The sequence below is a fragment of the Pongo pygmaeus genome, chromosome 16 (assembly GCF_028885625.2).
Source record: "Pongo pygmaeus isolate AG05252 chromosome 16, NHGRI_mPonPyg2-v2.0_pri, whole genome shotgun sequence".
NCBI classification, from domain to species: Eukaryota; Metazoa; Chordata; class Mammalia; order Primates; family Hominidae; genus Pongo; species Pongo pygmaeus.
Window position 1 is genome coordinate 36,833,634 of NC_072389.2, and position 69,770 is coordinate 36,903,403.

The 69,770-nt window shown below is 47.3% G+C and overlaps 2 protein-coding genes and 1 pseudogene across 7 annotated transcripts in view; all 3 read left to right on the forward strand.

Annotated features, from left to right (window-relative positions):
* Positions 1-8,055: 8,055 nt before the first annotated feature.
* On the forward strand, positions 8,056-54,738 carry LOC129014235 (amyloid-beta A4 precursor protein-binding family A member 2-like). The gene is made up of 9 exons (XM_054451417.2): positions 8,056-8,164; positions 9,013-9,123; positions 31,904-32,146; positions 32,841-33,874; positions 48,314-48,452; positions 51,297-51,386; positions 52,609-52,656; positions 54,167-54,215; positions 54,640-54,738. The coding sequence occupies exons 4-5, from the start codon at positions 32,927-32,929 to the stop codon at positions 48,446-48,448; spliced, it is 1,083 nt and encodes a 360-aa protein (XP_054307392.1). The 5' UTR covers positions 8,056-8,164; positions 9,013-9,123; positions 31,904-32,146; positions 32,841-32,926; the 3' UTR covers positions 48,449-48,452; positions 51,297-51,386; positions 52,609-52,656; positions 54,167-54,215; positions 54,640-54,738.
* On the forward strand, positions 43,736-45,494 carry LOC129014237 (breakpoint cluster region protein-like; annotated as a pseudogene).
* A 3,938-nt stretch (positions 54,739-58,676) lies between the features above and the next one.
* LOC129014227 (golgin subfamily A member 8B-like) overlaps positions 58,677-69,770 on the forward strand; it is a 15,540-nt gene continuing 4,446 nt past the window's right edge. Inside the window, exons 1-11 of one of the 6 annotated variants that reach the window (XM_054451398.2) lie at positions 58,678-63,656; positions 65,348-65,467; positions 66,361-66,420; positions 66,604-66,684; positions 67,530-67,568; positions 67,834-67,881; positions 67,966-68,050; positions 68,146-68,252; positions 69,254-69,340; positions 69,448-69,555; positions 69,761-69,770. The exon at positions 69,761-69,770 is cut by the window's right edge and continues 78 nt beyond it. In XM_054451398.2, the coding sequence (XP_054307373.1) occupies positions 63,609-63,656; positions 65,348-65,467; positions 66,361-66,420; positions 66,604-66,684; positions 67,530-67,568; positions 67,834-67,881; positions 67,966-68,050; positions 68,146-68,252; positions 69,254-69,340; positions 69,448-69,555; positions 69,761-69,770 (793 nt within the window). In that variant the 5' untranslated portion in view covers positions 58,678-63,608. Of the gene's footprint in view, positions 63,657-65,347; positions 65,468-66,360; positions 66,685-67,529; positions 67,569-67,833; positions 67,882-67,965; positions 68,051-68,145; positions 68,253-69,253; positions 69,341-69,447; positions 69,556-69,760 lie in introns of all 6 variants that reach the window. The other 5 variants (XM_054451397.2, XM_063652535.1, XM_063652534.1 and 2 more) reach the window with 5 other exon arrangements.

Consider the following 69,770-nt stretch of genomic DNA (forward strand, 5'->3'; position numbering starts at 1 on the left):
CCCTGTCTCTACTAAAAATATGAAATTAGCTGGGCGTGGTGGCACATGCCTGTAATCCCAGCTACTCAGGAAGGCTGAGGCAGAAGAATCGCTTGAACCCGGGAGGCGGAGATTGCGGTGAGCCGAGATCGCGCCACTGCACTTCAGCCTGGGCAACAAGAGAGAAACTCAGTTTCAAAAAAAAGATTAAAAAAAAAAAGATATAGGAGAAATATTTATGACCATTGGTATGGTAAAAATTCTTAATCACGATGTGAAGAACACAACACATACACAAAGTGAAAAGGCAAGTCACAAACCTAGAGAAATTGTTTTTTAAACATATATTTAATGTACATAAAAACCTTTCAATAATCAATAAAAACCTCATAAAAAAAATCAAATAGGCACTCTCAAAAAGACGTACAGGTAGCAAAAAAGCAAAGTGAGTAAAGAAGGGAGAGCAGGAGGGAAGCTGATCAGAGAGGTCACTGGGAACCAAGTACCACAGGACTTATTACGCCATCCTAAGGCTTTCAAGTTTATTCTGAGAAATAGAAAAACTTTGGGGCCAGGCTTGGGGTGGTTCATGCCTGTAATCCCAGCACTTTGGGAGGCCAAGGCGGGTGCATCACAAGGTCAGGAGTTCGAGACCAGCCTGACCAACATGGTGAAACCCTGTCTCTACTAAAAATACAAAAACTAGCCAGGCATGGTGGCGGGCGCCTGTAATCCCAGCTACTCAGGAGGCTGAGGCAGGAGAATCGCTTGAATCCAGGAGGCAGAGGTTGTGGTGGGCCGAGATCATACCACTGCACTCCAGCCTGGATGACAAAGTGAAACTCTGTCAAAAAAAAAAAAAAAAAAAAAAAAAAAGAAAGAAGAAAAGAAAGAAAAGAAGAAAGGAAGGAAGGAACGAACTGACTTTGAATTATTGTAGTAGAGGGTGATGGACCTGACACAGATTTCCGCTTTGTTAGGAAAGGAAGAAAGGAAGGAAGGAAGGAAGGAGGGAAGGAAGGAAGGAAGAAAATGACTTTGAATCATTGTAGCAGAGGGTGACGGACCTGAAACAGATTTCCGCTTTGTTAGGAACAGATTATGCAGGGCAGGGGGAGGAGCAGAGAAGCAAGGGTGGAAGTAGGGAGAGCAGTTGGAATTAATGATGGAATCTCAGCAAAAAATTCAGAAATCCCAGAAGGAGATGATAGTGTACCACACCGGGGTGAAAGATGGCTGCATTTTGAATGTATTTAGAAGATCTGTGCAGATGGGCTGAATGCACATTAATGTGGAATGTGGATAAGGTGAAAAGTCAAGATTGAAGACAAGATTTTGAGTCTGGGGAACAGAAAGCTGGAATTAGCATAAAAATGTGTTAATGAATGAGATCCAGGGTTTAGGAGAGAAGATCAGTTTTGTTTTGAACATCTGAAGTTTCAGATATTTATAGACATTGAGCTGAATATGCCAAGTAAGCAGTTGGATATACAAGCCTGAAATTTGTGAAAGACTGAGTTCATAAAATAAATATGTTAATCAATATCATATTGATGTATTTAAAGGCGTAAGTCTGAATGATATCCCCAAGATTGCAAAGAGTACGTCAGTGGTTTTCAGCTGAAGGCAATTGTTTTTCCCCAGGGGACAGCTAGCAATGTCTGAAGACATTTTTGGGTGTCACAGCTGGGGAATGAATTACTAGTGGCATCTAATAGGTAGAGGCTATTAGAGACCAGGGATACTGCTGAACATCCTACAATGCACAGGATAGCCCCACATATAAAGAATTGTCTGACCCAAAATGTCAGCAGAGCCATGGTTTAGAAAGCCTGCTTCAAAGGGTTTCTAAGAGAAGAGAACAGAACCAGAGCCTGGGCCCTCAGGTGCACCAATATTAAAGATGGCGGACAGAAGGGGAGAAATTAACAATGGAGGTTAGGAAAGATGACCAGTGAGAAAGAATCACAACCAAGAGAATGTGGAATCCGTGCAGCCATGAGAAGAAATGTACCAAACAACAGGGAGAAATAAAAAGTGTCAAATGCTGCTGCTAGGCCAATTAAAAAGATACTCAAGTAACCACCACTGGGCTTAGCAATGCAGAGGTCACTGGTGACATGAAACAAAGAAGTTTCGGTAGAGCAGTGTGACGTGAAAGCAACTTCTGAATGTTCGGCAACATATGATACATTTTCTGATCTGGTTATTGCCAACCTTTGAATTCAAAATTAAACTAAAAATCATGTATGGCTATAACCGTAGCATAGTGAATCAACTACTCTCTGACGTCCTAATCAAATAGGTAATTTTAAGTGGGATGACTTTTTCCTGCTTTATTCCCCCCACTCCCCAGTTTACAACTTGTTAAATCAACTGGAATAAAATTAATATCTACCCAGAGACACAGGACTTTTTACTCAGATGAAGAATATTTTTCAAATAATTCTTTTGATACCAATTTTTTTAATCTTCAAACTTAAAAAAAGACAATCTCAAACAAAATTATACTATATTTTGAATAGATGAACACTAAACTATTTTTTATATATACTTTAAGTTCTAGGGTACATGTGCACAACGTGCAGGTTTGTTACATATGTATACATGTGCCATGTTGGTTAGCCGCACCCATTAACTCGTCGTTTACATTAGTTATTTCTCCTAATGCTATCCCTCCCCCATCCCCTCACACCACGACAGGCTCTGGTGGATGAACACTAAACTTTTTAACTATCAGGATTGTCCATTTTATATCCTTACTTTTAGTGGCTTAAATAAACCTCATTTTCTTTTATGGCAGTACATGTTTCTCACCTCTGTTCACAGAGTTTCTAATCTGTTTCTGATTTAATATGTCTCATAGTTTCTAATATGTCTCTGCTTTAAAGTACTTCCTAAAAATTTTATCCACACTACAGACTACAACTTGTCCATCTGGGAAGACATTATCTAAATACATTTATGATTATAAATTCTCTTTTAGGACCTTTATACTAACCCCACACCCCGTCATTGGTAAGAAATCATATTTGAGAAAAATGTGGGAAAGCTAGCATTTGATTTGATGGCATTAATCACTGATATACAGACGTGCTAATTATTGACTTCAGCAGAACTTTTAACACAAATACTTTAATGATTTTTTGAAGGGGAAAATGTTGGTTATATACTTTCTGACAAAAAATAGTCAAGCACGGTAGCTCACACCTATAATCCCAGCACTTTGTGAGGCCGTGGCGGGTGGATCACTTGAGGTCAGGAGTTCGAGACCAATCTCGCCAATATGCTGAAACCACATCTCTACTAAAAGAAAAAAAATACAAAAATTAGCCGGGTGTGGTGGCATGTGCCTACGACTCAGGAGACTGAGGCATGAGAATCACTTGAACCCAGGAGAAGGAAGTTGCAGTGAGCCGAGATCGCACCGCTGCACTTCGGCCTGAGCCACAGAGTGAGACTCCATCTCAAAATGAATAAATAAGGAAATAAAATAAAAATAAAAACTGTTTTTTTAAAATTTAGGCAGAACTGTCTTTTGTCAGTATATAGATATATGTGTATCTTCATTGGACTCAGTGGGGACAAAAGTTTTACTTCACCAAGTGCATATAATTTCATATTATCTTTAAATTTTGTCTTCAAATTGTATTATGTTTATAATTCAAGTTTATTTTTTTCAAAGTCAATGTCACAAACAGAATAAATGTTAGGAAAAAAACTTTCATTTTTCTTGATGAAAGAAACATAAAACATATTACCTTTTATTTATTTTATCTGTGTGATGCTTTCCTTAAGAAAGGCATCTGTTAATTAATTTTAACCCATAACCCTGAAACTTAATAATTATAGAAACTAGAGTAGATTCTTTTACTTATGTGTGCTGCAGTTTTCTCACATAAAATGAGGAAAACACACTTATTTCATAGGGTTGGCAAAAGGGAAAATACTAAACTAATTTTAGGCTAAAAGTTTCATAAATTAGGTACACAAAATTAATACCTACTGATTTGGTTTGGCTCTGTGTCCCTGTCCAAATCTCATCTCTAATTGTAATCCCCACATGTCACAGGAGGGACCTGATGGGAGGTGATTGGATCATGGGGGCTCTCCTGATAGTGTTCCCTCATACTGTTCTCGCGATAGTGGGTGAGTTCTCATGGGATCTGATTGTTTTATAAGTGGCGGTCTCCCCTGCTCTTCCCTCTCATTCCTGACGCCATGCGAAGAAGGCCCTTGCTTCCCTTTTGCCTTCTGCCATGCTTGTAAGTTTCTTAAAGGCTCCCCAGCCATGCAGAACTATGAGTCAATTAAACCTCTTTCCTTTATAAATGGCCCAGTCTCGGGTATTTCTTTATAGCAGTGTAAAAATGGACTAATACACGTATTGTTCACTTTTGAATGAGAAAACGCAGTCAGCTTGGAAAGTAGAGGGTTTCTCTTTTCTGTTACTCAACTGTAGTATATGGCTGCTGCCACTGGATGGCAACCAAAGACACAGAAAGACCAGGAATGCCTGAGAAACAGCCTACAGAGCTTCAGTATTTCCAAAGAAATTCTAACACATCAGACTAAAAACGAAATGCATTCAGTAGGTAAAAAAAAAATATACTTACAGTCTGTGAATTAAGTGGCAATTGTTTAACTAAAATATATTATCCTTCAACAAGTCATATTTTAATAAATTTTGAGAAAAAATATCTAAAGTAGTGATGGTCTCGTTCTTATTCATCAGGACTAGCTCAGGGTATAATAAATTTTTAAATGTTCAGCTTCCAAGGTGTTTCTTTGATGGAACCTTCACTTAAAGAAAGAAGAGGTGAAGAACAGTGGAAGCTTATTGTTTATAGTAGATTATTGAGGTGAGGTTGCCGAGATTAAAAGTCACAAATTTTGGAAATAGGTAGAATTAATTTTAACCTACAGACTTTAAACTTAAGAATGCACTCACGCCGGGTGCCGTGGCTCACGCCTGTAATCCCAGCACTTTGGGAGGCCGAGGCAGGTGGATCACGCGGTCAGGAGATCGAGACCATCCTGGCTAACACAGTGAAACCCTGTCTCTATTAAAAATACAAAAAATTAGCCGGGCGTGGTGGCGGGCGCCTGTAGTCCCAGCTACTCAAGAGGCAGGAGAATGGCGTGAACCCAGGAGGCGGAGCTTGCAGTAGGCCGAGATCACACCACTGCACTCCAGCCTGGGCAACAGAGCGAGATTCCATCTCAAAAAAAAAGTTAAAATTAAAAAAAAAAAGAATGCACTCAGGTAGATTCTTCTACTTGTCAGTGCTGCAGTTTTCTCATACATAAAATGAGGAAGATATGTCTATTTCACGGGGTTGGTAAAAGGGAGAAAATGAACTAATTTAGGCAAAGGTGCCCATTGTTAGGCTTGGCATATAGAAGACACAAAGCAAATGGTAGCTATTACTTATTCTGTGATAAAAATGGTTAAGTTTTGTTTATATTTGACTGGATCAAAAGTGAAATGATCCATATATGATCTTCTACTTATTACATCTGTTGATGCTGTCCTGAAGAATATCTTATAAATAAAAGGTTAGATTTGTTAGTCAGTATTGAACTAAATCAGTACATCTTTTCTGTAAAATGCGACAGCACCTAACCATTCTCAGTACAGCATATGCACTGTCATAAGTATAGCATTTGTTTTGTTAACTTTTTAGGTACAGTTCTTTTAAACTGAAAGCCAGTGTTGGACAAGCAAATGCAGCTTCAAAATGGCAACAGGATAAGGATACATTTTTTTTTTTAATCCTTTAAGTTCTAGGGTACGTGTGCACAACATGCAGGTTTGTTACATATGTACACACATGCCATGTTGGTGTGCTGTACCCATTACCTTGCAGGGTTGTTACATATGTATACATGTGCCATGTTGGTGTGCTGCACCCATTAACTCGTCATTTACATTAGGTATATCTCCTAATGTTATCCCTCCCCACTCCCCCCACCCCATGACAGGCCCCGGTGTGTGATGTTCCCCACCCTGTGTCCAAGCGTTCTCATTGTTCAATTCCTATCTATGAGTGAGAACATGCGGTGTTTGGTTTTCCGTCCTTGTGATAGTTTGCTCAGAATGATGGTTTCCAGCTTCATCCATGTCCCTACAAAGGACATGAACTTATCCTTTTTTATTGCTGCCTAGTATTCCATGGTATATATGTGCCACATTTTCTTAATCCAGTCTATCAATGATGGACATTTGGGTTGGTTCCAAGTCTTTGCTATTGTGAATAGTGCCGCAATAAACATACGTGTGCATGTGTCTTTATAGCAGCATGATTTATAATGCTTTGGGTATATACTCAGTAATGAGATCGCTGGGTCAAATGGTATTTCTAGTTCTAGATCCCTGAGGAATCACCACACTGTCTTCCACAAGGGTTGAACTAGTTTACAGTCCCACCAACAGTGTACAAGCGTTCCTGTTTCTCCACATCCTCTCCAGCACCTGTTGTTTCCTGACTTTTTAATGATCGCCATTCTAACTGGTGTGAGATGGTATGTTGTTGTGGTTTTGATTTGCATTTCTCTGATGACCAGCGATGATGAGCATTTTTTCATGTGTCTGTTGGCTGCATAAATATCTTCTTTTGAGAAGTGTCTGTTCATATCCTTCGCCCGCTTTTTGTTGGGGATGATTTTTTTCTTGTAAATTTATTTAAGTTATTTGTAGATTCTGGATATTAGCCCTTTGTCAGATGGGTAGATTGCAAAATTTTTCTCCCATTCTGTAGGTTACCTGTTCACTCTGACAGTAGTTTCTTTTGCTGTGCAGAAGCTCTTTAGTTTAATTAGATCCCATTTGCCTATTTTGGCTTTTGTTGCCATTGCTTTTGGTGTTTTAGTCATGAAGTCCTTGCCCATGTCTATGTCCTGAATGGTATTGCCTAGGTTTTCTTCTAGGCTTTTTATGGTTTTAGGTCTAACATTTAAGTCTTTAATCCATCCTGAATTAATTTTTGTACAAGGTATAAGGAAGGGATCCAGTTTCAGCTTTGTACATATGGCTATCTAGTTTTCCCAGCACCATTTATTAAATAGGCATCCTCTCCTTTCGTATCTAAAGGAGTTTTATGGACAGGCTGATGGCAGTTATGTGCATGTGGGGAGAGCTTGGAGTGGGAGCCAGTCATTACACTGGTGGACCTTTAAATGCCACGGTAGGGAGGCTTCCTCCAAAGGACCGACAACTACACTAGCAGCACCCACTCTCACCAGGCAGTGTACACAACTCTCTTTGGAGAGAATCTCTGATTTTTTTCTTTGGGGTAAGTGACTGGCTGCATCCATGATTTGGGGGAAGGGGCATTAATTGTCCATACTGGATCTTCATTTATTCTACCTGTTCCAGTCCCATTTCCACTTTGTCCTCTGTGATGCCTGCACTGCACTGGAGCCTGGAGGCTCCCTGAGGTTCTCACAGGCGGACGGGTCAGCCACCCCCACCCCCCAGACCCTCTTCGTATTTTCTGGGCTTGTGCCCTCGAATCTATCCCACAGATCTCTAAATCCTCTTCATATTCCAGATGAAATCATTCATCTGCTGACGACTTCCTTCTGCCCTCTTTGTTATGTGGCTTAGACTTTTAAAAACACTGATCCATTAGTTGAATGGAAGAAGAGGATATAAATGTGATTTATCAGACCCCATGTTGAATCCCATTCATTTCACAGCTGCTGTCCTAACTCAGGCTCAGGGTGTGCAGAGGCCAAGTCTACACTGTATCTAACCCTAGTGCAGCTCAGGATTTGGTTTTCCCCAGCCCGTTCTCCTCAGGGTCTCAGCTCAGGCCCTCGGGGCAGCAGGAAGATGGGCTCTCCTCACCCTCCAGGCCCACTGTCCTTCTGTGAGCCCCGCCCCCCCACCGTCTTCAGAACTTCCCATGCCACAGCTTCGCCTAGTCCAGTCACAAGGAGAAAAGAAAACGAGGACAAATCACCAGGATTTGGGGGAGGGAGGCAGCTGAGGTCCCGCTCTGCACAGACGAGGCACCCTGTGCCTCTCCCACGGCTTACCACATCTGCCTGGGACTCAATGAAAGGGCTAGAGGGCCGAAGGTGACAGCGGAGTCTCCAGCACGACCTTCGCCGAGGGCCTCCAGGGGATTTCGATTTCTCGCGCTGTGGGGGCGGAAGACTGGCTCCCCTGGGGATGTGTGTGAGTGTCTGGGAGTGTGTGCTCCCCAGGGCCCCTCGGAGGTCAGGGTCCTCTCCATTCAGGACAGCGAGGAGAGAAAGGCCTGGAGTGAGGCCCTGGGGCTGGGGGCTAAAGCAGCAGAGTATCAGAAATGGGGTGCTAGGGTGGTTACTGGGGACCGGCAGGGAAGACTTGGAGTCCAGCATGCGCCTAGGGGTGCTGCGGTGGGGAGGCAGCAGGGGGCCTCCCCTGCCCGATGGGGCTTTCGGAGGCCGCGATCCCCAAGGGTTCCTCGCTCTAAGGTCCCCGCTTACAGCTGCGCGGGGCCGAGCGAGCAGGGCGCAGCGCCGCGGCCGGGGCAGGGTGCGGAGCCTCGCGTTCACCGGCTTTACCCGCGAGACCAGACCCCTGCAACTGCCCAGCCAAGAAGGCCGGGACGTGCCTCGGGCATCTGTGTGCTCCCCAGGGCCCGGGACGTTCGGGGCGCTGAGCCGTCCAGCGTCTGGGTTTCAGCCCCGGTCCCGGAGATCCTCCCGGCTGGACCCGGTTCCTGGGTGCACCCGCCCGCCCTGCCGATGTCCCAGTGCCGGGGCCAGGGGGCGCAGGGCCTCGCGAACGCCCGGCACGGACGCATCTTTTTCTTCCCTCTCTTCCCCGCGCGCGATGTCGCCGGGAAGCGTTTCCAGGCCCCAGTGATCCAAGAGCGGGTGAGGCAAAGCGGCAGGGACCTGGGCCCGGGCTCGGCAGCCGCAGCTCAGTGCGCGTGCGCCAGGTAGCGGCGGCCTTGCGTGCTTTCCATACTCCGTTTGCGGTACGTACCCGCCGCTATTCAGCTTCCGGGCTAATTAGCAGCCGTGGTGTGTCGCTAGGTGCGGGTTCTCAAGGAGCTCAGCCTCCCGGACGGAGCCGGCGGCGGCAGGGCGAGGACGGCGGCGCGGCGAGGACGGCGGCGGACCGGGGAAGCCCCGCGTCCTGGCCAGGTAAGCTGGGGAACCTTGGCTGCCTGACTCGCTGGCGGCGGCAACCTGGGGCCGCCCGCGGCGCTGCGGGGACCCGGACGCGTGGGGGGCGGCGCGGAAGCTGCAGGCCAAGAGCTCCCGAGCCCTGCCCCCCAGACTCGGCGGGGCTGCGGGGAGGCCGCCGCTGGGATCTAGGGGTGCAGCCCGGCGGCCCTACGCCTCTCGGACCGGCCCATCCTCCTCCCACGACGGGCGGGCGGGTGCGGCGGGGACCAGGCAATGCTTTCGCATCCCGGGAGGGGCTCACCGCGGCGAGGGGCCACTCACGGCGTGGGCAAGTGGCGGTGTCTGACGGGGCCGCCCGCTCGGATCTCGCCGGGCTGGCGGGGCCGCTGGTGCGTTCCGCTGCCCCGCTTGGCGCCGGCATCAAGTCCCCGTGCCGGGCGGCAACTACTGAGTTTGGGGTCGCCTCTGGGTTCGCTTCCCCGGGAGAACCCGAGCCCGGATCTTTGCCCCTTCCCTTTCCCTGTATAATAAGGCCCAGAGGGAAAAAAAAATTCTCAATTAAAACCCCCACACTTTGTTGCCCCTGGGCTGCAGGCGCCGGGTTGGGGGCACGGCGCGGACCTGCCCTTCGGCAGGGCCCCTTCTCCACGCCAGGCACTGCCTGGCAAGGCTGCTGGAGGGAGATTTGGCCACAGATGGTGAAGGAGAACATCGAGGCCCTCAGTCCCCAAGCAGGGCTCCATGGGTCGGGCGGCGGGCCTTGGTAAGCCCAGGCGAGGGGCGAACTTCCTTTCCCTGGGGCCGACGCGGAGGGAGGGTGCGGGGAACGCCCGCTGAGGGGCATGTCCTGCCATACCCCAGTGGAGACCAGAGCCTTAGAGGGGCCTGCTAGTCTTAGTATTTACTGGCAGAAGGAAGGCTTATTTTTTCAGATCTCTTCAGATACGACCTGGCAGGCACCAGACGTAAATCTGTGGTTGAGTGCAGTCAGCTCCTAAACGGGCATGCGGTGGATGAAGCGCCCCAAACTTGGCATCTTGTGTCTGGCACTTTGTTTTTGGGCTAAACTGCCTCTGGCGTCTTCAACCTCCTGTGCCTCTTTCTGTTTTTGTTTTTGTATTTTCTCTATTTTCTTCCTCTTTGAGAAAGGAGAGTGGTTTTAGAAATAATGACCTGAGAGCTTTGCAGGTTGAAGTGGGACAAGTTTTTCTCAGGTGCATGTTGGCAGTTGCCAGGAGCCTGCAGGTGGCTTTTTCTCAGGCCTCTGGGTCAGGGTCCCTCCAGTGAGGTGAGGCAGGGGTTTCTCCCCTCCCAGAGGTGTGGCCACTACGCAGGGGGACAGGAACTGGGTTTCCCAGTCCGGGGAGTCCAGGATGCCCTGCCCTCTGCGCTGATTCCTGGGTGACCGTGGGGGCTGCCTTCCCCCGCAGCCTGGGCTGGAGAGGGTCTCCTGAGCTTAGGATCTGCGGGGCAGGAGGGCTGGGGTGATAAGGACACGTGGAACCTGCTGGGGCTCCGTGCAATGTCCAGGGCGTGAGGAGATAAAGCTGGAGCTTGCAGCTGTGTGCCGGCAGCCCTCGGTGGGCTCTAGCAGTACTGGCAGGGGGGCCCTTGGAGTGGGCTCCCTGGCTGGGCTGGGACTGGGTGATGGCAGTAGCAATGGGGCACCAAGTCTTCCCTCTCATTTGTTAGGAAGTGCGGTCTGTGCCCGTCCCCACTGTCTGGCTCTTGGGCTGGGAGAAGCTGCAGGCTGAGTCCCACGGGGTGTGAGTGTGTGTGAGCAGGAGTGTGTGCTGGAAGGAGGTAAAGCTGGTGACCATCAGCTCCTCATTCTCTTCCACCTTGCATGTTTTCTCTGATATCCCAGACCCAAGTTGTGGCCTGCTAGTTAACTTGTTTACATAACCTTCTTAAGTAGCTCTAACCTTTTAAAAAAAAAAATTAAAATGTTAGTTTCACAGGAATAATTGGTGGGGATGGATTGTGAAATGGAGCTGCGTAAATATCCAGTTTGCCAACTGAGCTAACAAATGCTGGATAAAAGTAAAAGGTAACTGTAAAAGACACTGATCACACCCCTGGAAGCTTAGAGATGGGATAAGACACCTTGATTTTTCCCAGACAAAACTGAGGAAGTCAGAGGAAAAACAGTTGATGGTAAGGTTGGCATCAGGCTGGGCTTTGTTTGGATTGGGCCGCGGTGGCTGCGGTGAGGGCTGTTGGAGTGGGGAGAGTGGGGATTGAGCCTGGCTGAAGAGGCCCCCCTCCAGGCCTCAGCTCCTCTCTGGCACTCCTCGCTGTCCTCTGCCACGCATACCTGCCCCGGTGACTTAACAGGTGTGGGCCTCAGTTGACACCATGGTCTGAAGTCTTGGAGAAACCTTTACTGTCCAGGGGAGGAGAGGACTGGCGGTCAGTGGGGATCGAGACCCTGCACACATCACTGGGTGGCTTGAATGTCTTTGGCAGAGAACACATGCCCTGCCTTGCAGCCTGGTCCTTAGAGAAATGGAGAGAGCTCTGGGCCTGGGCGGCGGCCCTGGCTGTACCACTCACAGGCTGTGTGCCCTCCACGCAGTCTCAGTTCCTCACCCTTGCCAGGTGGCCGTGAGGACTGGGAATGTGGAGGCACAGGTAGGGTGTAAGGTAGTCATGGATGACCAGACAGGCCTCCGCAGTGTAGGTCAAGTTTGAGATGGTTGCTCACCAGGAGGCAGCCTGTGTGCCCAGCAGGGGCTGGGGGTGCTCATTGTTCCCTTGGATGGTGGTTGGCCTGTGTGCCTACTGGGAGGTTTCTCTGGCTCCTTCCTTTCCCAGAGTTCCTTCCCACCCGCCTGCCGCCCGCCGCCTCGGTTGGGTCCAGCTCGTGTCTCAGAGCAGCCTGCTGGCACAGGCTGAGTCAGCTGTCATGGGCACTGTCTTTTCTCGCCCCTCCTGAAGCCAATCCTCCCCTCTCTCCCTGTCCAGACACACCAGGGAGGCCCGGGAGTTAGGTGACCTCAAGGTCATGCAGCCAGGCTGTCTCTGTGGAATGCTACGTACTGGTGGGGTGCCATTGCTGTGTGCGTTATGATTTCTGTGCCGGCTGTGAGGTTTCCCAGGTTGGGCTGTGGGGTACCCCTGAGTCTGCAAGTTGGCCCAGGCCAGGTGTGTCACCATTGCCCAGGCCTTCAGTGGCTTTCCATTGCTCCCTTGACATCCATATTTCTCGGCCTGATTTTTCTCAACTTCCCCTGCTCGCTCCCAAGAATGGCCCCTCCAGGCTGTCCTGGCTCCAGGCAGACAGGCTCATTGCCCAGATCTGCCCTGGGTTGTCCCCACCCCATCCCCACCTGTCATCTTGGCCCATGTCCATCCCGGAGATCCCAACTGAATGTGGGCTCTTTCCCTCTTATCCCTTGGTCCTCAGATTTGCCAGGCCACTGTTGCCTCCAGGCCTTTGCACATGCTATTCCCACCCCCTTGGCATCAGCCACCCCCAGATGCCCACCTGGCCGGCCCCTCACTTATTGCCGGCTCCCTGACAGCCCTACATAAATTAGCGTTACTTCCCCTTCTCTTGTTAACCTTGCTTTGTGTTTCTCCTCAGTACTCAACATTCGGTGTGTTATTTATATACTTGTTTGTTTATTGTCAGTCTCTTACCACTCAAATGTAAAGGACTTTGTTCACCTCTGGATCCCCAGTAGCTAGAAAAGTGCCTGGCACACGGTAGAGCCTTAGCGCTGTTGTTGGATGAGCGAGTGAATGAAGCACGGGAGCATTAGTGTCCTTGCAGCACATGTCCTGCTCCCTGTGCCTCCTTTTCCCGAGTCCCAGAGCTGGAACCAGCTGTGTTCACCTTTGGATCCTCCTAGAATGTAGCACAGACCGTCACTCAGTGGGCAGTCAGGAAAGAGCTGCGGAGTTGTACAGTGCAACGTCAGTTTCACATAGGCTAGAGGAGAATGTGTTTGGGAAGGTAACCAGCCCAAAGAACGAGCTTTGTTATTCTGCACTGAGATTCCTTTTTGGATTTTCAGTTGTTTGGGTTCTCTGCATCCAGGTGGTCCCTGTTGCCAAAGTCAGCGCTGCGTCTCCCTGCAGTCACCTCGGATGTGGATGCACTTTGGAAGGAGGCACCCCCACGCCCAGATTCCCTTCTCGCTCCATCTGGATCTTTCCAAACTTGTCTTGTACCTAATGTGAGACTCTGTCCCAGGGCTCTCAGCCACTCTGCTTTCCCTTCCAGAAGCCTCCGCCTGCCTGACTCTCTCCTGCCTGTGTCCTGGCCTGGTTGGAGAAGATGCTTTGGTTTTGTGCGAAAGTGACTGGGAGGTCGGAAAAGAGGATGGGATTTGGAGTAACAAGAGCTCAGTTCCAGCCTGGCCCTGCCACTAATCCCTGGGGCCCAGGACCAGTCATCTGGCTCGAGAGTCTTTCTCAGCATCTGCAATACGCGCATGAGGCCTCTTGCCTGTGGTTGTTTTGAGGCACAGACGAGATGTGATATTGAACTGATGGGAGATATTTTATGACAGCAAGGGCTCCGTGGTGCGGCTTCTCTTATTGTCCTGGGAGTTTTAAGGATCAGGTTTGTGAGTTACAGCTACGGCCTAGCGAGAGAATGCAGAGGAGGCATGTCATAAACTCTAAGGGGCTGTTTTAATGTAAGGTGCTGCATCTGTTGTTTTGTGTTTCAAGGATCAAAATTAAGAGAAAAAATACATGGTTGAGATACCTGCGTTGAGTGACTGTGAAAATATTTTCATCTCTAGTTTTCTGGAAACGGAAACACTCCAACATTTAAAGATGGTTTTGATGGCGAAACCACTGGAATGAAACACACATCATTGGGCAGTTCTGTGTGTTGAGTTCCATCCCTCTTTATTTGTCATTTTAAATAATTTCCCGACAAATCCAGAAGGCAGGTCTTGTCTTAACTTCGCAACGAGGAGGCTGGGGACAGGTAGCTGAGCTATGGGTTGCCTAAGAGCACTCTGCTGTGACAGGGCGGTGCTGGCCTTTGAGCCTGAGCTGGAGAGAGTGTGAGGCTCATGTTTTCTCCCTGTCTCCTGCTGGGGCCCATTTTGTATCAGATTTGTTTTTAACGGGGTGGGCATGACTAGGACTTATGACCACTGGTGGGCATGTACAGGGGCTAATTTTCAACACGTGCTGAGAGACTGATGGCTAGCATCGGAGAGTCATGGAAATGCCACAGATAACGTGAGCCCTTGACAGCGATGGGGAAAGGGTGTGGGAGCTTGCCCTCCAGGAAGATGGCTGACATGGTTGGTGGGACACTAAGGTGTTTTCCATTTTGCACTTGAAGCCAACATGGATTCTTAGCACTTCTTGTCCCTAGAATCAACTGTGCAGAGAGACGCTTGGTTCTGAAACTCTCAGGCAAAGACAGTTCTGAGGAAACTCTTATTAGTAAATAGTGAGTCGGAGAACACTATTGACATTTAGGATTTTCAGTTGAGATATATATGTACTGTCATGCGTCACATGACGTTGTTTTGGTTAATGATAGCGTATATGACAGAGATCCCATAAAAATATCATGCGGCTCAAAAATTCCTATTGCCTAGTGACATTGTCGTAAAGTTGTAGTGCAGTTACTTTATTTAAAAAAAAAAATGTAGCCTAAGTGTACAATGTTTATGAAGTCTGCACTAGTGTACAGACAGACTCACCCGAGCAACTTCCATTCATGGAAGGTCCATTCATGGAAAGTGCCCTAGACAGGGGCACCATGTTTTATCTTTTATAGCATATTTTTACTTTGTGCCTTTTCTATGTTTAGATACACACATTCAGCACAGTAACATGCTACCTAGGTTTGCAGCCTAGGAGCAATAGGCTGTACCCTATAACCTATGTGTGTTGTAGTAGGTTTGTATAATGTATGCTCTATGATGTTCTCACAATGATGAAATTGCCTAATGATAAATTTCTCAGAATACATCCCTGTCGTTAAGTGACGCATGAGTGTGTGTGTGTGAGATATATAATTTTTTTCATTTGGTTGGTTTGGCATTCCTGGAATTGATTCTCCAGCAAGGCAGCTCTAAATATGAATTCCTCTGAACTGTTGTATGCATTGTTAATTTAATAAACAAGTATCGCTTATGGTTTCTCGCAGTTGGTTTGATTATCAACTGTCTTGGAAAAATCCATTGTTTCAAAAATTGTAAAGCCACTAGTTGAGTAACCGCATGCATTTAGGGATGATGGATTTCTCAGATCTCTCTGGAAGCAAGTGTGTGCATTGTGCAAATAAAACACAGTTTCTGTTTCTCAGTCTTTTGGTGTAATAAGTGAGCCATGTGCTCTAGCATCTGTCTGGATTATCCAGAGCTGGTGGCAGCTGTCACTGGTGTGGTGCAGTGGGGCCAGGCATGTGTTAGGAACTGGAAGCTCTGGGAAGCCAGGCTCTGCCTCCATGCGTGAGCCAGCTGTATAGCATCACTGCTCAGAGTTTGTCTTGACTCATCCCAAGAAGGGCATGTGGAGATCTGTGTCCCGTTCCTCACCAGCCACTGAGTTACTGTGGATGGAGGAGATGAGATGTGTGCAACTGTTCTGCTACAGTAAAGCACTCAGTCAGTGCAGTCACCAGGGTTAGGGTGTGTGAGTGTTTTACCAACTTGCCTGCTGGGTTTCAGACACCTGGCACTACCTCCAGCCTCTAACTGATTCTGGCTAGTACGAGTGAAAGCTGTCAGCTGAGTGATGAATAGGCCGATTTTGGCCACAGGTCCCTGCATTTCTCACCTGGCCTGACTGCTAGATTCTGAGCCCCTGAGGCAGGACTGAGTGGGTCACATTGATGGCTGATTGTCTTGGGAATGGCGTTGGGTGAAGTCGAGGTTTTCCTGACCCACAACTCCTACTAGAAGTGCCTTTCTTTTGTGCATGTATCGTGAAGATTCTGCCTGTGAACTTTCTCTACCCTTTGAGTCCTAAGGTTCAGGCACCTGGAGAGGAGCGTGTCATCGTTTTGCAGGTTGGATATGCGGTTGTTGGGGAAGACGTCTTTGTGCTGTCTTGGGTTGGAAGCTTTGAGAGCAGAAGCCCCTCCAGACCAAGAACTCCTGATTGTGTCTTTCTCTTGGGCTTTTGCAGTTTTCAGCTTCTAAATTAATTGCATTTTATTAAGTAATGGTTTTCTTCTTGATCACAGGCGTGCCTGTGTGCTTAATCAGCACTGAGGACTGGTGCTACTTCAGTTGATTTGATACACCCAGAGGCAGCCTCACCTCCAACTTGTCTTGACTTCGTTTGGGGAGCTGCCGTGGGGGACCCCTGGACTGGCAGCATTCCCACCCCTGACTTTGGCAACCCCGGCCTAACTCCTTGTATGTGTTGCTCCTTTTATTCGTCACATAGGGTGGCTTAATCTAATAGTGGAAACAAAGGGGTGCGGGATGTAACATGGTAGGTCTCACCTTGCCCGTCATTCACCTCTCAGTCCTTTGACACTCAGGGACTCTGCAATGGTAGAACCGGGAGCAGGTACCCTTCACTTTTCTTACCCCTGAGTCCCTTTGCCTGGAGCTGTGTCCATCTATCCCCCCGTGTACTCAGTAGGTATTTTCTGAGCAGCTACTATATTCCAGCTTTCTTGTTCCCAGTTTAGAGCTGGGTGGGATCAGGAGGGAGGGCATGGAGGGGGCTGCTGGAGAATGTGCAATGGCATCAGAGCCCCATTCTGGCTCTGGGTGCAAGGCCGTCCTAGAGAGGCACAGTCTGGAAGATGTCAGAGCCCCACGGTAGGTTGGGGTGGATCATGGACCCCATCCTAGAAGAGTGGGTGGGTTTGCCCCTTCAGAGCCCAGGCCAAAAGAGTACTCTAGGCAGAAGGGCCAGCCTGGAGTGTGGCACCCTGGGCATAGGGAGGGCCAAGTTTTTGGCAGCAGGATTATGTAGTTTGTGTAGGTCAGAGCTGGAGATGGGGGTTGGGGGGCAGTTTCTGACCATTAGGGGCTTGGTAGCCCTGGAGAGCCCTTGCTGTGGGTTGGGAGCAAAGTAGGTGGGCCAATAACAACACATATTTTACCAACTGAATTCCAGGAGAGTGATTTCTGCAGCTGGCTTCCCTAGTGGACAGTTCAGAGCATGGGAGGAAGACGCGGTCAGGGGCGTGTTGAGGGGTGCATCCAGAGGCGAGGGGAGGGCGTGGGGAGGTATGAGCAGAAGATGTGACATGGGGTGGGGAGGGGTGCAGTGAGGATGCAGGAGGGTGGCGGGGGCAGGTGTCTGGCCGACGCACCGCCAGCGTCATGGGGAGGCTCTGGAGCCCACTCCCCACTGGGTTCTATAGGAGGTGGCAGCTGATGCCAAGTCCCAGCCTTGCTGGTGTGGACGTTTTATTTTACCCTTTTTTATTTTTTACAAGGATTTGTAGGATTTCTAGATTAAATTGCCCCTGTTCTCCAAGAAGGAGCGGAAACAGCAGCGATGCAGGGTGATGGGCTGCAGAGGCCTCTGCAGCAGGGTGGGGTCTGGGGAGACATTCGGGTGCCTCCTGTCCATGGCCTCGATAGGCCAGGGCGCCTGCAGCTTGGGCCCTCCTCCCCTTTCAGGTGGAGGGAGCTGTTCATCCTCTGGGGGCTGCTGGGCAAGAAACATTTCTTACCTGATAATGTGAAGCATCAGAGGTCCCTGTTTCATGGGTAAGTTGCTGTATGTTTTGGAGCTGCAGTCAGTCCGTTTTTCTCACTAGCATGGTGTGGAGGTGGGGGACAGTATTCCCTCCCATGAGGCCCATGTCCGCTTCATTATCTCTGTCTGCTGGGACTGTGCTGGATGCTGGCTGAGGCTGCCTTTGTTACCTCCATGTGCCGTAACTGGAAAGGCCTGCTGCTTGTTAGGCTCCTTAGAAATCTGATTTGAAGGCTGGGCACGGTGGTTCATGCCGTAATCCCAGGACTTTGTGAGGCTGAGGACGGAGGATTGCTTAAGCCCAGGAGTTTGAGATCAGCCTGGGCAACACAGGGAGACCTCACCTCTACAAAAAAAATAGAAAAATTAGCCAGATATTGTGGCTTACAGGTGTGGTCCTAGCTACTTGGGAGGCTGAGGTGGGAGGATCGCTTAAGCCCAGGAGGTTGAGGCTGCAGTGAGTTGTGAGGGTGCCACTGCCCTCCCCTGGGTGACAGAGCGAGAACTTCTCTCTCTCTCAAAAAAAAAAAAAAAAAAAAGTCTGATTTGAAGGAGAGAAAGCTCTATTTGATGTGGGGGTTGGGGATGGAGAGCACCTCTGCGATTAGACCTTTGTATCATCTTGATGATTTTAATCAGACATCCAATAGTATGCTGTAGTTCATGTCAACTGATTTCCCAAACCTGAATTTCAGAGACTTCCCATGACATACCAGGCAGTGGGAGTGGGGATGGTGAGCGACTGTTAGTTATTCCAGGAAGAGAGGCCTTTTCTGATTGTCCTGCTCACCAGCACACTGAGGGGATGGGCCGCTGACCTGATGGGCTGGAGAGTAGAGCCCTGGCTTATTTATGTGCAGTTGTTTCTTTTGAACATGTCTCGTTTTGCTGGTGATTTGGCAAATAGGTTGAAACCAAGCCCTCCCCGAGTTCCTCAACCACCTAGGACTCCACAGGTGCCTGGGAGTCCGATGGCTGGCAGGCTGCCTTTTGAAGCTTGGCCTAGTGTCCCGTAGCTGTTGGTTGTCCTAGGAATCCAAGGAAAAGCTGCTGAATTCTGCGGCCCCAGGAGGATCTTTGTCCTCCTTTTGCAGAGCAGTAGGTGGATTTGCTCTGTTGAGCCGGAAGGAAGAATTTTTAGATTTCCTCTGGCTGAAGAAGTTAAAATGGAACCATCTACATCAGTTCCCCACAATTGGACTTTAAAGCAAGTTTTCAGGAAAATGGACTCGATTATTTTCTATGTGTGGAAGCAAATTCCTTGGGAACTTCTGGTGAATTTTTTTTTTTTTTTTTGAGACGGAGTCTCACTCTGTCACCCAGGCTGGAGTGCAGTGGCACAATCTCGGCTTACTGTAAGCGCCACCTCCTGGGTTCACGCCATTCTCCTTCCTCAGCCTCCCGAGTAGCTGGGACTACAGGCGCCCACCACCACTCCCGGCTAACTTTTGTATTTTTAGTAGAGACGGGGTTTCACCGTGTTAGCCAGGATGGTCTTGATCTCATGATCTCATGATCCGCCTGCTTCAGCCTCCCAAAGTGCTGCGATTACAGGCGTGAGCCACCGTGCCCGGCCTAACTTCTGGTGAATTTCAAAGTGCTTGTCTATTTTGTCTTATTCTCCAATACTGAGAAGTCTTTAACAACTAGAGGCTGCCTGGGTAGGTCAAGGTCTGAGGGGCAGCACTCCCCACCAGAGCTAATCATTAAATAGATCTGCCATCTGTAGTTTTTATTTTGCGTTTTGAGCTGGAGGTGTTGCTATGTTGTCTGTAGGCTGGACTTGAACTCCTGGGCTCAGGCAATCCTCCCGCCTCAGTCTCCTGAGTAGCTGGGACTACAGGTATATGTCACTGCACCCGGCTTGATATCTCTGTTTTAAAAAATTTTGCCTTCTCGCAATTATCTTGTCTCTCTGGAGAAGAAAGGTGCCATTTTTCTGGCAGTGGAATTTGGAGTTGAGAAGGACCCTGGCTCCATCAACGGGGCTGGCGCCTAACATATGATAGATCTTGAGATCCTTTAAATATTTTTTTCTGATTATGAAATTCAAATGTACTAATTATAAAGATTAGAACTTTACAGAAATGCATCATGTAGAATAGAAAGTGAAAGCTTCCCCCTAACTTCACCACTGCCCCATTCAGTGCCCACAAAGATAATCATTGTTCACAGTTTGGTGGCAATTCCTCCCATTTTCTTTTCTGTTTGTGGACATATTTTACTTGTCTTTTAAATACATACATATTTAGAAAGTATTTTTCAACAAAGTGGGATCCTATTGTAAATAAGATTTGCAGTTCGATCCCCTCACCAGCTGTGTGTCTTAGAGATGGTCCCTTGTCCTTTGCGCAAGCAGCGTTATTCTGATGCTTGCATAATATGTGACTGTTTACTTACTGAACTTTTGGGTTGTTCCGTTTTTCGCACTCGTGGAGAATGCTGACATGTGGAGTCTCGTACATTAAACCCTTGCATCTGCGTGGGGTTGTTTTCATAGCATAGATTCCTAGAAGTGGACTTGCGGGGCTGAATGGTTTGGGCATTCAGAGTGTCAACAGATATTGCCAAGTTGCTCTCTTGACAGGTGGTGACCATTTTAAATGATGCTAGTGTGTGGGGCAGCGGTGTCCCCACTGACACTCTCTGAACATCGACACTCTCTGGACATCGACACTCTCTGGATATGATCAGTCTTTATGTTTCATTCAGTCATGTGGGTGTAAAGTGATAGCTTATTTCATTTTGTATTTGTAAAAATTGTGAATGACAACAAGCTGCTTCTCCTGTGCTTAATACTAATTTGAATTTCTCTTTCTAATTCTCTTTTTCATCCTTGCCTGTTTTTCTCTTGATTTGTGAAGCTTTTCCTTGTTGATTTATACGTGTTCTTGGTACACAGGGTTATTCCTCATTTTCTATATATATTGCAGATATTTTCTCTCAGATGCCACTTGTCCTTTGAATTTGTTTAAAGACATCCCTGGCAATGTAAAAATTCGGAATTTTTACATTGTTGAAACTATCAAGCTTGCTTTAATTACTCCTGAATTTTGTATCTTACTTAGAGAATGGATTTATGTACCCTAATGTATATAACCACCCTCCTGCATATTCTGCTAATACTTGATAGTCTCGATTTTTTTACATTTACATCTCTTCTTTGATCTAAAATGTATTTTAGATATGGTGTGATTTGGGGATGTAGTTTTTTTTTTAATAAGATTCCAACCTAATTTCCTAGTCAGCCACTTTGACCTCTCTGTTTTGGCAGGTTTGTCATGGGTTAAGTTGCTGCTGTGTTCTGAGTGTTTCTCCTGTGTTTCTGGATTCTCCATGCTAATTTACTGCTTTATTCTTGTGCCACTATCTACCGTGTAAGTTACTGTGGCTTTTGGTAAGACTTAGTTATCTTAAAGGGCCATTACCTCTTCATTCCTCTTCTTTTTTCATTTTCCGCCAACCTTTCTCCTATATTCCTTTGAATAGATAAGCTTTATTTAATTTAATTTATTTATTTTTTGAGACTGTCTTACTTTGTCACCCAGGCTGGATTGCAGTGGTGCGAACACGGCTCATTGCAGCCTTGACTTCCTGGTCTCAAGTGATCCTCTCACCTCAGCCTCCCAAGTAGTGGGATCCACCACGCCTGGCTAATTTTTGTGTTTTTTTGTAGAGGTGGGGTTTTTCCAAGTTTCCCAGGCTGGTCTTGAACTCCTGAGCTTAAATGATCCTCTTGCCTTGGCCTCCCAAAGTTCTGGGATTACAGGCATGAGCCACCCTACTCAGCCGCTAGATAAACTTTAGAATAAACTAAATTCATCCCATATTCTGATTGGGATTTTGATTAAGGTTGCTCTGTGGGTTTTATGGTGGGGGTTGGGGGTGGGGAGAGGAGACAGCTTTTGTATTTTCTTCTCATCCTGATTTTGATTTATTTAAAAAGTCCTTTGCCTCCATCACTGGAGCTTCGTTGCTTTATTCATGCATGTTTGTGGGTCTCTCACTTCTGCTGCTGTTGTCACTGGGATCATCCCCTCCTCTTGCCTTGTTTTCTAGCTGATCATGGCTGGTCTGTAGAAAAGTTGTTGCCTTTTAAATTTGTAGACTGCCTGCCCAGCTTGCTTCAGTCTCTCTGTTGATGTAAATGGTTTGTCATTCTTCCTCTTGTATTTTTTTATTGGAGAATCATTTGCCTTTGTCGACCTTTCTTTTTTGTTATTTATGCCTTTTGTTATGGGGTCCATTGTGGGGGGGGGTGTTTGATATTAGTCCACTCTGCGATCCCTGGGACCCTCCTCAGGAGGGCCTTTCTGCTTCATGGTCAGTAGGTTGGCTCTTTGACTGGTGGTCCCTGTAGCTCAGCAGTCCCCAGGGCAGCCGCTGTGTCACAGAGTGGAAGCAGGCCAGTGGACAGTTTAAGTGAGTTTTTTTCCCTGTGTGGCTGGGCAAGCTGGAGGAGAGGGGTCTTGGGGAGTGGTTTCTCCAGGCAAGGGCAGTGGTCTGGCGGGGGCTGTCACATGGGTGCTCACCCATGGGGGCCTTAGAGGATGTGGCTTTCTCTGCTGCTTGGCCTCAGGCAGGAGGCTCAGAGGGTCTCCTCAGGTGCTATCGGTGGCTGTGGTGGTGGCAATGTCTGGGACCCATGGCAGCCACTGGTAGCCTCTGCTCCTTCCTCCAAACTGGTGAGGACCCCCAGGCAGTGGTGGTGGCCCCCTGGGTGCACAGGCAGATGAGGGGGTAGGGAGAAGAGGGTAGGGTACAGCCCTGGTTCTCAAAGCAGGTGGCGGGGCCAGCATGTGTGACTAAGTGGCCAAAGGGTCCATGGAGGTGGACCAAACTGGTTGAGGGAAGCCCCCCCCAACTGTGCCAGGAGTTGCTGCCCGTGCCACCAAATTTCCACTGGGACCCATGGCCCCAGGGGAGGCCCTGGAATCTGTGAAGCTCAGGGTCATCCTCAATTGTTCCCTGTCATTTATGTTCTAGCCTTGACCTTGGAGTGTCCACCCTGCAGGAGCTGCCGGTTGCTGTGAGTTCCTCGTGCTTCCTTATGACAAGTGGTAGGGAGTGGCTACTGCTAGGTTAGATTCTGTTATTTTGCACATCATAGACTTTTTACACTGTTTTCCATCATTTTCATCTAGAGTCTTTGTTTAGGGAGTTACCGCTATCAATACCAGCTGACAATGTGTTTGTGGTGATGGGCATCATTTTCTCATCTTATGAGATAAACCAGCCAACCTAGTGCCTTTTGCATGAAGGTACTGATGCTTGGGGACTTGGGACTGATGGGTGGGTGTTGCCAGGAATTCAGCCTCTTCCAACAGGAGCTGTAGGGTGGCGTGATGTGGCCCCATGTTGCCCTGTGGTGGTAGGGTGGGGGGGTGGTGCCCAGAGGCATGGGGGGTGGTCAGCTTTCCAGGAAGGTGGTCCAGGCCCAGGAAGGTCCGAAGTGTGATGGAGGGGAGAGGGAGAGGAGAGGGAGCCTACCGGGAGGCGTGGGTTCAAGGCCTGGGTGTTTGTTAGTTTGTCGTCATCCCATCTGCTAGGCATCCATTCTCTGTTGCGGTCCCAAAATGCCCCATTTCTGGCTTCATTCAGGCACAGTTCCTCTGCTCAGTGGAAGTGGAAAAGGTGGAACAGTTGTCTGTGCTGTCTTCAGAGCCGGTGGAGGTGGAGCTCGGCCAGCATGTCACAGCCTAGTGGAAGAGCAACTAGCAAGAGAACCCGCTCTTCCCTGTGGCTCCTAGACACCTTGGTTGGAGGGTTGGCCAGGAGCAGGAGCAGGAAGAGCACTGTGGACAGAGCTGGCTCCTGGGACATGGGAAGCCTGTAGAATGCCTGCAGAATCAGCGTGAGAGAGCGAGAGCGAGAGTGAGAGAGAGCGCGTGAGCGAGAGAGAGAGAGTGCGCGTGAGCGAGAGAGAGAGAGAGAGCGAGAGAGAGAGAGAGAGAGAGCGTGAGCGAGAGAGAGAGAGCGAGAGAGAGAGCGCGCGTGAGCGAGAGAGAGTGCGCGTGAGCGAGAGAGAGAGCGAGAGTGAGAGAGAGCGAGAGCGAGAGAGAGAGAGAGCGCGTGAGCGAGAGTGAGAGAGAGCGAGAGTGAGAGAGAGCGAGAGTGAGAGAGAGCGCGTGAGCGAGAGAGAGAGCGAGAGAGAGCGAGAGAGAGTGCGTGAGCGAGAGAGAGCGAGAGAGAGCGCGTGAGCGAGAGAGAGCGAGAGTGAGAGAGAGCGCGTGAGCGAGAGCGCGTGAGCGAGAGAGAGCGAGAGTGAGAGAGAGAGCGAGAGAGAGCGCGCGTGAGCGAGAGAGAGCGAGAGAGAGAGCGCGCGTGAGCGAGAGTGCGCGTGAGCGAGAGCGAGCGAGAGTGAGAGAGAGCGAGAGCGAGAGAGAGAGAGCGCGTGAGCGAGTGAGAGAGAGCGAGAGCGAGAGAGAGCGCGTGAGCGAGAGAGAGAGCGAGAGTGAGAGAGAGAGAGCGAGAGAGAGAGCGCGTGAGCGAGAGAGAGCGAGAGAGACAGAGAGCGCGTGAGCGAGAGAGAGAGAGCGCGTGAGCGAGAGAGAGAGCGCGTGAGCGATAGAGAGCGCGTGAGCGAGAGAGAGAGAGCGCGTGAGCGAGAGAGAGCGAGAGAGAGCGCGTGAGCGAGAGAGAGCGAGAGTGAGAGAGAGAGAGCGCGTGAGCGAGAGCGAGAGCGAGAGAGAGCGCGTGAGCGAGAGAGTGCGTGAGCGAGAGAGAGCCAGAGAGAGAGAGCGCGTGAGCGAGAGAGAGCGAGAGAGAGAGAGCGCGTGAGCGAGAGAGAGAGAGCGCGTGAGCGAGAGAGCGAGAGAGCGCGTGAGCGAGAGAGCGAGAGAGCGCGTGAGCGAGAGAGAGCCAGAGAGAGAGAGCGCGTGAGCGAGAGAGAGCGAGAGAGAGAGAGTGCGTGAGCGAGAGAGCGAGAGAGCGCGTGAGCGAGAGAGTGCGTGAGCGAGAGAGAGCCAGAGAGAGAGCGCGTGAGCGAGAGAGAGCGAGAGAGAGAGAGCGCGTGAGCGAGAGAGAGAGAGCGCGTGAGCGAGAGAGCGCGTGAGCGAGAGAGCGAGAGAGCGCGTGAGCGAGAGAGCGCGTGAGCGAGAGAGAGAGCGCGTGAGCGAGAGAGCGAGAGAGAGCGCGTGAGCGAGAGAGAGCGCGCGTGAGCGAGAGAGAGCGCGCGTGAGCGAGAGAGAGCGCGCGTGAGCGAGAGAGAGCGCGCGTGAGCGAGAGAGCGCGTGAGAGAGCGCGCGTGAGCGAGAGAGAGCGAGCGAGAGAGAGAGCGAGCGAGAGAGCGCGTGAGCGAGAGCGCGCGTGAGCGAGAGAGCGCGCGTGAGTGAGAGAGAGAGAGCGCGTGAGAGAGAGAGAGCGCGCGTGAGCGAGCGAGAGAGAGAGCGCGTGAGCGAGAGAGAGAGCGCGTGAGCGAGAGAGAGCGCGTGAGCGACAGAGAGAGCGCGTGAGCGAGAGAGCGCGTGAGCGAGAGAGAGAGAGCGCGCGTGAGTGAGAGAGAGAGAGAGCGCGTGAGCGAGAGAGCGCGCGTGAGAGAGAGAGAGAGCGCGTGAGCGAGAGAGAGCGTGTGAGCGAGAGAGAGAGCGCGTGAGCGAGAGAGCGCGCGTGAGTGAGAGAGAGAGAGAGAGCGCGTGAGCGAGAGAGAGCGTGTGAGCGAGAGAGAGAGCGCGTGAGCGAGAGAGAGAGCGCGCGTGAGTGAGAGAGAGAGCGCGTGAGCGAGAGAGCGCACAAGCGCACGAGCACGAGCGTACAGAAGGCCAAGTAGTAGGCGTGGCAGAGGGGAGATTCCAACCCCCTTCTGACTCCAGGGCCTATGAACTTAACCTTCCAGTGGCAGGGCCTCTCAGCTGGAAATCAGTCACATGCTTCCCAGAAGGTATTTTTATGAGTCAATATACTTGACTTTGGGAATTGGCTATAAAGAGAAAATTTACTACGGGATTAAAGAAGTGTGTACTGGATTAATTGGGCAACCTCTTTTCTTTTTGAGACAGGATCTCACTATGTTGCTCAGACTGGAGTGCGGTGGTGTGATCTTGGCTCACTGCAGCCTTGAACACTTGAGCTCAAGTGATCCTCCCACCTCAGCCTCCAGAGTAGCTGGGATCACAGGCACGTGCCTCCATATCCAGCTGACTTATAAATTTTTCCTAGAGATGGGGTTTCACCATGTTGCCCAGGCTGATCTGGAACTCCTCTGCCTCCCGAAGTTGGCAACCTCTGAATGTGCTGCTCAGAGCTGCCTGTTTGCAAATGAACCATGAATATTTTTTATACCTGAGGTTAAATTCATGTAGATAGAACACCGCTACAGGAGGCGGGGTGGGGTGATGTCACAGAGCACTGGGCAGCTAATCAAGACGTCCCCTCGTCACAGTCAAGCTGACCTCTTTTGGGGCTGTCGCCAGCTCAGTGGTGTCCACCTGCTGTCTGCAGTCTGAGGATCGGGGTGTCCTAAGCTCTCTCCAGCTCTGAAATCTTTAACTGTCTACGGGGTGTATTTGTCTGGAACCTTGCCTCCTGTCCCTGTGGTTCTGCATGTTGCCGGGTGTTTCTCAGGGACACCTGACTTTCCTGAGGGTCCCCAGCCCTGGTGGGAGAAGAGGTTGTGTGACGTCTGACACCCGGGAATTGGTGGGTCTGCATTATCTGAGGAGGGTGTACTTCCCAGGTTAGCTGGGCATGAGTTCAGTTTCTGTTGTATCCTTCCTTCCAGTTTGGGATGGGTTCTGAAATTTGTATTGCAAGTGATGAAAAGGGGTAAGTGGCTTTTCATCTCAGTGGGGTTAGCTTTGTCATGGACCCCTGAGCTGAGTGATGGCATTATTAGAAGTCCAGTGCCTCAACCCATGCAGCCTTATTGAGGACTTACTTGTATCATTGTGTATTGCTTGAAAACGAGCAATCTGTACGGTAACTTTTAGGATTCTTGGTGTGGGTGGGTTTAATATTTGCCTGTGTGCCTCATTTCCTGGGTATCACTGAGGAATGGCTCTTTGATTTTCAATTTTAAACCCTTATCTTGCCGCAGTCAGTCTTTTATACAGAGCAGAGTGCTGGAGACGGGCTGCAATGACAATGTTCCTAATGGGATGGGTTTTATTTCGAATGAGTGGACTGTGACAACTTTTAGGTACCTTCATGTGACTCTTCTCACAATAGCCGATTTTCTTCTCGTTTAATGGAAAATTAGTAGCTGAAGCCTGCTTCACGTCTCTGCCCCCGTGGTGGCCTGGGCGGACCCTGGCTCATCTCCCAGGGCAAATGTCAGACAGGCCAGCCACAGCCCAAGGAAGTGGGGGCAAAGGGGGCACCCCAGTCCGATCTCGAGGGCCCATGTGGCTTTTGTATTGAGGGCAGAGTTGTTGTGCTATTGGCTTTCAGCAGGAGCCAGGCAGAGCAGCTGTCCGTGGGCTGCCCTGTTGGCCAGGGATGTTGACCAGGATGAGGAAGGAATCAGGCGGGAGCCCCCGGCGGGATAGTCATTGCGGTGTCTCTGCACCTAAGTGATTTGTTTTCGCAGACATCAATGCTCAGGATTGATCAACCTCAGGATCATCAATGCTTGGAAAGGGTAGAGCTTGTGTCCCATCAGAGATATGACTCCGAATCTGTGGGTACTCTCCCCAGGCTGACTTTTAAAATGAATGGGCACCTGAGCCACTCCGTGTGATGCTGCAAACCGAGAGCGTTCGGGTGACGCTTTCAGCCATAAAGTCTGCCTTTCCTCAGGGGAGTGGCCACCGATGGTGTGTTTTCTATCTGAAGCAACTCTAAAGGGGCCCACCCAAGTTTCAGAAAGAAACTCAGGTTCTTGACGTATGCAGGGGGAATCCTTTCATTTCTAAAATCTGTTAAAAATTTTACTATTGGTGAAAATATCCTCTTATGCATTTGCAGTGACCCCTCCATCCTCACTGCAGTGCCCCGTGAGTGCAGGCCTGTGCCCGTGACCTGGCTGGACCCTGGGGTTTTCCTGCGCCGCTGGCCCTGAGCTGCTTGTGCTGTCAACAGGGCAGCGCTCCGGGTCTGGATAAGAGGTTCTGCGTGCTCCTTACAGTTCAAAGCAGGCTTCCCTGCCATCTTCCCCAGGCCATCTTCCCTGCCTCCTGCCTTGTCCTCCAGTAGTAAGTCATGCCCCTGTCACTCCCTGATGAAGCCACTCCACTGAGATTGTCGATGTTACACTGAGGCTTCTCTTTGGGATACCCCAGGCTCGTGGTTACCCGATGGAGGAAAAATTCTGGGAGAATCGGCTCGTGAGATGCCTGACACCGCTCTCCTGGCATCTGACATCAAGGATATCTTAATTTTCTTAGTTTTTAAAAATTGTGGTAAATACACATAAGATGAAATTTACCGTCTGAAATACTTCTAAGTGTATGATTCTGTGGCATTAAATACACTCACAGTGTTGTGTATCAACACTGTGGTGATGGATGTACCATCACCACCATCCATCTCCAGAACTTTCTTCATCTTGCAATCTGAAACTCTGTGTCCACTGACTCCCCTTTCCGCCTCCCCCAGCCCCTGGCAGCCACCATTCTACTTTCTGTCTGAATTTGACGACTCCAGGTGCCACATGTGAGTGAAATCATACAATCATTTGTTTTTTTCCAACTGGCTTCTTTCACTTCGCGTGACGTCCTCAAGGCCTACCTGTGTTGTAGTGTGCGTCAGAACTTCCTTCCTTCTTAGGACTAACTACTGTCCCCATTGTATGGATAGGCCGCACTTTGTTTGCCGTTCATCCCTCAGACATCGAGAATATCTCACATAGTAGAAAGGGTCAAAGAATCCGATGAAGGCTTCATCTTGGCCACTCATGCTCTCTGCAGCTCCACCCTCTGCAAGGGTTGGGTGGACAGGCTGAAGCTACCTGCTTATCCTGCATTGAGCAGACGGGCCTGGTGCTGGGCGCAGAGGATGCAAACTGGAGCAGGAGCCAGTTCCTGCCCTCGAAGTGCAGCAGCAACATGCAGTGTTAGTACCAGCCTATCCGGGGCTTTATAAAGTTAAGAAAAGAGCCTGTATCCATGCTGAAGGCTGTGTGACCACAGGGCTTTTAAAGGATGCTTCTGTGTTCCCAGAGTTAGGTGGGAGCTCTTGGAAGGATCTCTTTTATCCCAGTGCTCCTGCTAAGAATGGAAAGCCCCTCTGCATGACTGCAGTAGCTGGTGCGATCCTCTGTTCACTTGCATCAGAGCCTGGGAGGTTGTGGTCTGCAAAGCTCACCTCTCATAATGGGATGCTAATAAATAGTATCCAAAGTTGATATACCCAGAAAGAGAGTTCAAAAATTATTTAGAGAGGTGGAAAATAATCACCAGTAGAATTAAAATCAGAAACGACAAGGTTGGCCAGCGGAGTGGGGAAGTCCAGATTGGGGAATGTGATGTTTCATTATAAGGTCTTTCAGCATTTGCTTACTTCGGTCTGAGTGAAAGAATTGTCTCATTTTTTTGAGGGCCATGTACAGCAAAGGACTCACCATCTGTCAGACACACGGGTCAGTTCTGGCAAGGCAGAGTTGGAGGTTTCTGTCCTCAGGTGGGTGGGCAGAGACGGCAGCTTGCCGTAAGGTATCCAACAGCACCAGGGGCAGGAAATGAAAAGTGCTCAGTGATTGGTGGGATAGTGGTGTCTAGCACAATGATTCCTGCCAAAATCTTAATGGTGGCTGGGCATAGTGGCTCATGCCTGTAATCCCAGCACTTTGGGAGGCTGAGGTGGGTGGGTCAGTTGAGATCAGGAGTTCAAGACTAGCCTGGCCAACATGGTGAAACTCTGTCTCTACTAAAAAAATACAAAAAGTAGCCGGGCGTGGTGGCACGCGCTTGTAATCCCAGCTACTCAGGAGGCTGAGGCAGGAGAATTACTTGAACCTGGGAGGCAGAGGTTGCAGTGAGCAAAGATTGCGCCACTGCACTCCAGGCTGGCCGACAGAGCGAGACTCCATCTCAAAATAAATAAATAAATAAATAAATCCACAAAAACAGAAAAAAACTCAATGGTGTGCAATAAATGAAAATGCTGCCCCAGTCAGATGGGACTAGCATTTTTCAGCAACCTTCAAGGTCTTGTGTCACAGGAATGAAGATCCGAGTATTTCCCACCTGTGGAGGGGGTTGGTGAAGGAGTTTTCAGTCCCGGGCACCCTGGCCTGTGCTGAAAGCCTGTGCGTCACACCGCGTGAGTTAGTTGGGAAAGAGAGCTCCCACTGTTCTCTTTTAACCCTTGTCCTTTTGTACCACAGCAATTGCTTTCCTGGAGATGAGAACCATGGCTGGGTTTAACATCATCTTTGGAAATCCTAAAAGGCAATGAAGCGATTTTTCTCTTTTCATTTTTTTTTTTTGATACAGCTGTGTCAGTTTGAAATTTTATTTTCGTATCAGTTCTAATAGTGTGCCTGCTTGACATAGTTTCTATTAAATGGGCTTGATATGAAGTGACTTAAAAATTCAAGTATTTAGAGTTTCAGGGCCCATCGTCTTGATTTTTGGGCAGTACCTCAATTTCATACGGTGTTATTCTTTTCCAGAGAGATGGGTCACTGAATAATTTACATTTTATGGTCGTTTTATGAGAAACGATTTCTGGTTATAAATGGTAAACATCTTCTAGGTTTTGCAGTAAGAAATAATTGATTATATTAGAAAAAAAGAACCATAAGAAGATGTGTTTTTAATTTTGACTTCCTGTAAGTACCTTCTAGAGCAGAAGGTTTTCTCTTTGTGGATTCTGCATCTTGGATTTGGGGACTCTGTTGCACTGAGCTGTGCTCTGTGGGGAGGAGCCCGTGGCAGAACAGTTTGGGTTCTGCTGGCCGCCTTTCACTCTATTCAGGGAGTCTGGGTCCCAGAGAAAGATGACAGCAGTTAGGTCTTATTGGGAAGAAAACACGGCTACCATCCCTGGACCATTTTGCTTCCCCTGAACAAATAAGATAGTCATTTGCCTACTTTTGGGGACAGTCCCTGTGCTTTGCACAGGACGAGGTGGCAGCTGGCTTGCCTGCTGGCCTGCTTCATGGAGATAGCATGCTCAGACCCACCGCTGCTCTTCAGGGGTCGTGGAAGGAATTAATACACTTCTTTCTGTCCCCCAATCTGTGTCCCTTTACGTGTCCCTGGAGCTGAGCATGTATTCTTTTTCTTTCTTCATCTCAGTAGAGCTTTTAAATTAAATAGATGTTGCTTAAGCCATTCAGAAATGTTTCACATTTTAAAAAACAAAAGGTAGCTGCTGCCATGATTCCTTTGCCCACTCCTACACCGTGTCGTTGTAGGACAGTCCCCACTTGGCTGTGCTGAGCCCGTCTGGAAGTGTTTCTGATTCTAATCAGAAGTGGAACAGTTTCAGTACAGATTATAGGTTCATGTTAGTGATGAACTTGGGTGGAGATGGGGACACAGCTTGTTCTTTCCTCCTGGACTCTCATCTAGGGTCCTGAGCTGCCAGGGGCCTGGCCACTCCCGCCCTGAGCCCTGCCTTGGCTGAGCTGATCACCGCTGCATGTCCCAGGCTGCCGATCTGCCTGTCAGCTGCCATGCACATGTGTGCATGTGTGTGCATGCATACGTGCACCACACACATACTATGCCCACCTCATACACACCACACACATACCCCATACACACCACACACCAACCACACACATTACACACACTGCATACATACCACACACCACAAACACTACACCATGCACACAAAACACACGTACACACTCAACCCTTCCACACTACATTACACTCCACAGACACCACACATCACACTCCACACCCGCCACACGCACGTATCACATTCACGTCACACCACACCACATACCACACACCATACACAGTACACTCCACACACCACACCCTCCAGGACGCCCTGCCACCATACACACACAAACACCACACACCCACACCATACTACACATTTACCACATACACACCACACACACTGTATCTCATGAACACACCACACACCCCCGCCACACACATTTGCATGCAAACTACTCATTGAATGAAACTGAATGATTTAGTTTTCCCCAAATTAATACTGCCCGCCTGTGCACCCCTGGCTGTCCTGGCCGGCACATCTCCTGGTCCTGCCCTCCCTTGGGTCAGCACCGCCTCCTGTGTTTCAGGTGTCTCTGGCTGTGCCCTGTGGTGTGCTCATGTCCTGATCTTGTGGGAGGCTGGCTCCTCTGCTCCAGTGGCTGCCTTCCTGGAGGAGACCAGCTTGTTTGCCACCTCTCCTGATGCCCAGAGCAGCAGCCCACGCGGAAAGTCCTGCTTCCTCCCCTAGCTGTCTGCCTTTCCCCACAGGTGGTTTTGTCTCAGTGCTGACATCTTCCCAGCTAGAAGAGGAGACCCTCAAAGGTGCACAGGTGGGTTTGATTATAATGCTGGTGAATATTAAATGCGTTTTGGTGAAACACTCAACCAGTACATACATCTTTAATAAAGTAAAATGTCCAGGCCCCCTCTGCTCCCACCTCTCTCTCCCCTCCCACCTCTCTCTCCCCTCCCACCTCTCTCTCCCCTCCTACCTCTCTCTCCCCTCCTACCTCTCTCTCCCCTCCTACCTCTCTCTCCCCTCCCACCTCTCTCTCCCCTCCCACCTCTCTCCCCCCTCCCCTCCCCAGAGGACATGGCTGACAAGCCTTTTGGGGGTTTCCCCTTTCTGTGTGCCTTTGCGTGTGTGTATTCTCTAGACATCTTGACGGACCTGTAACTGGGATCTACACACGGGCACTCGCTGTAACTCGCTTGCCATTTTCCCTCAAAAATAGGCCTGTAAGATCCCTCACTGTAGTGCGTGTTGCCCTGCCTCTTTAAAAACGCCGTCAACTCTTCCAGCACGTGAACTCTGCCGTCATTTTTTTAAACATTCTCTGATTTATGGGTACTTAGGTTGTTTCCAGTTTTTTAAAAGATTGCAGCAATGAAAATCTTCAGCTATCATTTTTCACATTGCTGTGGGAGAATGTGGTTGGAGGTGCTGTGGCGGTGGAGTGGCCCCACACATGGCCAGGCTTTGTGGGGTTCTGACTCTGTCCTTGCCAATGTTCCTCCCCACAGTGGCTGCCTCTGGGGAATGATGGCTGCGTGAGCGCCCGCCATGCCCCACCAGAAGAGTCTACCATGGCCCACCGGAAGCGTCTACCATGGCCCACCAGAAGCGTGAGAGCGCAGGGAGCAGCATGTTGGAACATAGGGCAAGGCCGGGTCCTGTCCCTCACCATCAGGAGCCTGAGAGCGAGGACGTGGAGCTGCCCTTGGAGGGCTATGTGCCCGAGGGCCTGGAGCTGGTCACCCTGCGGCCAGGGAGCCCCATGCCCAAGAAGCAGGAGTGCCACAACCACAGCCCCGCTGGGGACTCCAGTTCCGACTACGTGAACAACACTTCTGAGGAGGAGGACTATGATGAGGGCCTCCCTGAGGAGGAGGAGGGCATCCCCTACTACATCCGCTACTGCCCTGAGGACGACAGCTACCTGGAGGGCATGGACTGCAACAGGGAGGTGTACCTGGCTCACGGCGCACACCCAGTGGACACTGACGGGTGCCAGGATGCAGTGGAGTGGACGGCCTGGGCGGGCCTGCACTCCCATGGTCACAGGGCTAAAGGCAGCCAGGACTACCCTGATGGCCAACTGCCCATCCCAGAGGATGAGCCCTCTGTCCTGGAGGCCCACGACCAGGAAGAAGACGGTCACTGCTGTCCCAGCAAAGAGGGCTACCAGGACTACTACCCTGCGGAGGCTAACGGGAACACCAGCGCTTCTGCCTACCCCCTGAGGTGCGGGGACGGGGACCTGGAGGACCAGGAGGAGGACATCGACCAGATCGTGGCAGAGATCAAGATAAGCCTGAGTATGACCAGCATCACCAGCACCAGTGAGGCCAGCCCCGAGCATGGGCCCGAGCCAGGGCCTGCAGCCTCTGCAGAGGCCTGCCCACCCGTCAAGGCCAGCTGCAGCCCCAGCAGGCACGAGGCGAGGCCCAAGTCGCTGAACCTCTTTCCCGAGGCCAAGCACCCCGGAGACCCCCAGAGAGGCTTCAAGCCCAAGACCAGGACCCCAGAAGAGAGGCTGAAGTGGCCCCATGAGCAGGTAGGACTCTGGCTGTCCGGGGGAAGGGAGCAGAGGGGCCCTAGAGCAAGGGACCTCAGGGTACAGGCCTCGCAGATGCTGAAGCGAGGCAGTAGGGGGTGCTGGGTGCCTCACAGTTCTAATGGTGGCTGAGCTGTTCATTGGTCCAGTTGGGAGACATGTTGTGTGGATGTTCCGGCCACTCTTAAGCTCACCGCTCAGACTCAGGAGTAAAGCCGGTTGAGGGCTGAGTGGCAACTCGTGTCTTGCAGAAGACACCCCTCCTCCCACCCTAGAAGGAGGGGTTCAATTTCTTGCCCACTGCCCTGGGTCTGCTCATAGTGGGGCAGTATGTGTGGGAGAGCCCCTCAGTCCTCAGGGGTGTACTCAGACCAGCAGGGCAGTGGCAAAGACGTGGGGGTGCTGGTGCTCACACACTGCTGCGGCCAGTGTTGGATGGCCTGGTGGCTGGGGTCGGGGCCAGAGTGCATTTCACAATGGACGGGTCTCTGAAAGCCCGGGGGCCTTGACCTGATGGGCAGTCAGCTGTGAATACCTATTTGGAAAAGGATTTTTTGAAGGTTTGACAAAACCTCGGGGAAGAAACGCATGCTAATGAGGGCAGTGGATGTCAGCATAACTGTATTTTAATTATAGCAGAGTCAGCGTGCATTCTAATAAACACATTTGAAAAGCCGCCTTCCAAAAAAAAGCCTCACTGTGAGTATGTAAAGAAGATGTGATTATTGGACTTGGGTGAAGGAACTTCTATTTGGCCAATTATGTGGACTGCTTTCATATTTTTTAAGCCTTAACTGCTATTTTTTTCTGAGAAGAATTCATGAATTTGAGTGTGTGTGTGTTTGTGTGTGTACTGAGAGCTTGGGTTTGGAATGGAAATCATACTGACTCCTGGATTTTCAGCACTTGTATTTTAATGTCTTGTCTCCTCTCTAAAGCACATTAAGTGTCAGTTGACTTCATTTTGGGGGTGTTCCTGTCATTCACAGGAATTCCGTGTTTACAGGGGGCTGTGGGATGCATAGGAGGTCCCATGGTGATGGCAGGCGTGGGAATTTTACCCCAAGGGACTATGGTAATAGGGGGCTGACCAAGAATAACTCCTAATCCTATGTCAGATAATACTATGAGCAGCTCAGGAAAACTATGCACAACTCAGACATGTGCAGAAAGGAGATGTGGAATGAAATGGAGCCCCCTGGGCTGATAGAGGCCTCCAGGACCTGCCACACCCACATCTGCCCCCAACTCCCCAGTCAACCTTCACAGAAGAGAAGTTGATCTCTCTCCAGCTGAGACCAAGCCAAGGCCCAAACTGTTGTAGCTGATGCATGTTTGGGCTAGGCTCATAGAAGCTGTTCCGCTCCTGCAGTGTCAACAGCTGCCTATGGTCCAGGCCTCTGTCTGGTCCTGGTCCTTTTTCTTTCAGTTGGAGTCTTGCTCTGTTGCCCAGGCTGGAGTGCAATGGTGTGATCTCAGCTCACTGCAATCTCTGCCTCCCGGGCTCAAGCAGTTCTCCTGTCTCAACCTCCCGAGTAGCTGGGATTACAGGCACCCGCAATCATGCCCGGCTAAATTTTGTATTTTTTTAGAGACAGGGTCTCACCATGTTGGCCAGGCTGGTCTAGAACTCCTGACCTCAGGTGATCCACCCACCTCAGCCTCCCAAAGTGCTGGAGTTAGAGGTGTTAGCTACTGCACTCAGCCTTGAAGAGACACTGGGCCTTTTAAGAGACACTGGGTGCTGACTCACTTCTGGGTCTGCCCCAAGGGTGGCCCTCCGGGTCTGCTCTGGGTGCAGCCAAGCTGTGCAGGTCAGGGAGCCTGAGCTGGACTTAACGTGGGGAGACATTGCTCCCCAAGAGCTGCTCGGGTGCGATGTCAGGGTGGAGGCTGTTGCTGTGTGTGGCGGCATCACTCATTTACCCTCTTGTCTCATCAGCCTCTGTCCTTCGGCTCATGTGCTTGCAGGTGGCCTCTGATTCTGCCTCTGGAGCCTGTCTGCCCCCTCTTGATTCATTCATTGGGTCCCAAGTATGTGAACAGTAGCATGTTAGCCACTTTTAGAAATATTTGTGTTCATCTTCAAGAGGGGGGGGTCATCCAACCATTCCCCAGCCCTCAAAACCCACTCCACAGACAAAGCAGTGGCGGGTCAGGGCTCCTCTTGCTCTTCTGAGCTGCCGGCATAGCGAACACCTTACAAAAGAAAAGGATTTCACATGCAATAGAATTTCATTCACCCTGAAAAGGGAAGGAAGTTCTGACACAGGCTACAATATGGATGAACCTTGAGGACATCCTGCTAGAGCCAGTCACAAAAGGACAAGTCCTGTGTGATTCCACTTCTCTGAGGCACCCACAGTAGAGTCACAGAGACGGGAAGTAGAATGGGGGTGGCCGGGGCTGGAGAGAGCAGGGAGTGGGGAGCTGGTGGTTAGTGGGTGCAGTTGTGAAGATGGAAAAGTTCTGGAGATGCATGGTGGTGAAGATGGTACAACAGTGTGATTGCACTTAATGCCACTGAACTCTACACCTAAAAATGGTTAAGATGGTAAATTTTACATTATGTATACTTACCACAATAAAAAACAAGAAATAAAAGGTTTTTGGATGACGAACGGGCTCGAGCCAATTTGGACCCTCTAAAGCTAAGCTGAGCCAGTCTGAACCCATGTAGCCAGAATCACACTGTATTAGGCTGTTCTAGCACTTCACGTGGTGAGAATGGGGGGGAGAGAGAGAGAGTGATTGATTGATCCAGGGGGCTGTGCAGGGGGCGTGCTACACACTTTTAAACAACCAGATCTCTTGTGAACTCAGAGCAAGAGTTCACCTATCACCAAGAGGATGGCCCAAGTCATTCATGAGAGATGTGTCCCATGATCCAGACACCTACCTCCCACCAGGCCCCACCACCAGCATTGGGGATTGCATTTCAATATGAGATTGAGGTGGGGACAAATATCCAAACTGTATCACCCACAAACAAGCAAAAACATTTTGGGCCAAATCAAAACTATTTAGATGTAGCCACAGTAGGGATGAGCTGTGATTACACCCATTCAGGCCTGTGGACCTGGCGTGTGTGGTCGTGGGGCGGTGGGTCGGCATAGCCCTGGGAGGTGTCAGGAGGACATTCACGACCAAAATGAGCCATGAGTAAATAATACAACCACATCCTGAGTGGGAGTGGGGAGCCTCCCCTTCTCTCCTAGGTCTTGTATGGGTCATGAGCCCCCCTTGGCGGGAGTGGAAGGAACATAGATCCCACAGGCTGTGGCTTATAGTAAAGTGATTGTGGTCATGCCTTGTGAGTGTCATTAAAATAAACATATATCGTTAAATCTGCCGTCAAATAACAGCTATTTCTGCTATCCTGTCACCTTTTCCACAAGTTTAAATATCCCAGATATTCTACTGTGTATATTCCTAAAAGTAGACAGGTAGATTTAGTGAAGTTAACTGGATCATTGGTACCTTCTTTATAGATCATCTGGTGAAACTTGTTTTTCAAATTATGAGTTGTAGGACTTTGTTTTAATGTTTGTAGCCTTAGGCAGTTCCATCGAGACTAAACTCAGTTTTTTTCTTATTAGGACTAATCTTATTGACCGGAACTGTGGACTCCCCATATTAGGAGAACAGAGATCTGGCCTGTGTAAATGAGTGGAAGTTAAATACTGTAGAAAATGCCTTCTGGCAACTGAAGTCTAATGCTGACTTACTACTGGTCATTTAATTTCCTTTTGGCTTGGGCACCATCGTTACATTCATGTTTCAGATGTCAAGCTAGTTTTCTCAGAATGTGTGCAGGGCTGGAGGCCGAGTGTGGAGGCCACTGGGTGAATTACAGGAGTGGTCACAGGTCAAGCCTCCTGAGAGAACTGCAGGCTTGAGCCTCTGATAGAGCCACATGAATGATTTTTATCCCCAGTAGGTTGCTGTCATTAAACTATGCACACAGGGCTTCTTGCTTTTAAGTTAGCAAGATGGAAAAATTGCAGGTGTTTGCAGCAAGCATGAAGAAGCAGCCATGCTGGCCCCTAAGCAATGGTATTAGAAAGGGTTGGTGAAGATTTTCTCATTTGAGAATTGAACAAAACCAAATGGAATTCTCCTAGTTCTGTGGCATTGGGGAGCTGTAAGTGGCAGAGCTCCCACCTTCCCCACAAATAGACCCAGAGTGGCACCTGGTATGTGAGGCAGGTGACCAGGAGAAGGGCGTATCAGTGGTTGATGGGCAGCTGCCTCTGCTGCCTGGTTGACCCAGCCCCTTCCTGGGTCATCTCCCACTTTGCCTGGGTGTGAGTCACTGGAGGGTTGGCTCAGTACAAGCTGGCAGGTGACCTTCGTAGAGCTTAGGTGAAGGGGCTCTCACAGGGCAGTATGTTTGAGACCCTTAGAGGGCTCTCCTTACTCTTGCTTCTCCCATTATTTTTAAATTGTAGTAATACACTTGTAACATAAAGTTTACCATTTTGAAGTGTACAATTCAGTGGCATTTAGTACAATGTTGTGCAGCTACCTCTGATATTTAGTTCCAGAACGTTTTCACTGCCCCCAGAGGAGACCCTGTACTTATTAAGCAGTCACTCCCCATTCTTCCCTCTCCCCCCAGCCCCCACAATGAAAAATCTCTTTTCCCTCACTTTGGATTTGCCTATTCCGGATATTCCATAAAGACGGGATCAGACAATATATACCCTTTAGTGTCTGGCTTATTTCACCAACATAATGTTTTCAGGGTTCATCCCTGTTGTAGCATGTGTCAGTACTTCATTCATTTTTGTGGCTGAATGATATTTCACTGAATGGCTATATTTTTATTTTTTGAGACGGAGTTTCACTCTTGTCGCCCAGGCTGGAGTGCAGTGGCGTGATCTCGGCTCACTGCAGCTGAAGGGCTATGTTAAGTTTTATTTATCCATTCATCCACTGAGGGACATTTGAGTTGTTTCTACCTTTTGATTAATGTGAATTCTGCTGCTGTGACCATGTGTGTACAAGCTTTTGGGAAATTTTATTTGGCTAGTCATAACTTTGTTTTGTTTTGGTTATTTATTTTTGCTTAACCAAGTATCCCAAAACTTAATGGCATAAAACCACAAATTTGTCTCTCTCTCACTATTGTATGGGTTAATGGGCTAGGTGGACAGTTTTTCTGCTGGTCTCATTCGACAGCTCTCACCACGTGGTTAGACAGTGTCAGGGACTGGTTGTCTGGATGCTCAGCTGCAGTGGAATGTCTGAGATGGCTTCTTCACCCACAGGTCTGCTGCCTTGGTGTTTCTTCATGTGGCCTTTCTACATAGCATCTCATACTCTTGGGCCTCTTCATGTAGCTTCTCTTTCTCCAAGAGGATAGTCAGTTCTTCTTTTTGGCTTCCAGAAGCACAAAAGTGCAAGCTGTCAGGTGTTCTTAAGGCTTAGACCCAGAACAGATGCAGTTTCATTTCTACCGCATTCTATAGGTTAAAGTAAGTCTTTATCGGAGCCAACCTAGATTCACTGTGGAATGGGCCCTTCTGAGGACATGAATGACAGGAGTTGTGGCTCATTGGGGACCAACTCCAAAGATGAAGCCTGAGTTCTGAGAACTTTTTCTTCTCTGATTATTCCTTATTCATATTCTATTTTTTGTTTTATAGATGTAATATATTCACAAGTGTCTTTAAGGAGCTATTTTGATACTCTTTTGTCCTCTCCCTAGCATGTCTTTTTTCTTCAATAATTTTTTTCTTAGTTTATTTTGGTCTTATTTTTCTTTCAAAAGCCTTTCCACAAATATGTATTCTATGTTGCTCATCATTTGTCATCTTTTTTAAAATTCCCCCTTTTGTTCATTCATATTTGAGAGAAGGACTAAAAGACTGATTGGGAGGCTGGGTGTGGTAGCTCACATCTATAATCTCAGCGCTTAGGGAGGCCAAGGTGGGAGGATCACTTGAGCCCAGGAGCTCAAGACTAGCCTGGGCAACATAGTGAGACCCCCATCTCTACAAAAAATAAAAAATTAGCCGGATGTGGTGGTGCCCGCCTGTATTCCCAGCTACTCAGAAGGCTGAGGTGGGAGGATTGCTTGAGCCCAGGAGGTTGAGGCTGCAGTGAGCTGTGATCATGCCACTGCATTCCAGCCTGGGCGAAAGAGTGAGACATTGTCTCAAAAAAAAAAAAAAAGAAGAGTGGGAGTTCTTTGTGGCCAAGACTTGTCAACTGATAGCTTTTAGGGGAAAGGGTTTTTAGGGGGAATTTATGCTGATTCCCAATTGCTGTCGCCACCCCTCTATCTTATCTCTTTGTGCAGTCATAAATGAGGGCAGGAACTACTCCATTCCTCTGGAGGTAAAATCTATGTTCTCTTGCCTGAGGTAGATACGTGTTTGCTGGGGTTCTGCTTAAGGAGATGTGGGAGAACAATGTGTTTCAGGGCCTGGAAAATGAGTTCTGTATGTAGGCTTTTGGTTAATCTGTTTTCAGTCTTGCCTATCAGTCCCACTCTCCGGGGTACCTGGTGTCTGAGTCTAGTGCCTCTCCAGGGTACTGTGGGACAAATTAGCCTCCTTGTCATCGGTATCACCCTAACCTTCACCTTTGTTTGCTTTGCTTCATTAATTAACCATTTCCCATTTACTGTCATTGTCTATTGGAGGTGAATTCTCTTCTGTTGGTAACCCCATTCCTTTTTTTTTGTAATTGTGTGTGTTTATACAATGTTTATGCTTCACTGTAATTCCCATGGAGCCTCAGGACAAAGAGCAGATGGGAGAAATACGTGTTCGGTGTTGTTTTCCTTCTGTAAGACATCTGCAACCTGTGTTTGTCACTGAATAGATCATGGACTTAATGCATATAGAGCTGCTTTGTTTTTCATGATTGTGCCTTCAATTCTATGTAGAAATATAATTTGTGAATTACCTGATGAAATTTTCCTAATTTTGAATCATCCTTGTATTCCTATAATAAACACTGTTAGAATGGATATGGTAGTATTTTATTTTTGCATTTTTACTTTTATATTAAATAAGATTACAGTTTTGTTTGTTTCCTTCTAGGCTCTTATTTCATTTCCGTACCAATGGTATGCAGGGCTGACTTGGGAAGCTTACATCTTTTTCTAAGATCTAGGATGTAGCTGTAGTTTACACAGTAATTTTCAACTGAAGGAGATTTTTGCCTCCCATGGGATGTTTGGAAATAATCTGGAGACATTTTTGGTTGTCATGATGGGAGGTGCTATTGGCATTTCTTGGGTAGAGGGGATGTTACTAAACATCCTACAACACACAGGAGAACCCTCCACAAATTGTCTGGCCCAGCATATACACATCGCTGAGGCTGAGAAACCCTGGTTTAAATAAATGTCCAATTTGGAGAGTGAGTCTTTGACTGCCATTTTTCTTCTTCTATGTGTTGGTCTCCAGATTTCCCACTTTTTCAGTTAGTTTTAGTAACTGTAGATTCTTAAAAAAAAAAAAAAAAGGATTGCTTCATCTGTACTTCTAGGCTTCTGTAAAGGTGTATAAAGTTTTCACTTTTTGCATCATATTCACATTAGAAACACCTGAATTTTGGAGGGAGCACATTCAAATGGTAGCAAATTTAGTAGAGCAGATTCCAAAGACATTGAGCCTAGGCCAGTTGTCAGTCCTGGGTATAATTTTAGATGTTTTCAGGCTCTGAAGCTTTGCATTTAAATGCAAATTTCAGAACAAAGATCTGTGTCTCTGCATTGACCAAATAGAAGGTATGTGAATGTTATGGTCTTGATTGTTTTACAAGATTTTTTCTGCGGGGACTTTTGCAAGCATGTAGGGAGAGATGAGAAGTTCCAAGGAAAAGGGTGTGAGGTCTTTGAGGCCAGCTTTGAGCTGGCAAGGGTAAATTATAGGAAGAAGGCAGAGAGGTGGGCAGAGACCAGATGTGGGAGGACTTCCTGTGTCATGCCACGGAGTCTGGACTCCACCCTGTAGGTGACGGGAGCCAGACAGGGCTTGGTGCAAACACATGGCACATTTGTGGTTAAGAAACGTCTTCCTTGCTTCCTTGTGGCCTTGAGGGATGAATTAAGGGGCTGGAAAAGTGGGAGCAGGACGGCCTGTGCCCGTGGTTCAGGTGAGAGCTGGGTGGGTGGCAGGGGCTACGGAGAAGGTGGCTGAGTTTAGCTCCAGTCCCCAAAAGGCGCTGTGGGGAGGAAGAATTTCCAGCTGCCAAGTCAGCCTCTTAGATCAATTTCTTTTTTTTTCTTTCTTTCTTTTTTTTTTTTTTGAGACAGAGTCTCACTCTTGTCGCCCAGGTTGGAGTGCAATGCTGTGATCTTGGCTCACTGTAACCTCTGCCTCCTAGGTTCAAGCAATTCTGTTGCCTCAGCCTCCCTAGTAGCTGGGATTACAGGCATCCACCACCATGCCCGGCTAATTTTTGTATTTTTGTAGAGACAGGGTTTCCCCATGTTGGCCAGGCTGGTCTCGAACTCCTGACCTCAGGTGATGCACCCGCCTTGGCCTCCCAAAGTGCTGGGAATACAGGCGTGAGCCACCGCGCCCGGCCCTTGGATCAATTTCTTCATGCTTAAAATGAAGGAAACATGAATCATTGATAAGGTGTACCCTCTTTTAAGAAAGCACGAGATGGTTTATCAGGGCCTCTCTTCGCAGGCAGTGGGGCCTCATCCACAACCCTGGAAAAGAACTGGAAAGCGTTGCTCAGCCAGGTACTGAGGGCAGGGCCACGTGGGACTCCCCTCTCCAGCTCCCGTTTCTTTCTTTCTTTCTTTCTTTCTTTTTTTTTTTTTTTTTTTGAGACGGAGTTTCTCTCTTGTTGACCAGGCTGGAGTGCAATGGCGCAATCTCGGCTCACCGCAACCTCCGCTTCCTAGGTTCAAGCGATTCTCCTGCCTCAGCCTCCCTAGTGGCTGGGATTAGAGGCATGTGCCACCACACCCAGCTAATTTTGTATTTTTAGTAGAGACGGGGTTTCTCCCTGTTGGTCAGGCTCATCTCCAACTCCCGACCTCACCTCAGGTGATCCGCCCGCCTCGGCCTCCCAAAGTGCTGGGGTTACAGGCGTGAGCCACCGCGCGCGGCCCAGCTCCCGTTTCTTGTCCTCCCCAGGGGAAGGGTCTGAGGCCGCAAAGAGGAGATGGAGTGGGGGGTCCTCCTAGACACCCACGCGGACCCTCCGCCAGGCGGCGGCCCCTGCAGCCACGGTTGGACTCAGTCCCCGGGGAGTCCAGCTTTGAGGTCCGGGGCGCCTCCAGCAGAGCCGCTTGGCGCTGTCATCCTTGAGTGTTTTTCCCTGGAAAAGCTTCAGGGAGAAGAGGGGAGAAGCTTACAGGGGCCAACAAAACCCCAAAGCGTTACCCCCAGATTTGGATTAAACTGCTCCGTGATCTTCATCAAGTTAGTTTAAGGCATGATCGTGCCACTGTGCTCCAGCCTGGGCGACAGAGCGAGACCTGGCCTCAAAAAAGGAAAATCAATCAATCAATCAATCAATCAATCCCCGCGCCGGGCGACCCCGTGGGTCCGCAGTGACACCAGCCACGCCGCCTTCAGACCCCACGTCTTCCCCTGGCCCGGCAGGAGGGTGTCCAGGGCCCCTGCGGTCGGGTGCAGGGAGCGGGGCGACAGGGGAGCGGGGCGGGTGGGGTCCCGGGGCGGCATTGCGCGGCGGGGAAGGCTTGAGTCGAGGCCCGGTAGCTCCCGCCCTCCCCCGGCGGCTCCGCGGCCCGAGCTGGCTGTGGGATGCCTGGGGCGGGTTCTCATCGCCCAGGCGCCCGCCCGCGCCGCGAGGAGCCGCTGACGTCAGGGAGGCGAAACCCACCAGGAGTAGAAGAAGAAGAGGAAGAAGAAGGGGAAAAGGCGCCAGGGCGGAAGGGGAAACTTGATTTTTCTTCTGGTGTCTTCCGGGCCGCGGGGAAGGGTCGGCGCGGACGGAGCTCGCGGCATGTGGGACCCTCGCGCCTTCGAGCGGCGCTGGCGGGCGAGTTCCCCGGGGCGGGGGCGCCGGTCCCGAGGCTGGAGTCGGTGCGGGACGCGGAGCAGGAGCTGGAGCGCTGCAGACTCAACCTGGATCAGCTGCAACAGGTGCTGGCGGAGGAGCAGCTCAAAGCCTCCCTCCTGCAGGCCGCGCTGGCCGAGGGCGGCGGCGGAGACTCCGGGGACCCCGGGCGCCCCGACCCCGAGGCTGTCTCCCCGCAGGGACCCCAAACGTCCCGACCCCGAGGCTGAGTCTCCCCGCGCGGACCTGCCCGTCGGCCCGGGGCGGCCGGAGAAGCGGGCGGGAGAAGGAGCTCGGCCGACGCCGTCCCCCAGCAGCTCCTGCAGCCCCAGCTGCCCTTTCGGGCCAGGGAGGACTACGCGCCCCTCAGGGAACCCCACACGGCTCCCGGCACGGACGAGGGGGGCGACGGCAGCGACCACGACTTCGAGATGGTGGATCTCAACGAGAAGTTCGTCCTTGGCCCCTGGCTGGTGGCCCCTTGCCGGTTCGGGACTCACGAGGAGGCGGAGAGGCCAGGGCGGACGCACAGCCCCCACCGCTGGACGCACCTGATACCCGGGGGGCAGCGGCCGCAGCGGGGGACCCGCGACCTGGAGCAGCCGGAGGCCGAGGCCAAGGACCGCCCGGGCTCGCCCCTCGCAGCAGAGGAGACCCCCAGGCGCGAGCACCTCCCCCCGTGAAGGCGCCAGAGGTTCCTGCGGGTGCCCGAGCGGGACTCGCCCGGCCACAGCTCGCCGGAGAGAGACAGCGACGGCAGCTGGCACAGCTCTGACCGCGAGGACGGCTTCTCCGCAGATAGGCGCCCCCCTTAGACCCCCGCTCCCCGCCGCGATCCCCCAGACCCCGCTAGACCTCGCCGCGCGCCCCCCACCCCGGGCTGCTGGGATCCCTTCCTGGCCAACTCCGTGGCCCTGTTTAACCTCAAGCTCGGGGCTGGGGAGCGGGCGGGAAGGAGGGTGAGCTGCGCCTGTTTACCCCAAAGCCACTTATGGAACTTAGAAAAAACATGCAAAGCGACGTTAAGCTCGGGCGACTCTCTGAAAATGAACTTGTGGCGGCGGCAGGGCTGACGGAATGGGGCCTGTGGCCGGCCCGTGGGAGGAGCCTGAGCCCAGGCCTCAGCCTTTCAGCTCTGGCCGTGACATCCCTCACCCCCTTCCCTCCAGCCCGACCCCCGCGAGATTCCTTCGCACCACCGGATACTGTCACCCTTCTGTCTGTCACCCCTCTCTGCACACACTCCAGGGGCTTCCCATTCCCATTTCCCGGAAATTCCCGATCATTCTGAGCTCCGCTTTCCTAATCGTGGAAGGCCAAACCTTCCACTCAATTTTCTGAACTTAGTCTCGTCTTCTCCAGGCTGCTCTGTGTGTTGGGGCCACATGCAAACTTCAGGGAAGGTCCATGGCCCTCACCATCCCTCTTTGCGGACTCGTTTTCTTCTTAAAAGGTGGCGCCCTGCCTCTTGGCTTTCTAGGAGTCTGGGAGCGAGAGAGGAAGGGGAAGGCTTAGGCCCATCTGGTTTTCCAGCTGACCTGGTGTCCAGAGATCATGTCCAGTCCAGCCTCTTCATTTGATAAAAGACGAAACTGAAGCTCAGAAGATTAAGTGCTCATTGGGGTGAGCTGAGACCTTCACCGGGTCTCCTGTCATCTCTCTCCCCTCACATCTGCTCTCTTTTCTGAGGACAGGACCTGGTCTTAGTCATCTTTGAACCCCCTTCTGGTAGTATGCACGGTGCCTTGTAGCAGTCAAAGCTCAATGAATAATGGCTGAATAAATGATTGACTGGAAAAAAAAAGATTTTTTCTGTTTGGGGTCTTATAATTAATTTAGGCTTTCATTTTCTTGGTTTGGAAATTATTAATCTAAAATATACTTTCGAGTGCTTCAGAACTAAAGAAGTGTCGTAGGCTTGTTTTTGTTTGTTTGTTTGTTTGAGACAGGGTCTCACTGTCACCCAGGCTGGAGTGCAGTAGCATGGTCACAGCTCACTGCAACCTTGAACTCCCAGGTTCAAGCAATCCTCCTGAGTAGCTGGGACTACAGGCGGTTGCACCACGTCCAGCTAATGCTTTTTTTTTTTTATTTTTTGTAGACTTTGAGTCTCGCTCTGTTGCCCAGGCTGGTCTTGAACCCCTGGCCTCAAGTGATCCACCACCTCGGGCTCCCAAAGTGCTGGGATTACAGGCGTGTGCCACTGTGCCTGGCTGTAGGCTTGTTTTATGAGTCTGGGAGTAAAATACTTAGAATTGTCCAATTAGAATGAGAGTTTGTTTTAATGTTTTTATGCAGTTTAACTGAGGTGGAATAAACTGCATGAAAACATTCAACATTTTCCCCTCTAAGATAATAAACAAGGGACCACAACGTTGAGGGAAATCTAGAAAGGTAAGAGACTAGACTTTGGAGATGTCAGATTAGGACAGGTGAAAAGCAGATTTCTAGGCTCCTAAAATAAGTTGGGAACAGGCCCAGAGCAACCTTGGACATGGTGTGTTGGGGTGCATTGGATGCTTTTATTTTGAGAAGGAAAGTTGATGTGTTGAAGTCATGGAAAGCAAGATTGGCCAGAAAAGGCAGATGGTTAGAAGTCTTGAATTCAAGACGGGTGCGTGTTTCTATTTGGTGTGATTATTGATAGGAAGGCCTTAAGCAGGGAATAGTGTGCTCAGGATATTGCTTTAGAAAGTTGTGTTGAATTCTGTTTGTGATGTGCTGATTAATACTTAGGTGGAGAAGTTTTGTGGATGGGAACATGACTGAGGTTGAACATATAGGAGGAAATACAGGCCAAAGGCATTTGTAAGCATTGTGAGGAAAACAAGCGTAGGGTGGAATATCAGGGCTGAAAGGTGCACACAGGGAGAAGGGAGCTCCATGAAGTATGGAGTCATGGGCAGAGTTTGAGTGAGGGTACTCAGTAACCAGGTCTAGAAATCACTGAATTAGCCGGCTTGGAAAAAAAAAAATCGAGATGAGTATAAACTACTCCTTTAGAGATTTTGGCATTTAAAGTAGAAAAACAAGGTAATTGAAAAAAGTTAGGATTTTTAAAAATCTGCTTATATTTGTATGTGTGTAAGAACAGATAGTATGGGAAGGGAGGGAGCAGAATGATGTGAATAAAGATGTTGTTCTGGGGGATATTATTCAAATTCTTTTTAAATTATTATTATTTTTTGAGATAGGGTCTCTGTCACCCAGGCTGGAGTGCAGTGGCATGATCATAGCTTACTGCAGCCTCAAATTCCTGGGCCCAAACGAGCCTTCTATTTCCGCCTCCCGAGCACCTGAAATCAAATTCTTTTTCTAACTCACTTTTTAGTTATTAACATCAATAGATGCTTACTACATAAAACCATAAACTGAAATTAGGGAAAAGCACCAAATGTCTCCAGAGATAACAACTAAAATTAATTGAAATTAACATTTCAATATAAGTACTTCTGGTCTTTTCCTATGCATATTTCAGCATAATTGAAATTCTTTCTATTCCTTTGTGTATTCCATTTTTCATTTCAAAGTTTTTTGATACAGGAGAAATTATGCTGTGTTGGTATTTCAGTGGCCTGTTAATATTTTGTGGAATTGAGTTAACTGTTTTACTATTTTTGCACATGCAGATTTTGTGTTTGTTTTTTTGGTTGCAAGGTTGAGATAGGTATCCTTATGCCTAAATTTGTGTTTACATCTTAGACTAGTTTCTTGGAATACAATTCTAGAAGTCAAGTTTCTGGAACAAACTGTGAACAGTTAAGGTTCTTGACACCCGCTGCTAAACTGTCTCAAAGGTTCCTCTTTAAGAGGAGATTTAAAAGATGGCTTGGCTGGGCGTGGTGGCTCATGCCAGTAATCCCAGCACTTCGGGAGACCGAGGTGGGTGGATCACTTGAGATCAGAAGTTTGAGACCAGCCTGGCCAACATGGTGAAACCCTCTCTCTACTAAAAATATAAACAAATTAGCTGGGCATGGTGATGTATGTCTGAAATCCCAGCTACTCAGGAGACTGAGGCATGAGAATCACTTGAACCTGGGAGGCAGGGTTTGTAGTGAGCAGAGATCACCCCTGTATACACCCACCTGGGTGACAGAGTGAGACTCTGTTTTAAAAAAGGAAATAAAAATTAAAGAAGTAAATAAATAAATGATGGCTTATTTCATAATAGTTATGACTTTGTAACCTTTGTAACGCTTTTAAAGTAAAGCAGAGTCTAGCTTTTGTAAAGCAGAGTCTAGCTTTTAAATAAAATCTAGGATATAAAAGGCGGGAGCCTCTTGAATGGAATGTGGGGGCTTTTTCTCTCTCCCCGTAGGATAGATATATTCTGTTTCTTGTCCCCCATTGAGTCAAGAATAATTTAACTTTTGGCATAAGAAACTGCTGAAGAAAAATAGGTTGAATAAGCTAACATTTTTCTTCTTTTTGCAGGATATAGAAGACTTAGATCACTACGAGATGAAAGCGGAGCCCATTAGTGGGAAAAAGTTGGAGGATGAAGGAATTGAAAAAGAAAATTTGGCAATATTAGAGAAATTAGGAAGACTGAAAGGCAAGACCGTTTAAATGTGTAAGTGTGTATAAATAGCTAGAGCCTGGATTTTTGTTTAAGTAATTATAGTTAATACCAGGCAATTCATGAACATGCCAATCTCAGCTGCTCTCCTCCTCCATTCCTGCCTTAGTGGTAGATTCAGTCACATGTTTATTGGTTTTGCTACAGGGTCTTGCTCTGTCGCCTGGGCTAGAGTGTGGTGGCACAATCATAGTTCACTGAAGCCTTGATCTCCCAGGCTCCAGCGATCCTCCTGCCTCAGCCTCCCAAGTGTCTTGGACTATGGGCATGAGCCACCACACCAGGCTAATTTTTTAGATTTTTAGTAGAGATGGGGTCTCACTGTGTTGACCATGCTGGTCTTGAACACCTGAGTTCATGCGATCCTCCTACCTCAGCCTGCCAAAGTGCTGGGATTACAGGCATGAGCCACCGTCCCTAGCCACGGTCATATGTTCTCTTGCCCAAGGTTATCTTTCTCATCTATGAATAGCCACTTTTTACCCTGTTCATCTGCTCTTCACATCCTGGAACCACCTGCTGATCCCTGTATATGCCCCTTTCCAGCCTGTTCATGCTGTTTTCTCTGCTTACCTTCCTTCTGTGGCATCTGTATATTCACATTCATTCTCTCCTACAAAACACAACTCAAATTATTTCTCCTTCATGAAGCTGACTTTGGTCCATCTTGCTCTGACCAAATCAAAACTAATTCTTCTCTTCTGACTTAACATCTCTTTTATGTGAAGCGGCAGGATGTGAAAGGAACACTGAGTTTGGTGGCAAACACACCTTTTTTGGTTTCACTTTGCTCAACTCTCAAATATGGATAGACAGTACATACCTTTTGGATGACTGCTGTGAAAAATCGATGAGAATGATGTGTGTATATACATGAAATGCTCAGTCAGAGGAGGGAAATGTCAGATGATTGTCTGAACACTTACTACTTCGTGCCTTGTATTAGAGCTATTTACCAACTCCACGAAAGCCGAGGACCAGTTACTTTGTCTTGGGCACAGGTTCTCCAAAACAGGGAATGAATTGTTAGGCAAGTAGATGCCAAGTGTTGAAACCAGATAGATTACTCTCCCTCCTTCAGTCTTAGTTATGTATTAATTTAATTAGTAATTTTTCCTAGAGGAAAGAAATTTAGTCAATTTCTCATATCTTGATTATTTAAAAAACTGAATTGGTAGCATTTGAAGTAATGTTACTGTACTTTCCATGTCTTGTGATCGATTCCAGTTTGAGTTATCTTCAAAACAAGTATAAATTATTGAACACTTTTGCATGACCGATACTATGCTAAGTACTTTATACTTTATGTATCCTCTCATTTAGTCTTCATAGCCGCTGTGTGAAATAGGTGCTCTTCATATTTTAGAGATAGGAGAAACTTCTCATATTTTATAGATAGGAAATGAGGTCATGGTTACATATGTAGGAAGTAAGATCTTCGTAAACTTGATTTTTTTTCTTTTTCAAAGTATAGTGCAGTCTTTAAAACCTTTAGTTTCACATGACTAAAAAGTAGTTCCATTTCTACTTAGTCTTAGGATAAGATATCGATGTGTTTTCATCTTTAGAGAAGTCCCCACACTGAAAAACTGAAACCAGTTGCATGTAGGTACACGTGTTTCTCAGTGTGTCAGTGTGTGAACTAGACCATCTGCATAATATTCTTGCTTGTAGTCTTATGAATGGAAGTCTCTTTTAGTTAGTAATGTGTCACCTTGAGTGTCTTCTAGTATTTTCAAAAATTGCTGGGGTTTGGAATAGACTCATACTGAATTCTGTGCTATCATGGAGTCCATGGTGGTCTGAACATGTTGGCTAGAGTTTTTCAGATGATAAGAAATAGGAAATGAACCAGACTTGTGTCTAGTTTTATATTCTCTTGAAACTTCATAATGCTTCATTTAATTGGACTTTTTTTTTTTTTTTTTACTTCTTGAAATGTTGAGTGTTGAAAATGTTTTTATAGGTCCATCGAAATTTTTTTGTCATTTTCTTGATAGAGTGAACTCTTGCATGATTTTTATCTTCTAGGAAAAAGTTCAAGCTTGAATAATATTGGTTGGAAAGTAAATAAGAGTAATATATTTCATTATACAGAGAATGATTGCCAAGTTGATTTTTATGACTTTTCCCCCAGTTTTGAAAGCAATATAATTAACACTTATTGTAGCTGTAGTTATGTTATTACTTTTAAAATATGTTGGTGTAGTACACCTGTAGTATGAGCTACTATAGATGGTGGGAGGCTGAGGCAGGAAGATCTTTTGAGCTTGGAGAGGTCAAGGCTGCACATGAGCTGTGATTGCACCATTATATTCCACCCTGGGTGAGAGAGCGAGACACCCTGTCTCTTAAACAAAAAACAAAAAAGGGGGAGTGGGGGGTGGGAGTCATATTAGAAATCTATATATAAGACAATTGTGGAAAAATACCGATTTTTTAGTGATTTAACTTTTCATAGTTCCGTCCATGGCAAGTTGTTCTCCTTGAACCACTTGACTAATAATACAAGTTTAGGAAAGCATATTAAACTTCTTTTGAATTCTTGAGAAAATTATATATACATGTGACTGTTTTCCTTTAGAATGACTGCAAACTCTGAACCCCCTTATTAGATTAGACTTAGGCTATTATGATCTCTTTTGGACATTCATTCTAAAGGAGCTGGAAGCTATAGTGACCTCTATTTTTCCTGAGGATATAGAGCAGCTTCAGATCTTCTCTTTCTTGAACTTACCGTAGGTGCTGTATTTTAGCTTTCAGATTGGTTCATTCTTGAGTTAGTTGAAAAAAAAATTATTTTTTTGTTTGAACTGTTTTTTGTTTTGTGATTCTTAGAGTTGACCCTGATAGTCCTTTGCACAGTGATCTTCAGATCTTAAAAGAAAAAGAAGACATGGAGATATTTTGCTTAACTTATCTTTTAAGGTAAGAAAATTGTTACGGGACTCTCTGTTTTTCTAATGGGGGTGTATATTTGTACAAGTGTTTTGGAAAACAATTTGGTAAAGTGGAAGATACTCATACACTATGGTTCAGGAATCTTGTGGATATATACTCCACAAGAAATGAGTACATAGGCACCAGGAGATACCGGAATGTTCAGAGCAGCATCGTTTATCATAGCCCCAAACAGAAAATAACTGAAGTGTTCATTCCAAGAAAATGAAGAATTGTGGTATTCATAAAATGGCTTACAGCTATGTGGGAAAGACGGGCGAACCTTGAACACTGTGTTAAGCAAAAGAGACCAGACCCCCAAAACCTATTTTGTACAATTTTCTCTATATAGAGTTCAGCAACAGGGAAAACTAATGTTGGTTAGGGCATACATTCTTAGTGGAGGCAATATCACGTGCAGTGGAGTGAAAATTGGTCCTTAGAGTGAAAGAAAATCTTACCTATTATAATGGTCTGCTGCCCTCCACAGGGCCGTATAACATAAACCGACATAAATATATCTGTGGTGTTAAAATTCCATGGGGAATGGGGGTAGAATTAGGAAGAAAACTTCTAAAAAGGCTTCTTAGGGGGACAAAAATGAAAAGAAAACGGAGAAACACTTATTTCTGGATTCATACTTGGGCAGTAAAACTATTAAGAACAAAGAGGTGATCACATAGAGGTTAGGGTAAGGAGTCCATCCAGGTGGGAGGTAGGGATGTGTGACCTGAAAGGGACATCTGTGGGGCTTCTTGGATACTGGCTGGAATATATTTCAGGAACAGGTTGGTGGTTACATGGGCAAATAATTTACAATAACTTGTTAAGGTATACCTTAAGGTATATTTTATGTAACTTTCTGAATGTATGTGTTATATTTAATAAAGTATTTTTAAGATACTAACAATAAAGGTTACAAAAGAATAACGATGGAATCTAGAAGAAATGTTAATGATCTACAAGAAATGTTAACGGAATCTAGATAAGATGTAGTGGTTTAAAATCTATGGCTATATGCGGTATTTTGATGAAAAAAACAGACATAAAAGAATACTTTCTTGTGCTTACTCTAAGGATGGTAGTAGTTTTCTAAAAGCTTCATACTTAGCTTTTTGTGTGTATGTTTTTGCTTGTGGATATATCTTATGATTGAACTTTCTTGATATGACCTGAATGTCAGTATTTTCACTCACTTTTGTTATCATAGAAACTGTTGTGGTTGTCAACTGGGTTGTCTTCCTGAAGTATGAATCCGGTATGTATTGCCTGAATTTGCTAATGGCTACTTCTTTATGGATTCGTATGGGTTAACGAATAAAGCACGCAGGCCTAAAACAAAAAAAACACAAAAAAACTAGGAAGGTATCTTTCTTTTTTAAAACATTAAATCATACATCCATATGCCCAACACCAAACTTAAGAAATAGAACCTTTGGCTGGGCGTGGTGGCTCACGCCTGTAATCCTAGCACTTTGGGAGGCCAAGGCAGGCAGATCACCTGAGGTCAGGAGTTTGAGAGCAGCCTGGCCAACATGGTGAAACCCCGTCTCTACTAAAAATACAAAAATATTAGCCGGGCATGGTGGCAGACGCCTGTAATGTAACCCCCGCTTCATGGGAGGCTGAGGTGGGAGAATCACTTGAACCCAGGAGGCAGGGGTTGCGGTGGGCCGAGATTGTGCCATTGCACTCCAGCCTTGGTGATGAGAGAAACTCCGTCTCAAAAAATATATATACATAAAAGAAATAAAACCTTATCAGTACCTGTAGCACCCTGTGTGCCCCTCCCTTGTCACGTCCTCTTTGAGAGGTATCTTGAAGGGAATATGAAATCTTGGCCAGGCGACTGGAGGATTCGTGACTGCAGGTGGTGTTTTCATGATTTTTTCCTGCTTTAGCTAGAACATTAGGGAAGGGACGATGTGGGAGGTAAATGGCTGAAATTCTGTCGGATTTGTGTTTGTGGCCCACGGCTCCTGATACCAGAACGAAGGGCCTTTTTCTGGGGTTGGAGTATTTCTTAAGAGTCCTGAGAAAAATGTGATTGCCTTGAGCTAACTGACCTTCTGAAGAGGACCTTAAACTGAATTTCCAAGTTATTAATATTGGGATTCACAGACTTTGGAGAATAGCAGGTATGACTTGGAAAGATGTACAGGAATGAGCCGGAACAATATATATTTATAGGCTCTGATGTCCACAGTGAAAACTTGAGCACCATGAATACTAAGCAAAATGGAACTGGAGATAAAGTATAACACAAAGATGGGATTGAGGGCAGGAGGGAATGCGACCTGGTCAGCAACTTGGGAAATCCAACTTGCTATGCTTTTAAGGAAGTTGTTTTCTGATGTTACAGGCAACATCGGAATTACTGAATTGAATTCTGAGGTAGTACTTTAAGGAAATGCGTTCTTCTGCCCCTATTCTTTGGAATACTTACTAAATATACTTACTATTCCTATTCTTTGGAATACTTGGCTAAGTTCTTAGTTTTTGATATCATAAAAATTCAAAGTATTCTGTTCTAAGAGCCATTTCAAACAATTGACTAGAATTTCAGAGCAATTACATGAGAGTAATACCAATAGAGGTTTTAAGTTTCACATAGTCCTATATCCCTAAAAAGTATGTTCATGCTTGCGCTTGCATGTTCTCTTCTCATGTTTACTGTGTACTTGCTTTCTTAGTAATGGCATGTAGAAATTGTTTAAGCAGGAATAATTCTCGAGATAATTTTGTGTGTTTCCTTTTTTCTTTTTAAGGTATGTATTGGGTGGAAGAGCATTATGTATTGAACTTCTGACGAAACAGGTGATTATTTTCTTATAATACTCAATTTTCACCTTCAATAGAGTGTTTTGATTACGTAAGTTAGGTTGTAAGTAGAAGGTTCTCTTAAAGAAATTTTAGTGTTTTTTTTTCATAGCTCCTACTTTCAAGAATGAAAAAGGTAAACCAGTAAAATGAGATTGTACTTGGTGCTGAATCTATGTTAAAATAGGCATTAAGAGTGACCTTTATTTAAGGTTCTAATTTGCTCATGTAGGCCACTTGGAACGTCAGTTTGTTGTTTTTGGTGAGATTCTGAAAATGGTCCAATTTTACTTTTTCCCCTTGACTCCAGACTTTTTAACACTGATGTGCTGCTGTTGAGGCATATGCCATTTTGTTAGGCCTTCCCAAGTGGGAATCAGGAATGCTGCTGTTTTCTAGAGATGTTTTCTTCTTTCTGTAGGGCTGAAGCAGTGCCTACTCGACAGAACCAGTCATCATACAAAGAAATGCCACCTGACTCAAAGGCAAAGCCAGAGTGCAGCTTGGAGCAAAGAAGGTATTTTATTAAGAATTTTACATAAACCATAAGATATATTTTATATTACTTTGTGAGCCTTCTGCCTGTCTTGACTTAATTCTTTTTGAGAGAATTTGTTTCATTTTCATTTGGTTTGTTTTCTTCTTGTTATACAGATGACCTATAGAAAATATAGAAGTATCATTTCTTTATTATTGCTTTTTCTCCCCTCTGTGCCTATGCTTACCAAGTCTTTGTATTTTTTGCTTTTTATTAACTCTTTCAGTCTTCTTAATAACTTAAAAAGAGGGTATTACTAATATCTGCATCTTGTGGATGAGGTAACTGAAGGTAGGTAACTTGTCCAGGGTTACAGGTGGCAGAGCAAGGGTTAAAACCAGACCGTCTGGCTGCCCAAGGCCCGACCAAGAGGAGCTGAGAGCAAGCCACGGGGGAGAAGGATGTTGGTCGGGCTGGTTTCCTGTTCAGTTACCATGAAACGCAGGCTTAACCTTAATTCTAGGACATGACCAAGAAAGCCTTCCAAAGCCATAGGTTTTTTACCATGACCGTGACTTTTAGCAAGAATTTGTGGTTTAAAGGCAACATGGTGCTCTAAGAAGCTTCCGTTCACTCTTACGGAGGGACTGGTAGTTGAGCTAAATAGTGAAATCCTGGAGCACACAGCCTTTAGGGCAGCTTCTGACCTATTTCTATGGTCAGGAAGGACACCTGTCTTTCCCTGCTGCCTACAGCCTCCAGTTATTCACCTTCGGAATTCCCTAGTCTGTGATCACATTCAGATGAGAGATCTGTTTTGTTTTTTCCAGGGTAGGAGGAAGTGAGTCACCACCTATACTAACCAGTCTAGTCTTGTGTGTATAAATGAGCAAGGTTGAGGAGCCAAATTTGAGAACCTTGTGTAATCCTGACATTCTCCAAGAGAATCCAAGAGAATGTCAGGATTACGTACGGTGGTAAAGTGGTCTCATGTTAGTTGTCTCCACAGCTCTCATCAGAAGCAGACACAGTTACTTTTTGTAGGAAAGCATCTCTAACTTAAGCCTGTAGGATTCCCAAAGACTAAAGGCAGGCAACTATGAATTCAGTGAAATCATAGCATTCAAGTAGTTAACCCAATATATTTCAGAATTATCAGAAACAATGAATAATATGTTTCCCAAAGACTGTAGGTTTTGGAATTATCAGATACAGAATACAGACTTCAAATATTAGAATTGTGAAAAAATAGTTACATGTGAAATAAATCTATTATATAAAAAAAGATGGACTCATAAAATTGAGCGAGCAGTAAGACCACCAGGAATGATGAGGAAGACCTGAAAGGAAAATGGATGAAATAGAACTTACAGAAATAAAATATATAGCTGGGTATGGTGGCTCACACCTGTAATCCCAGCACTTTTTGCAAGGCTGAGGCGGGAGGATGGCATGAGCCCAGGAGTAGCAGACAAGCCTGGGCAGCATGGTGAGAACTCATTTCTCCAAAAAATACCCCACCACCACCAAAACAAAAATAAATAAATAAAAAGAAAAAAGTTAGCTGTGTGTGGGGCACCTACCTGCCTATAGTCCCAGCTACTCAGGAGGCTGAGGTGGGAGGATCACTTGAGCCCAGGAGGCCAAGGCTGCAGGTGCGTGCCACTGTAGTCCAGCCTGGATGACAGAGTGAGACTCTGTCTCAGAATAAAATGGAATAAGGAAATATACAATGGAATTGTTGAAATAAGAAACTGAGTGGGTGGATTAGACACCAGAAGAAAGGATTAATTGGTTAGACCATTATCTCCAAAAAGTAAGTCTGTATGTTACACAGACAGACATGAGGATGAATGATAGGGCAGAAGTTGGTGGGGTTGGCGGGGAGAGGGAGATCAGAATGAGGTCTAAAATATGTCTTGGTGGAATCCCGGGAGGAGATATTAAAATTATATTGGAAAGTGAGAGAAATGGAAGTTCTAAAGGTGACAGAAGGAAGTCCACATTAATCAGTCACAACAAATGTAAATGGACTAATGTTACCACTTAGACAGATGGAACTAATAAAACAATATCCAGCTGTTTTAATCCATCTTATTGAAAATATGAGGATGTGAAAAGATTGAAAGTTTGTATAAAGGAGAGAGAGTGATAAAGATATGCCAGTATACATTAACCAAAAACAAGTGATGGAGCTTCAGTTTCAAACAAGATAGGATTTTGGAACACAAAGCATTAGTAACAACTTGATGCTAAATGACTATTAATTAGGATGTAGCAATTTTCATATTTTGTGTACCTATCAAAATAGACTCAAAATACAGAGGAAAAACTGATATTACCACAGGGAGAAACTGACAGGTCTGCCATTTTATTTGGAGATTTCAACATACCCTGCTTACCATAAGTAAGTTACACAGAATGCCCATATATAGATTTGAATAACCCCTGAATGGACATGATATAATGGACAAATATAGACCTCTGTACCCAATAATCAGATATTCTATATTCTTCTCAAGCATATGTGGACTGTGGGAGAAACATTAATTATATATTAACCCATTAAGCAAGTCAGAAGATTGAAAAACAATTCATACCATCCACACCATAAAACTTATAATTTAAATATGAAGCAATTAAGGTTAGAAGTTAATAATGAAGAGATTAACCAAAAGCTACATGAATTTGGAAGTTAAACACCCTTGTAATTCCTAGTTTAAAAAATCCAATGAAATTGTAGAATGCTTAGAATTGAACCATAGTTAAAATAGGAAACTTCTGTCTACCACTCTCTCGCCCTCTCCCTCCCTCCAAGGCCCAATTCTTATATTTCTGCTTGTTAATTTGCTATAGTTAATTCGGATATATACAAAGACTAAGAACAATTCCTTGAATATGGTGACAACCTGTACCTGGAATAGTCCAAATCCTAATTACCCTGATTCCTCCACCAACAGTTTCCAAACTGGTGTACTAGAAAGTCTTCCGAATGCTCTTTGGGAAAAAAAAAAAAAAAAAAAACATCGTGGCCATATAAATTCATTGTTCTGAGAGGTCCCGTTGAATTTACCAAGCATTTCCCAAATTGATTTATTCATCAATAACCCCAAGATGCTGGGATTACAGGTGTGAGCCACCATGTCCGGCCTTCCATAAGGCATGTAAAGGCACTTCCAAAGGTAGAATCAACAGACTTTCCAAAAGTCAGTGGCAAGATCTCTAGACTCAGATGCGCCTTCAAGTTCCAACCCCCAGCAACCCAAAGCCAATGAATTGTCCTTCCAGAATAGCATCAGATAGCAATTAGAACGTGGTCCTCGAATTCTCCAGATCAGCTCCAAAAACATATATACTATTAACAGGGGAAATACTGTGAACTGAAGTCTTTAACAGATAACATTAATCAAAAACATTTCTATGGGTAAACGATTATATATAAAATAGGTTTCTCACCAACAAAAGCCTCTATAAATTTCAGGCTGATGACAATTTAACTTATGTTTTAAATGCATAATTATGTCAAATAAATGCATCATCTACAAAGGCCTGAATACAATCTCTGAGTCTAAGGTACCCCCGTCTTCTCAATTTCACATTTGATTATACGTGTATTTGAGAGAACATCACTCATTATTTGTTTTGGGAGTATTGTCAAATATTACCCAGTATTTCAGATATTATTGAAACTAGTTGATTGGAAGTCAATGGCACTGTTTCTACTAAAAGTAGGATCCTAATCAGTAGACAGAGACGTATAAGAATAGTCATTCTACATCGACAAAGTGTCAGTATCAGGCAGTGGCTTCAAAGCCAAAGTGGTGGTTGGATGGAAAGTGGAATTTTAATTGGCGAAGGAGGCAGTGAGACATGTTGATTCAATAATAACGTGAAGTCCAGGAAAGCCTGTGGCTGTAAAGAATGTTGAGCCATACAGTCCATGGGAGATAGGAAAGGGGGCCTCGAAATATTCAGGCTTGTAGAAGGGTAGAGTAAATATCTAAGGCAATTGTGATGGATAGTGCTTGAAGTATTTGCTTTCGACTACCTTCTATCAGGCTGTCTACAAACTTGGAAGTTTGTTGAGGGCAAGAATGAAGTCTTTTACAGCTTCTGGCATGCCTCTGTGTACCCACCGCATCCTCAATAAATAATTGGTTACCCTACTTTGTCATACAATATAGGACGTACTTAGCTGGACAGCACTATGTGATTTGATCACACCTAACCTATGAGTGGAGAATCACAGCGTTGAATCTGTTTAAAAACAACACTCCCTATTCCCTTTCACCTGCATAATATGTTCGATTTGGTTTCTAGTAATGTTGGTTCTACCCATATGTTTTTAGGTAATAGTACCATCTGTGATGTGCCTAAGTAAAATTATACCAAGAATTCTATGGCGGCAAAGCTAATGCACTGCTCTTTGTTTTGATTAAGATTTTGGACGTTTGAAAATATAAATTCAGATATTGGACTGTGAGGGTTTTATTTTGGAGGTTGGAGGAGATTGAAATGTTGGGGTAAAACTGCTAGGCTCCTTTGGGACTTGTCTGTCAGGGTGGGGAGAATATACAAGTTAACCAAATCTTGTAAATTCTCACAGTGCTTAGCTTTGTGACTGTACAAAAACTGGCATTGTTTTTCATAGGTCTCAGTGGAGAAATGTAAGCTGTGAGTTTAACATCCTGTTTACTGTGTTTTGGCCAGGATTTTGCAAGCTTTTGTGGAGAAAATTATATTGCTTTTTTTATCCTCTTTGTAACATATATGTATATCAGTATGTTTCCTTGTGTTTTACTATGGTAAAATTGTATCTTGCATATAGAGAAATAAGTCTATTAGGGTGAATTTAAAAAAATCTTTACTCTGAGGTGGCAGCCTTGTATAATGAACCATATGTTTAAGCCTTATAAATACATCACACTAGAGCCCAGCATGGTGGCATGCACCTGTAATCTCAGCCACTTGGGAGGCTGAGGCAGGAGGATCGCTTGAATCTAGGAGTTTTAGACCAGCCTGGGCTACATAATGAGATCCCATCTCAGTCAGTCAAGCAATCAATCAGTTACACAAAAAAGATCAAGATCTTTCTTGCTCTTTTAGAATGTCTTTCCCAAACATTCTAACAAATGTGTCGGTGTCTAAAACAATGAAAAGGGTTTATGACAGAGTTACAGCAGTCATCAGAGAAAAATCCTGGACAGATTGCAAATGTATACCAGTTGTGAATTTCTATGACTGCAATTGAAATCCAACATTAGTTTTGTACAGTCTTCTTGGGTGTATCTGTGTTTAATAACTTGTTTTCAAATTTAGAGGACTGTAGCTATGGTTTCTTCTTAGAGACCTTGACCTTGAGGGGCTCACAGTTTAATGGAAGAGAGAACTGGAAACCAAGAATTAAATGCAGAGAGTGAGGTTCTGCAGTACAGGGTGTGTACAGGGTGCAGAGAAGCACTGTGGCACCATGTTCTGGCCTCATCTTCTACTGCTCTAGACTTCCTGAAATGCCGTTTCCTGACCCTACCTGGACCTCTCTCTGTAGGTGCCGTTCTATCTCCTTGCAAACCTTTTCTACACCTTAAGTGCCTGCTGAAGTTCTGTTTCTTCAGAAGCTTCTTGAAGCCTGCCTCTGGCTCATCCAAATAATTGTTTTGTCTACATCTCTGTTATTTCTTTATAAATAATTGCAGCCAATTCTTATTATTTGCAGTAGTTATATTCTATAAAGTTGCCCGGAACACTGAATTAACCAAATAGCAAACCCTCGTTTCCAGGGTAAATATGTACATAAATACATATGTCATGTAGGTTATCATCTTAATTCCTAAAAACAACTCATACTGGTAGATTGAATTTTCTTTATTTCAAAAAGAATAAAGGAAGTACAGAATTGTAAGTGATTTGTCTGAGGCCGCTCCACTAACAGGTGCCAGTGTTATGATTCAGATCCCATCCAACTGGCCCCAGAGCCACAGCTTCTTGCACTACCCTGCAGTGTCCTCTACTGTCTCTGTCCTCAGGTCATCTTTGTATGAGAGTTGAAACAAGCAGACCAAGGTCACTTTATTTGACCTTAGCTTGGGACGTGTGCAAAGAGTGACAGAGTTTTCACTACTGTGTGTCTATCCAGGAGCCACCTTGAAAGTGCCACAAGTATTAATTTGGGGAGTACAAAGACATTTTAGCAAGTAAGCTAATTTGCAAATATGGGATACACAAATAATGAGGGTCAACTGTATTTGTAAGTGACTGCTAGGGTGTGTTTCATGATAATCCCTTCCCCCAAGAGTGTGGAATGTTTCTTTAGCTTCTTTGATCATTTACTTATTCATTCATGTATTTATTAAGTACTTACTATAAGCAAGACTCTGCTTTAATCTGTGTGAACAAGCTAGAGATTAAGGTCCTGCCCTGTGGATTTTATATTAGAGTAAGAAAGACAGATAGCTAAGTCTGGAGCTCGGGGGGCGAGGCCTAGGTTGGAATTATAGATTCACTTGGCCAGGGTGAAACCTGGTGTGCCCCCTCCTGCTTCACATCCACAGATATACTTCCAGAATATTTCTGTTCTATTCTTTTGTATAAAATCCTCCTTTTGAGCCTCTCTCCATTGATGCATGTCCACCTTTACTTTTGTTGATTTTGAGGCCACTTGCCCATGTAGCTGGCAGGATATTGAAGAAGAATCATACTGACCTGACTCTGCTACCTACCAGCTGAGTTACTTTGGTCAAGCTCTTGGACTTCTGAGCCTGTTTCCTAATTTCAAAAGTGGTGATATGATGTGTTAGGCACTGGTGGGTTGCAAGGAAGAGGCACACATGTATTCCCTTTGTGATGAGGGCCGAATGTTAACTTGGATGGAAAGTCATCCAAGCAGCCATATTGTCTCTGGCCCTAGTACTTTCAAAACCTCACAGAACATTAATTTCGCAGTATTTAGGATAGGACTTGAGCTCTGAAGACCTGTAGTGTGGTTATTTGTTCATATGGCTGTTTTCCATACTAGACCATGAGCTCCATAAGGGCAGGATCTACAGTTTCATCTTTCTATCCTAGGCACTCAGTTCACTGCCTGATACATAGTAATAGAGGCATAAATGTTTCAAAAGTTGAGGAATTTTCAACACTTCCTGAAAGAATAGGAAAATATAAAGGCTTCTCAGAGAAGGTATTATTTAAGCTTTTATTTTTGAGATGATGTCTCAGTCTGTCACCCAAGATGGAGTGCAATGGCACGATCTCAGCTCACTGCAACCTCTGCCTCTCAGGTTCAAGCAATTATCCTGCCTCAGCCTCCCGAGTAGCTGAGATGACAGGCCTCTGCCACCATGCCCAGCTATTTTTTGTATTTTTAATAGAGACGAGGTTTCACCATGTTGGGCAGGCTAGTCTTGGAACTACTGACCTCAGGTGATCTGCCCACTTTCGCCTCCCAAAGTGCTGGGATTATAGGCATGAGCCACCATGCCCAGCCTATTTATGCTGATTCTTTAAGGGTGAGTAGAAATTTTTTCCAAGTGACTAAAACCTTGAGACACTATTCCAAGCAGAGACCAGCAGGGGCAAAGACACAGGGATATAGAGATGTTGAAGTTTATCAAACACTGCTACCTTTAAAAAACAGAAAAGAAACGATCAAAATCAAAAATTAAAATTAAAAATCACCTAAAAAAAAAACCTATTAATGGGTTTGGCCAAAGGTGACATCACAATCGAGTTAACTATGACCATAGACACACGGTAATGGATGGAAGTTTTGGGGAAAAAACATAACATTCTCAGATTGTTGGCAGAGTATCTAGAACAATTTAGAAATACAGACATTGAATTCTGGGAATAATTACGCTGTAGTGAAATCATTTCCTTCTCTTCATATGAAGCATGTATGTGTCGCACACTGTTCAAGGTGCTGAAAATCAGACTCTTCTCAAGGAGCCCATGAGCAATCAAGGGAGATGGATGGGTGAGCCACTGATTATCATGTGACAAGTGGGGTAATAGAGATATGACTAAAATGCTATCCAAAAAAGAAGAAAAGAATTATTCATAACATATGGAGTGCTGGGGAAAGAGTTCTAAAATGAAGCTGGCCAGGTGTGATGGCTCACACTTCTACTGCCTGACCTCAGGTGATCCACCCACCTCGGGCTCCCAAAGTGCTGGGATTACAGGTGTGAGCCACCGCACCCAGCCCAAAAGCTTTGTGTTTTTACGGATATTAACCGTCTTTCCTGTTTAAAAAAAAAAAGCTTAATAATAATGTAGGAGAATAAGAGAAACATTTTTCCAAAAAAGGAATCATTTTGATTATTTTATGTTATTGGAATGTTGGATAATATAGTCTGCTTCATTAATCATCAAGCATGCTATGGATTTCCCACTTTTGTAGGATCTGTATCTCAGTTCAGGTAATACTGGTAATTTTTGTACACTATTTGAAGATGAAAGGTATAGGCGAAAATCATAGACCTTGCATAGAAGCTGGTTGATGAAGACAGCTCTGGAGGAACACATAGATACACACAGAGAGACGCACATATATATATATAAAGTATACACACATATGTTTTTTAAAGTCTTAAAGGTTTTAAAGCAAAAGCCAGCCCCTCCCCTCTCTCAGAGTGGGTGGGGACAGCGGTTGCATGGGCAGCTTTCCTGATGAGCCACAGGTCCCTCTGGATACACTGCTGCCCGGCCACGCCCCCTTTCCCTTTCATCTTTCTCATTGACCAATGGGCTTGGAGCATTAAGGCCACACCCCTATTCCGCATTCTACTGGGGCCCTGGTTACGCCTCCTCTGGCTCAGTTACGCAGCTGCCTGCTAGGTGACTGGAGGCCTTGATCGGTGCTCGCTGGGATTTTGCTGACGTGGCCCCAACCCCGCCTCCCTCCCCACCCCACAATGGCAGAAGAAACTCGACAGAGCAAATTAGCTGCAGCCAAGAAAAAGGTAAGGACGTACCAGGTCATGGCTCCCCAACTCAGCCACAGATCCCCTCTGATGACAAGACCGCTGCCAGAGTCCATACTACTCCTGAGGCACACTGGACTTTGCCCCCCAACCCCAGCACTTCTGGGCTCCCCCTACAAAAATCTTGTCAGTCAGCCCTGCCCCTTCAGCAAACAGCTCAGTCCCTGCCCTCGCCAATCACCCCAGGGTGACTTTGGGCGGGTGACTCCTGGAGCTCCCTGCTCCGTTACTGGGCCCTCACCTCTTGCCACCCCAAGTTGGACCTCCCTGGGCTCTTTGGGCTCGCGTCTCCAAGGACCTGGGCCCCCCCAGCCCCAGGCCCCGCCCTCACCAGTTGTCCCTGGGTGACATTGGGCTGGTGACTCCTGGGGCTCCCTGCTGCAGACTCTGCCCTCCCCTCCTGCTGCCTCAAGGTCGACCTCCCTGGGCTCTTTGCGCTGGCATCTCCAAGGACCTGGGTCACAACCCTGTGTTTCCCTCCCGCATCGTGGAGCGGCGACTCGGACATCGTGCTGATGTGGTCCCTCCCCCGCACTAGGAGGAGTGGAATGTAGTGATGTCACAGTCTGCCTACTAACTGTCATTACTGCAAGACTGGCCTTGGTCTTATGACCCAGTCCCCTAAACATTGTCACCCCATTTCTGGTTCTTCTGGTCACAGCAGAAATTTCCAGCTGGAAGGGGAATGGAGACTATGGGACCCAGGAGCAAGAGGTTTCAGGCTGCCTCACTCCCTTACAGATGTTGATGGTGGGAAAAGCCTACACTTCCCCCGTGAACTCAAAACGTTGACAGTATCTCTGGATGGCAATTGGAGAATGGGTTTGGTTTGGTTTGGTTTTCTCCCAGGCTTCTACTTTCCAGAGAGATTTTAACATTTTTTTCCGAGTTCTCCACCTCATATTCTCATTCTCCATGGTTCTGGGACCAGACTGCCCTTCAGTCAGTGGTCTCTGAAGTGAGATTTCCTCATCTTCTGTGGAATAGACCTTGGGAAACTGAACTTGACAGTTTGAATCTTCCTCATATTGTCTCAACCTGGGGTGCTTTGAGTACCACAGGGTAAATGTGGGACATCTTTGTGAAGCATCAGTTTCCTTTAATTCTCTTGAGATCAAGAGAAAAAACATGAATGTACTTAGGGATGGCAGTCCCATAGGTGTCTAAGAGTATGCCAGACTTCTCTCTGAAATGAGGCTTGGTTTGTCCTCTTTCTGATAAATTCCCAGATTTCACTGAAAGGCTGCCTTCTGCCATGAGGACACATTGATATAAAAGTTTGGGAGGTACTGGTGCACTTCTTCCCACTAACAGACGTGTGAGGATGTATGACTCTAAACCACATGACATACAGCTCCTGCCTACTTAATGTTTCCTTTTCTACCTCTGCCTCTGGGTTTGGTCCCTGGCAGCTGCTGATTCTTGGCAAAACCCCAGAGCTTAGAGTCAGAAGACTGGGTTTCCAAGTTCCAGTATCACCTTTTTCTTTTTTTGTGTTTCTAGCCATGATATCAATCCCTCTCAGTCCCTAAATGATTGTGACACCTTATAGAGTTGTTGGTGTCATTAAATCAGATGGTATATAAGAGTCTTTTATAAAAACTATAAAGGAGGATGTGGCTGTAGGGGCTGATAGTTCTCATGAGTATTACTGCTCTTCTTTCCCACAGTTAAAAGAATATTGGCAGAGAAACAGCCCTGGTGTTCCAGCAGCAGCGAAGAGGAACAGGAAAGCAAATGGCAGTAGCCCTGGGACAGCCGCTTCTGGTGGTTGCCACTCATCTGAGGCTGTGAGTCTTGCCTGGACAGGCTCCTGGGGACAGGGGGCCCAAGGGGCAGTAGAGGGCAATTGTTAAGACTGTGGATGGACTGTTGGGTAGTGCTTAAGGATTCTGGATTTGGCCGGGCACGGTGGCTCACGCCTGTAATCCCAACACTTTGGGAGACCGAGACAGGTGGATCCCAAGGTCAGGAGATCGAGACCATCCAGACTAACACGGTGAAAGCCCGTCTCTACTAAAAAATACCAAACAATAAGCCAGGCGTGGTGGCGGGCGCCTGTAGTCCCAGCTTCTGCGGAGTCTGAGGGAGGAGAATGGCGTGAACCTAGGAGGCGGAGCTTGCAGTGAGCCGAGATCACGCCACTGCACTCCAGCCTGGAAGACAGAGAGATACTCTGTTTCAAAAAAGAAAAGAATTCTGGGTTTGAATCCTGCCTCTCCGTCTGCTAGGGATATGATTTATGGCAAGTTGCTTGAGCTCTTTGGGCCTCTCTTTTCACATCTGTATAATAGAGGTGGTATTGTTTGACTTGTATTTGTGCAGTTTAAATGAGATTTATTATTGTCGATTTTATGTTAATCCCTAGTACATGGCCTGCTGTCAACACCCAGGACACCCAGGATATGGTCTTTGCTGTTTGATTTTCCTCATCCCCAGTCTCAAGGGGAAGCCAGGACAATGAGAACAGCCACTTGCCATCAGGAGTCACTGAAAGGGCCCCAGGGTGGGATGGTGCGGAGATAAGAACCAGGAGAGAAGGTGGCACAAAGGAGTTATGGGACAAAGGGTCCAAGATAGGCAGAAAAGAAAATGTTGCCAGTTGATGGGGAAGAAAGGAAGTCGGAGGGCTCAGACACTGAGGGGGACAGAACATCTCCATGTGCATTCTCATCTCTTGTAGTCAGCAACAGGTATCCACGGGGAGGGCCCTACATCATCTGCTACCCTGAAGGATCTGGAGGTAGGAGGCTCTGGGCGGAGGTGCAGTGACCCCACAGGCCAGCCCTCCAACCTTCTCCCACCGCGGGGACTGGGTGCCTCTCTGCCAGCTGAGACAGCGCACACACACCCCAGCCCTAATGATTGTTCTCTCTACCTCTCCCCCAACTCCTCCTCCACCTCCTCCTCTCTGCATGCGCCTCAGAGCCCACGCCAAGAACAAGCAGCAGTCCTGGACTCGAGGTCCGTAAAAATCAGTCGACTGAATAACACCATCAAATCTTTGGTAAGAGTCCAGTGGGGTCCCCTGTTTCCACACTGCCAATCCTAGGCTCCGGTTTCCCCTTGGGGCCCTGAAGAAGGGGGCTGGGGGCCCCTGGCATCAAGGGCAGATAGGGAGCTGGGGCACCCAGGACTCACCTGGAGGGACCCCAGGGCATGCAGCATGGCTCTTCTTTTGCTGCCCTCTTTGCCGACTCTCTCCCCTCCAGACGCCCCTACTCGAGTCCGTACTACACACGCCCTGGCGTTGTTGCCTCTTGGGGAAGTGCTGGCCTGACTGCTTGTCAGGGGCCCTGTATTTCTGCCACGACTCAGTCCCTAATTTGATCTTTGATTCTCAACAAGCCACCTCTCCTTTTTGGGCTCGTGTTTCCAGAGGAGGTAGTGAGTATCAAAGGTCTCTGTTAGCTCTGAGAGTCTGAGATTTAAAGGCCCCCTAGAATGGAAACCTCAGGGCCAAGGGCTCCTGTCTGTCCTTTTCATCCTATATCTGCTGTGAAGAACCGTACCTGGCCTGTATGTGCTCAGTAAATGTTTACTGAATGAACGCACTTTTCTAAATCACAAGCTGGCAGCAGGGGGAGCCTTTCTCAAACTCCATCTCTAGAGGTTTATGTTACTGTCTTCTCTAGAGATTCCTGATTCAGACTTGGAGTTCTGTGGCTGTGGCTGAAAACCAACAAAGACCCAAATCCTCTGTCCTTGGGAGCTTAGGAACAGTTCCTGTTCCCATTGGGTCTGAGAACTTTGCCTTTAAAATCCATTCCTGGCCCCTGCCTACCGCTTCCTGTCTGGGGAATAGAGTTGAGGGGGCCACCCTCCATCACCTTAATTTGATTCTCCCCACAGAAACAACAGAAGAAACAAGTGGAACATCAGCTGGAAGAAGTAACGTGATTTCTTTGTTTGCTCACGAGATGACTGCAGGGTTTGGGGGGCACTCAGACATAGAGGCCCCAGTCTCGTCTCGCCTACTCCCAGCCTGGGGAAGAAGGCTCACTCCTCAGATTCCACCCCATCCCCACAGGGCCCCTGATAACCTGGTCCCATGGGTGGGTCTGTCCTGGGGCATTGGTGGCATTCTGGGGGCATGTCTCTTGCTGTGCCATCTCTGCCTCTCCGTGGTAAGAGCTCTGTCTTCCTCGTCTTATAGGAAAAGGAAGCAAACAGTGAGAAACAGAAAGCCCAAACGGAGCTAGAGGTGAGTGGAGGGTGTGAAGTTTCCTCCTGTCCTCCGGAGAGTGTTTCTTTCCATTTCAGCACTTGCTTGGCTTTTCTCCCAAAGGTTCAAATCCAGAGATTGAACATAGAGAACAAGAAACTAAATACGGACCTGTATCGCACGAAACGTTCTCTCAGATACTTTGAAGGTGGGAATCTGGGCACCCTGTCATCCTTCAACCTGGCACTTTGACAGGTCTGTAGGGGGAGTCCTTTGAGCCGCATCTCAACTCTGTCATTACAGACGAGTCCAGGGATCTGGCCGGCCGCCTGCAACGTTCATCACAGCGTACAGGAGAGTTAGAGCGGGCTCTCTGTGCTGTCGCCGCCACGCAGAAGAAGCCGGATGGGGTGAGTCTAACCACCTGCGCTGTCCCCTGGGAACCCGGCTTCACAGATGGAGGAGTGAGCCTAAAGGTCCCTTCTGCAGGATGGAGTGTCCTGCCCAGAAGGCAGCATGGCCATTTCTCACTGCTTTTGTGTATGGTTGTTAGAGGCAGCCTGAGGCTGAATCAGCTGCTGTGGGTGAGTTGGGGGGCACGGTGGGGAGCGAGCACTGGATGCAGAGCTTGGAGGCTAAGTGGCTGTCCTGCCCTTACCTGGCTGTGGTCTTGGCCAAGTCCTAGGTGGGGTGTGGGGTATTGGGTACTTATACTGTGAAGGTACAGAAGGGTACCTTTAGTATATTACCATTTCTGTAGAGAAAGGAAACGTGTGTGTGTGTGTGTGTGTGTGTACACACTATGATAATATACATAAAACATGTCTGCAAGTGTTCATAAACAACTCAGAAGAGAGCAACGGGGTGGCTAGGAGATACTTCCCTTTTATACCTTCTGAGTTTTGGACTATGTGAATGTATCATCCTTTCAAAAAGTGAATAAAAGATTAATTTTCCCCTTCCTGACTCTGCCCCCACCCCCAGCAAGAAAAATGGGCTTAGAGAATCTGATAGACCTGGGTGTTCAAATCCTAGCTCTGCCTAAGTGATCTTAGGCAAGCACTTAACCTCAAATACTCCATGTTTTTTCATCTACCCAAGAGAGGTAATCATAGTAACTGTCTCCTCTGGTGGTTGCGAGGATTCAATGGGATTGCTAGCGAGGTACCTGCTGAAGCACTCCATAAAGGTTCCAACAGTGATAGTCATAACAATAGCAATGTTATCTAATCTCTCTCCTCGTCCCTTCGAACTTCACTGAGTTTTTTTCAAAACCAGACCACGGGCTTGGAAATGCCTTGATCTTTACTGGCCAAGTTGTATATTGGGTCTAGCCCTAGCCCTTTTAAGGGGCACTGTGTGGAATGGCCCAGGCTCCCCAGATCGAAACTTCTCACTCTTCACCATCCAGTTCTTGAGCCGCAGTAAAGCACTTATGAAGATGCAGTTAGAGCAGTCCATAAGGGAGCAGATACTGCTGAAACGACACGTGACACAGGTGAGGTTTTGCAGAGGGAGGGATGTGGAAGGAAGATGACCCCAGGTGGCCAGGAGCAGGTGAGGACCAGTGACAGCCTTTCCTAACTTCTGTGCCCATTCTTGCAGTTGAAGGAGTTGCTTAAAGAAGTCCAGCTGGAGAGAGATCAATATGCACTACAAATAAAAGGAGAGAGGGCCCAGTGGCAGCAGAGGATGAGGAAAATGTCACAGGAGGTGAGATCTGACCCTTCAGCCTCCCGCCCCCCCAACAACTTAGATAGGTCACTGGATCTTTCTGGGTATCTTTAAAATGGGAATAGTGCAGCCAGAGGTGGTCCTGGGTCTGGGCTTTGTGGAAGTGGGGGCAGAGAGGGAGATGGCAGCCTGTCCAGCCACCAGCCCCTCTCTCCAGGGCCCTTTCCCCCTGTGCTTTGGGCAGGTTTGCACAT

Excerpts from the sequence above, each read along its gene's own strand:
- LOC129014235 (XM_054451417.2), top strand. The coding sequence starts at position 32,927 with ATGGCCCACCAGAAGCGTGAGAGCGCAGGGAGCAGCATGTTGGAACAT. Across the intron at positions 33,875-48,313 it reads TGAAGTGGCCCCATGAGCAG|GATATAGAAGACTTAGATCA; the intron begins GTAGGACTCTGG and ends TTCTTTTTGCAG.